Genomic DNA, 72,089 nt, shown 5'->3' with positions numbered 1-72,089 from the left:
GCAAATGGGCTCAGTAAGGATCAAAGTTGATCTTGTCAGTGAAGATACCGGCCTAGGACATAACTGCCCACCAAAGCTGCTTTTAGTTAAGGTTTAATTTCAGACCATCCTTTGTGGTTATTTTAGGTCTCTGAGTCTGCTAGGCTGCCACGCAGGCCTTCCCTGAGCTTGTCAGGTCAGCGTGTGGCCCCTTTTGGCCACAAGCTTTAGCATGGCTGGAAAGGCTGGTGGAGAAGGTGGCTTTGGGGGCCCTGTCCTCTCTACACTAACTCACCCATCCTGGCAGTAGGTTGTTCAAATCCCAGGGCCAAGGGAGCAGCCCATCTCATCATTCTACCATCTCCTCACATCTACCCTCTCTGGGGAAGGTGTGTTCTGTGAGCTGAAAGAAGGATACTTGGTCTCTCACCTAAGGAGTTCTTCTGGCTGGGCTATCAAATCAACACACATTATCAGAAAAATTAAAGTTTAATTCATGAACGTGGGGAATTCACATAGGCATGATAATTCCATAGAAGTTCTAAAGTGAGGCCAAAACTGTGAGCCAAAGACATTTTTGGACAAAAGAGAAGGGGCAGGATGGGATATCAGGTTTCAGAGGTGAGAATGGGTGACTCACAGGTAGTTGAGGTGGAGCAAAACTCATGACAGGAAAATTCTTGCTGGGCAACTCAGTGACAATGGGACACAGGTAACATCTAGTTACCAGGCACCTTCCTGAAACCCTCTTATTTGTATTTAAAGTAAGTTAGGCTAAGGTGGCATTCCAAGATCTTCCTGAAGCCATTTTCTTTGTCTGAATTTCTCAGGCAGGAAAGGAGGAGGGTCAATTTTTCTTTTTTAGTTTTGTTTCTTAATGAACAAGTTGAAATTAATATCTCAAAAAGGCAGCTTCAGGGTGGCAAAGCATTGTAGATGTGGCTCCATATAAAGACAAAACAACAACAAAAGAGGGCAGAATATGTAGGAGTAAAAAAAGTGATCCAACTACATTCTATTTACAGGTAAAAACATTCCATTCATGGTATTGAAAGGAATTTTAGAGACAGGATAGGCAGTTTCAGGGAATGAGAGGGGTTCATGGGAGAGGAGTGCAGATGTGATGGGCTTCAATGCTTACCTTTCTTTCACAGAGGACAGAGAAAAGTCACAAGATACCAGGCAGAGGGAAGCATACTTTCACAGAGGATGGAGGAATGTCACAGATATGGGGAGAAGAGGAGGGGGCACTACATGGGCTTTGGACTTTGAAACTGATACTCTGCTGAAGAATGACCAATTAGGAAATATTTAGGATTGATTTTTTCCCCACTAAATAGAGAGAGATTGGGTTTTTCTCATTTGGAGACCCCTTGGGGAGGCAAAGTTTGCATATGCTTCCAATAAACTTCCTCATTTATTACAAAAGAAGTCTTTTAGTCTGAGTTTATTCTTCAAACTTCATAGGGCAGGAACCCACAAGGGGGAGATTCTGTGCCCCTGTGGGGACCCTATTTAGAGTACACTGGAAGCTCAAGGCCAGTTAGAGTATAGAGGCCTTGTTCAGAGTACACTGGATGTCCAAGGCCACTGAGCATGGGAATCTTAATCAGGGTTCCCAAGGCTAAGATGCTATATGCAGGTGCAAGGATGCAGCAATCTATGCACTGCACAAGCATTCCCTTTTATAACCTAAATGATTGATGTCACTATTTGGAAAGAAGCCTCTTTTGTCTAAGTAGTATAAAGTTGTTACTGACCAGACAGTGCGCTGCTTGGTGGGGCTGCTCCTATGTAAGGTAGGTTGCTGTTATGTGAGGCTGTGCGTATAAAGGCTACTATTACTGTGTGGGAAAGATATATTGTTTCCTAGCCGGTGTGAGGCTACCTGCTGTATGGGACTTTGCTTTGAAAAACTATTTTGTCTAGTGGCCCCTTGTTAGCAATACCTACATGGCCAATGGCTTCTACAACGAAGATTTTCTCATATACAACAACTCTCATGGCTTCTCTGTCTACCACCAGGCATCCAAGAAGGTTCAGCCCCTGGCAGGGGGGCTCGGACCCAACAATTGGCGTAGTTACATAGCGTATAAAGGAGGAACTGAGTTTCCAACAGTTAGTACGGCGAGCAGGGTTTGGGGAGGAACTTGCTCTAATGCTTGGCGCTGTGAGCAGGATTCAAAAGTATGTGCGGGTTTGAGGAGCAAGTGCTCCCACACTTGGCATAGTCAGCAGAATGAAGGAACTGAGTTTCCAAAAATTACCACAGTGAGCAGGGTTCAAGGAGGAATTTGCTCTGACAATTGGTGCTGTGAGCAGGATGGAACAGTGAGTGCTCCCACAGCCCTGAACACCATGTTACAGTATAAATACATAAAAAAAAAAAAAAAAAAAAAAGGAAAAAGGTATGTCATTTAAACAACAGCCATGGAAATGCTGGAATAGGTAATCCTATGTAATAAAACCCTAATATGCAAATCAACCGAACTGTGGAATGACCAGTCACTATGATGCACTGACCACCAGAGGGCAGACGCTCAATGCAGGAGCTGCCCCCTGGTGGTCAGTGTGCTCCCACAGGGGGAGCGCCGCTCAGCCAGAAGCCTGACTCATGGCTGACAAGCGCAGTGGCGGTGGTGGGAGCCTCTCCTGCCTCCGAGGCAGTGCTAAGGACCCCATAGGCTATGTCCACCTGCCAGTTAAGGCCCACTGTCCAGAGGGACTGGGCTTAATCTGGCAGATGGACATCCCCTGAGGGGTTCCAGACTGCAAGAGGGCACAGGCCTGGCTGAGGGACACTGCCCCCCTGCGCAGTGCACAAATGTCGTGCACTGGGTCATTAATATAAAGAATAACTTGAAAACAAAAAATTCTAGAGATAAAGATGAACATTTTATCATAATAAAAGGAATATACCATGAACAAGAGATAACAATTATAAGCATACTAGTGGCCTGGTGCACGAAATTCATACTCTCAGGGGTTCCCTCAGCCTGGCCTGCACCCTCTCACAGTTCGGGAACCCTTGGAGGATGTCAGATCGATGGCTTAGGCCCACTCCCACCACCGCCACTGCTCTCTCCAGCCGTGAGCCCAGGTTCTGGCTGAGCAGTTCTACCCTTGTGGGAATGCACTGACCACCAGGGGGCAGCTCCTGCATTTGCCCCCTAGTGGTCAGTGCACATCATAGTGCAGTGATGGTGAACCTATGACATGCGTGTCAGAGGTGACATGCGAACTCATTTTTTTGGTTGATTTTTCTTTGTTAAATGGCATTTAAATATATAAAATAAATATCAAAAATATAAGTCTTTGTTTTACTATGGTTGCAAATATCAAAAAATTTCTATGTGTGATACGGCACCAGAGTTAAGTTAGGGTTTTTCAAAATGCTGACACACTGAGCTCAAAAGGTTTGCCATCACTGTCATAGTGACTGGTTGTTCTGCTGTTTGGTCAATTTGCATATTAGCCTTTTATTATATAGGATATCTACCTAACAAAACACCCCAAAATACATAAAACAAGAATTAAAAGCATTAAAAGAAGTAGACATTTTAATAATAATAGTTGGAGATTTCAATAACTCACACTTAATGATGGATAGACTAACTAGACAAAAGAACAAAAAGAAAATAGAACATATGCTAGGTCATAAAACAAGCCTTAATAATTATAAAATGAAATGTTGTATAGTATTGTTTTCAATCACAATGTTGTAAAATTTGAAATCAATATGATAACACATTTGGGAAATGTTCAAAATGTGTAGAAATTGAACACTAAGTATTCAATGCATCAAATATAAACCAGAGGAAAATTATAAAACAAATTCTGAAATGAGTTAAAATTAAGACATACTATAGAGAAAAGAATTTAAAGTTTCTTTGAAAAGATGAACAAAATAAACAAGCCTGCAGTTAGATTACCAAGTAAAAAAGAGAAAAGCCTAAAATTACTTATATAAGAAATAAAAGAGGAATTATTAGTGGAAGTGCAGTTCTTGGGGTACCTTGAGGAAAAGAATTTCCTGAGGCCCCCATAGGAGGATGGGGTTTAATGGAAAGCTTTATTGATTGTGTAAAATTAAGGGGGTTCATCTCCAAGGTTCATCTCGCAAGGGAGGCAATCCAATCTTGCCTTCAGCAGGGTCAGAATTAAGGCCACTGCCCATAGGTTTTGCTCCATATTAAAGTACAGTCCAGTCTAGCCAGTCTAGTGTCTGGATAACTTAGCTTGTGTTCCCAGATGCAGGTTCCACACAGGTTATGGACTACATGGGTATGAATAGGAAACAGGTGAGAGCATGGCCAAGTGCTCCTCACAGAGCAAGCCCAAAAAAGAGGCAAGCAGGAGGGCAAGAGCAAGAGAACAAGAACAAACAGGAGGAGAGCAGGAGCACCAGAGAGGGAAAGCTCCTTTGTCGGGGATTTCAACTTTCCAAGATTTCACGCACTTCTGATGGGGACCACCCGCCAGCCAGCCCATTGTTCCCCAGGCCAGAATAACAGGCGAGCGCCATCCCTGTGCTGCCCCATCTGCACCATGTGTGCTCCCACATCTCCCTTTGTTCCATCCCTATCCCCAGTGATCGCACGGAGGGGACCAGTAGTTCTCTGGGGAGAGTAAATCTGTAGCTGCTTGGTGAAGCTGTCCGGATGGCCATGCTTATGTGTAATACAATGATAACAGGGGTACTATTATTACCAATCATGCAGGAAAAAAAAGACTAAAAGGAATTCTACGGACAACTCTGTAACAATACATTAGACAATTTAAATAAAATGGAAAATTTCTAGAAAAACACAAACCATAAACTTACTCAAGGAGAAATAGACAGTGTGAATCACATATTTAAAAACATATTTTTATGAGTAATAAATAAAACTATGAAAATTCTGGGAACAGTCTTCACCATTTAATTCCACCAAACATTTAATTAAAACTTAATAAAAATTATTTCCAAGCACTTAAAAAAATAAAAGAGGAAATGCTTTGCAACTCATTTTATAAGGTTAATGTTACACTTACACCAAGTCAAATAAAGCCATTACAAGCAGGAAAAAAATACCTAGTAATACATCTTATAAATGTTGTCATAAAATTCCTAAGAAGCTTAAAACCCAAAATATAAAGATGACATCTACCAAATTGTGATCTAGCCCAATAATATAAAGTTGGTTTAACTTTGAAAACAAATACCAAATAAAAAATCAATATCAATTACAATCATATCAATAGAATATACATCACTGAAATATAATCTCAATGAAAGAAGAAAAGGTAACTGCCAAAATTCAACATGCTTTTATTTTTTTATTTTTTATTTTTAAAATATATTTTATTGATTTTTCACAGAGAGGAAGGGAGAGGGATAGAGAGTTAGAAACATCGATGAGAGAGAAACATTGACCAGCTGCCTCCTGCACACACCCTACTGGTGATGTGCCCACAACCAAGGTACATGCCCTTAACCGGAATCGAACCTGGGACCCTTCAGTCTGCAGGCCGACGCTCTATCCACTGAGCCAAACCGGTTAGGGCTCAACATGCCTTTATAACAAAAACACTCAACAACTTAAAATAAAAAGCAAATTCTTCTAATAAAATCCATCTAGAAACACACATAAACAAACAAAAAAGAAAAAAGCATACACACATTATAAGCAACATCATTTTTTTTAAATAAATATATCGTTATTGATTTCACAGAGGAAGGGAGAGGGAGAGAGAAACATGATGAGAGAATCATTGATCAGCTGCCTCCTGCACGCCCCCTACTGGGGATCAAGCCTGAAACCGGGGCATGTGCCCTTGGCTGGAATCAAACCTGAGATCTTTCAGTCCACAGGCTGATGCTCTATCCACTGAGCCCAACCGGCTAGGACAACATCATTCTTAATTGTGAAAAAAGGAACAGGAATAAAGTAAGATACGACTTTTGACACTTCTATTCAACATTGTACTGGATGTTCTAGCAAAGAGCAATTAAACAATAAAGTGAAATAAAAGGCATCCAAATAGCAAAGGAAAATGTAAATTTCCTGCAAGGGTAAATGACCTATTCTTGCATATAGAAAATCATAAGACATTCAATTAAAAACTAATAAAAGAGTTCAGCAAGATTGCATCATAAAATACCAAAACATAAAAAATCAATTATATTTCTATACCTGAAAATAAAATTAAAAAATAACTATATTTAAAGTAACATAAAAAACCCCCACATAGGTATAAATATAACAAAAGAAGCTCTAAATTTGAACACTGAAATTTAAAACTGTCATTAAAAATTTAAAGGCTTAAAGAGCTGTAAAGGAATACTGTGTTCATTCACTGGAAGACTTAATATTGGCAACATGGAAGTACTAAGATTTATTTTCTCATTTAGTGTAAGCCCCATAAAATCCAAGCTGTCTTTTTTTGTAGACATACAATGTGATTCCAAAATTCATAAAGAAAGCAAAAGACAAAGAATAACCAAAAAATCTTGATAAGGAAAGACTAATTTGGGGGACTCACATTCCCAAATGTAAAAACCACAATCATCACAAAAATCAATAATCAAGAAATAATGGTACTGGAATAAGAATCGAGATATAGATCAATGGAATCCTATCAATAGTTCAGAAAAAAAGCAATTCATTGTTCTATTCAATTGACTTTTCACATGGGCAACAAGAAAGGTCAATAAGGAATGAGCAGCTTTTGTAACAAATGGTACAGTGGCAATTGAAGATCCACATGCAAAAGAATGATGTTGGACCCTTAATTAACATCATATAATTAACTCATGGTGGCTCAAAGACATCATTTTAAGAGCAAAACATAAAATTCTTCAAGGAAAAAATATGCTTACATTTTTGTGATTTTAAATTAAGCAAAGGTTTCTTATATTTGACAACAAAAGCACCGCAATAACTAAATAAAAACATGTCCACATATGGAACTTTGCATGTTTCCAACCAAGCAATTTAGAGTGTTTTCTTTTAAACTATAGTCTACGATGACTCTCTTGTGCCAGTGACCAGTTTGCCTATTGCAGAGATGAGATCTGGAGATAAAAATGTGAGACTATTAGTTTTCATTGATTTTTTTTTTTCACTTAAGATGGCCATTTACTTAAGATGGCCTTGTTTATAAACTAACTTCTCCCATTCAGCCCATTGAAAACGTTTTCAACTGAAAAGAATATATATTTTTATACAAGCAAGTATCTACATTATTGAAAAAAATATACATATATATATATGTGTGTGTGTGTGTGTGTGTGTGTGTGTGTGTGTGTAGTGTACTTTAATGTCCTTTCATTCTTGAATGTGCTATTTTTAATCTTTATCACTGAAAGTATTATATATGTTCCCTCCCCCTACCCCCACTGACATCTTATAGACTGTCCAGTCCCCGGGCCTTCACTGCCCTATTGCCTGTGACTATGGGTTATACATATATGCATACACGTTCTTTGGATGATCTCTTCCCATCCACACATCCTCCCCTGCATTTCCTCTGAGATTCTGCAGTTTGTTCCATGATTCTATGTCTCTGAGTCTATTTTGTTCATCAGTTTATATCGTTCATTAGATCCCACATATGTTTAAGATCATGTGACATTTGTCTTTCTCTGTCTAGCTTATTTTACTTAGCATAATACTCTGCAGGCCCCTCCATTCTGTCTCAAAGGATAAAAGATCCTTATTTTTTACTGCTGCATAGCATTCCATGGTATAAATGAATCACAGTTGTTTTTTTATCCACTCATCTACTGATGGACACCTGGTCTGTTTCCAGATCTTAGCTATTGTAAATTGCACTGCTATGAACATAGGGTTGCATACAATATTTCTAATTTTTGTTTCTGGTTTCTTAAGATATATTCCTAGAAGTGGGATCACTGGGTCAAATGGCAGTTCTATATTTAATTTTTTTAGGAAACTCCATACTATTTTCCATATTAGTTGCACCAGCCTGTATTCCCACCAGCAGTATAGTAGGGTTCCCTTTTTTCTACATCCTTTCCAGCATTTGTTATTTACTGATTTGTTAATGGTAGCCATCGTGAGAGGTGTGAGGTGATACCTCATTGTCATTTTTAATTTGCATCTCTCTGATATTTAGTGATTTGAGCATTTTTTCATATGTCTCATGGCCATCTATATGTCAACTTTGGAGAAATGTCTATTTACATCCTTTGGCCATTTTTTAATTGGATTGTTTGTCTTTCTTTTATTAAGTTGCATGATGATAAGTTAAGTTTTACTTATTTTAATTTTATGCCTATGTTTACATACATATCTATCTAATCTAATAAAAGAGAAACATGCAAATTGACCATATCTCTGCTACACCCATCAGCCACACCCACCAGCCAATCAGGAACAAATATGCAAATTAACCCAACTAAGATGGCAGTTAATTTGCATACTAGGCACCAGAGGCCTGGGTCTGGGAAACATCTTAGGGCACCCAGGTCACTCTGAGGTAGGCCCTGTGTGGGCTCTGAGCATCCTAGGAAGGGCCTGACCCAGGGGGCTCCTGGGCAAGGCCTGAGCCTGCAATCAGAGCCAAGGGTGCTCCTGCCCAGGCTTAAGGCTCGGCTAGATCAGAGCGGACTGGGGGGTCCCCTGCTGAGGCCTAACACCCTTCTGGCCTGGGGAGGGGCGAAGCCTGCGATTGGAGCAGGCTGGGGGTCCCCTGCCCCGGCCTAACACCCAGCCAGAGGTCTTGGGCCTGGGTAGGCGATCGGAGCGGGCTGGGGGTCCCTTGTCCAGGCCTAACTACTGGCCAGAGGCCTTAGGCCTGGGCAAGGGCCAAGCTGGGGATCGGTGTGAACTACAGAGGAAACACCTTTTCTGAAAGCTCATTGGCTAAGCTCCCTGTATGCCACTGGTAATATTCTTAGTAACTTGGGTAATAAGAATCCAAGAAGGTGATGTAGGGTTTTTCCACCTCATTCCTGGAGTAAAAAACTAAGGTCTGCTGCTGGAGGGCTAAGAAATGTCATATCCTGCCCTAGCCTGTTTAGCTTAGTGCAGCCGTGGGCAAACTACAGCCTGTGGGCCAGATCCAGCCCGTTTGAAATGAATAAAACTAAAAAAAAGAGACCGTACCTTTTATGTAATGATGTTTACTTTGAATTTATATTAGTTCACAAAAACACTCCATCCATGCTTTTGTTCCAGCCCTCCGGTCCAGTTTAAGAACCCATTGTGGCCCTCGAGTCAAAAAGTTTGCCCACCCCTGGCTTAGTGGATAGAGAGAGCCTCAGCCTGCCACCTCAGGGTCTGGGTTGATTCTGATCAAGGGCATGTACCTAGGTTGCAGGCTCCTCGCTGGCCAGGCCCCAGGTCAGGGCTCATGCAGGAGGCAACCAATCAAAGTGTTCCTCTCACTTTTATGTTTCTTTCTGTCTTTCCCTTTCTTTTCCACATTCTCTAAAAATTAATGGAAACATATCCTCAGGTGAGGTTAAAACAAAATAATAAAGAAATGTCATATCCTGTGAAAGACACATCTTGAAAATGCCTAAAGAAAGTTGTCATTTTTTCATGGTGAAGGGACTGGAGTCCATGTTGATGAACATAACTTGGTGGCTGCTGTGACTGGCAGTGGCTGCAGCAGCTGGGTGATGGGGCTGGCTCCTTCCCCTGATCAGCCTGGTCACCTCTCACAAAGGGAGGCCAGACTGCTGCTTAGGCCCTCTCCCCAAGGGGAGCAGGAAGCGGACCTATGCCATCAGTAGGACATCCCCTGAGGGCTCCCAGTATGTGATAGGGGGCAGGCTGGGCTGAGGGACCCCCCCCCCCCAGTGCAAGAATTTCGTGCACTGGGCCCCTAGTATAAATATAAAAGGCTAAGCAACTGTCCGACTGTCTGACCAGCTGGAAGGTATGACATGCACTGACCACCAGGAGGCAGACGTTCAACACAGGAGCTTCAGGGCTGTGGTGACTTGGCAGCAGCAGTTCTCAAGTTACACACCTTGGAACCAGAGAGGAGGGAGCCCGATTCCTAGTGGGGCCATGGATTCCACCTTCAGTGTTGGCTTATGTTGTTTCTGGGATATTGTCGGCCCCAAATATGGTTTTAGTGCTGAGCTGTGGTGACTTGGCTGTGGTGGTTCTCAGGTGACACACCCCAGACTCAAACACCAGGGAGCCTGATTCCTTGAGGGGTGGTGCGATTCCAACTTCAGCCGTGGGTTATGTTGTTGCTGGGTCACTGTCGGCCCCAAATCTGGTTTACTGCACACTTAACTTTTGCATTCCACACCCTGTACAGCAGCAACTTTGCAGAGTGCCCTCTCACACTCCTGGACCCCTTGGGGGATGTTGAAGAGCTGGTTTTGGTCCAAACCCTACAGGCCAGGCTGAGGGACCCCACCTGCTGGAGGAAACCCACTCACTGTGCAGATGCCCTTTAAGCCACAATACCGCCCCAGGTGTGGCTGGCCAGGGAGAAACTATGGGAGGTTGGCTCCAGGGTGTGTCTGGCCCATCTTGCCCAGTCTTACCCCACTGGCCACCTTCTGATTAATTTCCTTTCAATGTGCATGAAACCATGCACCAGGTCACTAGTGTGTTTGTGTTTCTCTGTGGGTGTGTGTGTGTGTGTGTGTGTATTCATATATATAAATTTCTTCTTATCATTACAGTAGTCCCTTTAGCATTTCTTGCAATACTGGTTTGGTGGTGATAAATTCCTTTAGCTTTTTTTTTTTGTCTGAAAAGTTTTATATTTCACCATCTATTTTATATGATAGCCTGGATGGGTATAGTAAGCTTGGTTTCAAATACTTGCTTTTCATTACCTTAAATGATTCATACCATTCCCTTATGGTCTGTAGAGTTTCTGATGAGAAACCAGCTGATAGCCTTATGGAAGCTCTTTTGTAGGAAACACATTGCTTTTCTCTTGCTGCCTTTAAGATTCTCTCCTCATTAATTTTTAGCATTTCAATTATGATGTATCTGGGCATGATCCTTTTTGGGATTTTCTTACTTGGGACTATCTGTGCCTCCTGATTTTGCATGACAGTTCCCTTCACCAGGATAGGGAAGTTTTCTGCCATTATTTCTTCAAACACATTCTCTCACCCTTGCTCACTTGCTTTCCCTTCTGGTACTCCTACAATGTGAATATTATTACATTTCATGTTGTCCCACAGCTCCCTTACGCTGTCCACCTGCTCTTTTTTTCTTTTTGGTTTTCTGAATAAGTGATTTTTTTTCTACCCAGTCTTCTAATTTATTAATCCCATCCCTGGCTTCCCCCAATCTGCTGTGTATATCTTCCACTGTGTTCTTTATTAGTGCTATGTTATTCTTCATAATTACTATATCTTTTCTTATGCTGTTGAGTGTCTTTGCTATCATTACTCCAAACTCTATGTCTAATAAATTTCTTATCTCCATTTAATTTTGCTCTTCTTATGGAGAATTCTCCTGTTCTCTCATTTGGGGCTTGTTTTTTGTTCTCCCCAATTTTGACTGCATATTTGGGTTAATGTCTATGTATTAGTTATGTCTGCTATACCTCCCAATCTCTAGCGCAGGACAGTGTCAGACACTGTTTCTGACTAGCCCTGAGTAACCTGTTTGAAACTATGGGAAAACCACAGCTATGGCTCCCACTACTGGGTTTGGGTGCCTCTGGAAATAACCAAGATGCGCACCAAGGTCTGCTTCTACTAGCCCGGACCCCAGTGTAGATAAGCCAAATGCTCAAAGCTTCCAGAGCCCTACCTCTGCCTGCAGTATAATTGTACTCAGTCTTGATTATCCTCAGGCTATTGACCACAAGGTGGGGCGAGAGGTTTTCAAGTAGGGTGGGGCAACTTTTCTGCCTGCAGGTTGATTATTATTCTCAGTCTCTTAATTGGCTTCAGAAACTCCACAAGGCGGGGCAAAGGGTTTTCCAATAGGGTGGGACAACTGCCTTCACCCCAGGCAAAACCTGCCTGGATAATAAAGGTCAATCAGAGGAAGATATTCTCTGCAGCATGAGGGAATGACTCAGCACAGGAAACTGAGGTGTCTGCCTTCTGAGGTCTAACCTCAAAGCCCCCAATCCTGGCTTCTACTCATACAGCTCCAGTCCACTCTGCCCTCCCTCTGTCGGAGCCCAAGGTGAGTGGCTGCATGTGAAATTTTGTGTGTTGGTCCTTTAAGAGGGTGCCTGCATTTTTAGCTGTCTCTCCCTGGAAAACAGCAACCCTGCTGCTTTTCACAGCCAGATGTTATGTGGGCACCTTTCTCATTTCTAATACTCTAGAATGGAGAGCTCAGCTTGGGGATCAGATCCCAGAGTTCTCAATGGGAGCCCCCCACAGCTGAAATATACCTCTGGAAGTTCAGTTGCTGTCTGTGGGAGCCCAGTCAGGTCTTTGCATCTCTGCCCTTCTTACCAGTTTCTATGCAATCTTCGCTCTCTATCCTTGGTTATCAGTGTTCTCTCCAGCTAGTCTTCAGTTGATTATTCAGGATGGTTTTTCTGTATTTTATTTATAATTCCAGTTTGGTCCTGGGAACATGTCTGTGTAGTTTCCACTTACTCTGCTGCTATTTTGGAATCTCTCCATTTGCTTTTAAACCAGAAAACACTGGGTGCAATTTCTTTTTATGACCTCATAATAAATGTCAAGTGAAATAAAAATTTCATTTTTTCTACCTTACTGAGACATATCTACTAAAACAGCTTAATTTCAAAATCAAAAAAATTTCTCTAATTTCACTTATTTACAAATGATGAAATATACTTTATAACTTGAATTAATAGAAACATGTAATTATTTTTTAATGGATGAAAAAAGGTGGGCTATAGATAAAAGTTAGATTTCAATATTTATAAATAACCTCAGTGAATTTTACTGTAGCTGGTTTTGTATATTTAACTCCCTCCTTTACATTCCTATGCTCTCTAAACAGTTTTGGTGGAGACATTTGTCAGGGAGAATTAACAAAGCAACAGGTTGTCATGATCATCACTCCACAATTTTGATGTTTAAGGTGTACCTCCAATTAGGATTACTGACAATCTGGACCTTAGAGGCAAGATATATCCACACTTTCCCTTTTTAATGTCTTCACCAATCAAAGGCAATGCAATTAAATGCCATGGTCAAAATGACATAAAAGCACATACTTTGTACATCCTCTTCATCCATGACCCAAAGAATATGCTATGTAAGTTTTTATTGTCATATTCACAATAAAACTGTACAGTAGTTTTTTCTTTACTCTTCTTATGTTGCATAGTATATTGGTGACCAAATAGTTTCCCAGCTAAATAAGATATATTGATCTTAGTCTATGAATTGATCCTATTATATTTAGTTTATTAGATAGTCCCAAATATATTGACATACAGAATGTCTTCCAAGAAACAGTCCCATATAAATGACCTGACTAAATAAATTCTCTATATTTTAGTATATGTTAATAAATCTCTTCTGATTAATAAAATTCATCATTATATACTTATAATTATCCATAAAAATCAATTCAATTTTTCAATTTTTAAAGTAACTATTTAAAACTAAAAGATCACTTAAATATTTCCCTTAAATAAATTATTCAGATATTGGCCCAGCTTGTCATTATGGGTAATGAGATGGCCACCAAGTCAAAGGATTATAAACCAGCGACATCAGTACTAATATCAATTCTGTCAGCAAGAGCTTTTTGTTTGGACTTTAGATTTAAATATATATATAATTTCTGAGTGGAAGGGAGAGGGATAGAGAGATAGAAACATCAATGAGAGAGAATCATTGATCGGCTGCCTCCTACTGGGAATGGAGCCCACAACCTGAGCATGTGCCCTGACTGGGAACAGTGCCATGACCTCCTATTTCATAAATCAATGCTCAACCACTGAGCCACATTGGCCAGGCTGGACTCTAGATTCTTCACTATAAAATGAGCTGATTGATGATAATGGTGATGATGATGATGATACTATGATGATAACAATGTTAATTCACATATTATGTGTCAAATACCATTCCAAGTACTAGAGACAATCCTATTTGACCTATGTGACATCTCTGTAAGCTATGCCCAATTGATGCAAACTTTTCACAAGGAATTGAGGTTTAGATAAATAAATAAAAGGGTCCAAACCCTTCTACTCTGGCAGCTGTGATTCTATTCTCTATGAAAAAGGTGAGGGAGCCCTAACTGGTTTGGCTCAGTGGATAGAGTGTTGGCCTGTGAACTGAAAGGTCCCAGGTTCAATTCTGGTCAAGGGCATGTACCTTGGTTGGGGGCACATCACCAGTAGGAGGTGTGCAGGAAGCAGCTGACCAATGTTTCTCTCTCACCGATGTTTCTAACTCTCTATCCCTCTCCCTTCCTCTCTGTAAAAAAAATCAATAAAATATATATTTTTTAAAAAAGGTGAGGAAATTAAAACAAAACAAAACACCTCATGGCCATAGACAATAACATGATGATTCTAGAGGGGAAATACGGTGGGGAGAGGTAGAAGAGGATAAAGGTGGATTAATCATGATAGAAGGAGACCTGACTTAGGGTATTGAGTACAGATTACAATATACAGATGATGTATTATAAATTTTACCCTGAAACCTATATAATTTTATTAACCAAGGTTATCCTAATAAATTCAATAAAAATAAAATAAAATTTCAAAATATGAAAAAAAAGTAACTTGTCCAATATAGACTGCAGCAGAGAGGGGCCTCATGCCAAAATCATCTTCTTTTTTTTTAATCCAGTGCTTTATACAGAGAATGAAATACCACCCACACTCAGGATATTTAAGATGTATATAAATATTATATAATCTTGGCACCTTAGAGATTGTGACAAACTGTGCAAGAAGAAGTGACATTTTGGGTGAGGACCCTCTAGTCATTCTAAATCAGTGACTACACACTGTTTCTTCTGCTTAAACCAGCGTCCCTGAGATGTCCAGAGACTTCCCTTCTACTTGTGAAGTCTGTGAGCTGGAAGGAAGTGAATGTGAGTGAGGAGGCAGAAATAAAGGACACCTGTCAGTCATCCCACTATTTCCATCCATTCATATCAAGAAGCCACTGAGAATTCTTTATTCTTATTTAATGTGGGGAATTTTTGCTATATTCACTGAAATTTTTAATTTAACTTTTATTTACATTTGAATTTATTGAAGTGACACTGTAGAGTATTTGCTAAGTAAAATAAGCCAATCAGAAAGAGAAAAATACCATATGATTTCACCTACATGTGGAATCTAATGAACAAAATAAATTAACAAAATAGAAACAGATTCATACATACAGAGAACGAACAGACTGACAGATGTCAGAGGGAAGGGAGTAGTGGGGGGTGGCTAGGTGACAAAGGCAAAGGGATTAAGCAAAAACAAAACAAAAACTTCATAAACAGATAACAGTATGGTGATTAGCAGAGGGAAAGGCAGGGAGGGTGAGGTAAAGGGGGAGTAATTGGTGACAGAAGGAGCCTTCACTTGCTGTGGTAAACACACAGTACAATATACAGATGGTTTATTATAGAACTGTATTGTCAAAACCTGTATAATTTCATTAACCAATGTAACACCTACTGATTTGACCCTGCTCATCTGAAGAATGGAATAAATGTGTCCTAAAAGCAGGACGGCAGCATGGCATTAATAAGAGAACCTTGGACCAGGAGTTAGGTGTTAGGCAAGCATGTCAAACTCACAGCCCGTGGGCCACATGCCTCATTTATTTGGCCCGTGTTAGTCTTTGAGTTTGACATGCTTAGGATCTCGAGCCACATCCTAACTCTGCCACTAACTGACTAATCAATGTGAATAGGTCTTCTTTTTACAAAATAATAAACTGCATTGTATTAGTAGACTCCAAATTGGAAATATGGCCATGTATCAGAATCATCTAAAACCTTTACAGGGGAAAAAAGACATATTCTAAAAAATGAGGCTCCCTCCTAAATTCCACTACCCCAGCCACCAAGGCAGCTACAGCTAAAGATTTATTGTATATCCTCTAGACATTGTCTGAAATCGAACACACACACACACACACACACACACACACACATGCTTGGAGAGAAAAGGAGAAAGGGGAGGAGAGAATAAGAGAATAATTTACTAAACTTGATTCATCCTTTACTCAATTTAATTATGTCCAAACCTATTAAATTGACATTCCCAAACACTTCCCTAGAATATTTTGAATTAATCAAAATATTATTAATTATTAATTATTGAATTAATCAATCACCATATTATTTCTTCCAAGAATCTTTCCGTCTGTATGTATGAAACACTAAGGTTTATATAGCTATAGACAGATAAGAGCAGGGAGGACAGACAAGCTCAGGACTCTACATGCACACAGTGAGGCGCGGGCCGGTCCTTCGGAGAAGCCTCCTGATTCTGATCCGAGGTGGCCACTAGGTGCCTTCCTCCACCTATTTGTTCTTTCATTTCCTAGCTAGAGCCACAGTTTCTATCCCAGTTTCTTTTTCTCTCCTTGGCATTGTTTTGCTGCTTAGCTTTTCTCTTTCTGGTATCATATATCCATAGATAGATAAACAAAAGACACACTTTTCCAGGAAAACTTTCAAGCTGTGGATGGAAAGGAGCCACATGCTAACCAGACTAGCTCAGGGAAGGCCTGCATGACAGCCTTGCACACTCAGAGACCTAAGTAACCACAAAAGATGAAATAAAATCTTTTTAAATTAAAAAGCAGTTTATGGTGGGTAGTCATGTCCTAAGCTGGTATCTTCCCTGACAAAGATCAACTTTGATCTTAACGGAGCCTACTGTCTTTTTGCATCTAGGATAACATACATTTGGAATATCAAGGTAACTTATAACCTCTCTTTCTCTGGGTCCCTCAGGGTACATAAAACCAATGCCCTGGGCGCCAGGACAGAGACCACACATTTTCTCATGGTTATTGTCACATTAATTGTTCACTGTTAACTATCCTATGCCCACCCCTGTAAAGGAAGCATGTGTCTATCATTTTACTTTTTATCCAATCCCAAAGTAACCCCCCATTGTTTACCCCCCCTCCCTAATCTATCACGAGTGGATTTCATGTAACCCATTTATGTCTCCTCTTTTGATTGCAATGCATAACACAAGGTGAAAAACTGCCATCCTCCGGAGCATAATCACAATACATTGAGATTCTGCGATCCAGCAATTGTTGACAGTTTGGCTCAAATAAACTCACAAAAATTCTTTACAGGTTTGAATGTTTCTTATATTAACAAAGCTCTCCTCTCACTTCCCATCACTCTTGTTGGCAAGTGTGGCTATGTATTGCTGTCCTGAAAGGACGTTTAAACTGACCCCAACAGTGCCTGTGCTTCTAGTCATATTTCGTATTGATTACTCTGATAGGACACAGTCAAGAGAATATTAAGGATGTGAGGTACTAGCTACTGAAGGTGTACCTTTCAGTTATCTCATCATATCATCACTCAACTTTACATGAGGAAAAGCTGAGACTTAAAGAGGTCAAGTGACTTGCTCAGACCGAAGTTATAAAGTGGAGAGCGACTGCCTGTGCCTTCAGCACTTCTCCCACCTAAGCACTGCAAATCATTTAGGAGACCCTATTGTTTTTGTTGGTAATCCTCACCTGAGGATATTTTTTCCATTGATTTTTAGGAAGTGGAAGGGAGGGTGAAAAACAGAGAGAGAAACATCAATGTGAGAGAGAGACATCGTTTGGTTGCCTCCTGCACGCGACCCAACCAGGGCTGGGGATGGACACTGCAACTGAGGCACGTCCCCTTGACCAGAATCAAATCCGGGAAACTTTAGTCCACAGGCAGACACTCTATCCACTGAGCCAAACCAGCCAGGGCAAGGAGACCATTTTAAACTATCAGGTACAGAAATCTCAAACATATCTGCCCTGGGTTTTCCTTGTTAACAAGCAAAAGATGATATCATTTCCCGAACAGAAAAGAACAGTAAATTAGTTCATTTCCCATGTGACTGTTTAAGGACTACCCATCAGTTTTTCACAACCACATGCCATTTAATAAACCTTCCTGGATACAATAAAGCAGACATTACATACTGAAATGATGAGGCAGAATGGGTCATAAAAAACTCAGAGTGAGTATTACTTGCCTCGGGTGCTACAACACGGCACAGTAGCTATAGACTCAGGAATATTAGCTACCTGAAAAGTGTCATAATTTCTGCAAACGGCCATGTCTGTCATGTTTTACCAAGATTTTGAAATAGAATATATAAATTAAAAATAAGGCATAAAACATGCAGTGCCACATCATGAATGAGGGCATGACTTTAATGGCAGCCAATCAGAAACTTTCATTAGGCAACACTCAGAGTTCCAAAGACAGTATCTCTGGGAGTTCTGAAAACTATATTTGGGGAAAAATTATATATATATATATATATATATATATATATATATATATATACACACACACACATATATATAAATATATATACATACACACACACACACACACACACACACACTCACCAATAGGTCTGAAATATTCTTGCTCTTGTGCCATGCAATTATTAATTTGCACAGTGGCTTTTTAAAAAGCCAAATAACTCTCAAATCATGCCTATTTTCTCAAAATTACCCTGCAATTTAAAAATTTGGGGGACAGGAAAGCATGTGGTTTGGGTGCAGGTGATGTTTGTGCTCCTGTGCACAAGTGTTAGCTAGCCCCACATCGTCAGATCCACATTTCTTTGCTTATGTGGTCTCCCTCCCCCAGCTTCCCAACATGCTCACTCCTGACTATGAAATGCAAATCCTCATCTCATCCAGGCCAGTCCAGACTGTCAGCACTTGAGGAATATTCAATTCCTGTTCTCACTTTTGTAACTTCACTGGGGTGTTCTGCTTGGGATTTTACTCATCTTTTTAAAATAAACGCACTATGCTGAATGAATAAATGAATGAGTGAAATGCGCATTAATGTCTTGCCATTTTGTATCCTTGGTCTGCATACCTAAAATAGTGAGTCTGTGCTTACTACTCGTAATGCATGCTCTTAACAGTTCCTTTTTGAAACACGCTTATTTATATCCATTAAAAATAAAGCCCCATTGAAGGTAGAAAATTAAATTTTACAAATCCTGTACCTTCAAGAAGATTAGAGTCTAATGGATAATCATCCCTCTCCAAATATTTGCTTTGAGACAGATCTTTAAAGAAGGGCTTTGGGAGGTGCCAATGAGGTTCAGAATTAATTTGTCTACTCTGGTACAACTGCACACTTCCTGCTTTTGTGGAGTCCCCTTTTATGCAGATAATAGGGAGCAATTCTCTCTGCATCCATAGGACTAGACTTGCAGAAGCGGAGAATAACAATTTTATAAAAATTGGGTAAGAAAATGCACTGATTACATTAGAAACAGAGTTCTGTAGTTGCACACCTGGATTTTGAGGAAAAAATAATTAAGGCATTTGTCACCAAAACTTTGAAGAATGCTTCCTGCTTGGTCTAAAAGAAAGGACCTCAAAGATCACCTGTCTTTGAAAAATAGGCTTAAAAAGAAGATGCAGAGACCTGAAAATATCTGCTATGTTTTAGGGACACTCTTTAAGCATTATTGTGTTCTGACTGAAGTAGGCCATTTATTTTTGTTGTTATTAATCTTCACCCGAGGATATTTTTCCATTGATTTTTTGAGAGAGGGGGAGACAGAAAAGCATCAATGTGAGAAAGACACATCAATTGGTTGCCTCCAGCATGCACCCTAACTAGGGCCAGGGATTGTGCCTGCTGTGCCTTTGACCTGAATCAAACCTGGGACCCTGCAGTCTGGGGGCCGCTCTATCCACAGAGCCAAACCGACTAGGGCAGTAGGACATTCCTTCTGAAGTGTGATATATTTGTCAGTTGGAGATCTCACTGGTTTCTCAATCTTAATGCCCCAGAAATGAATGTATCATCTTCTTACAAAAACATGCTCACAAATTCAGTCATTTATCTAATGATTCTTCCAGGAAGCACTAGAGAGCACTCCATGGCTCAGGGGCTCAAAACTTTAATCTATTTAACATGACCCTTGGCTTTGGGTTCTACATCGAAGCAGCTGCTGAGATCTATGATTTTACCTCCAAAATAATTATCGGATCCTACTTTTTATTTTCATTAACCTTATCCCACCAGTGTAGATTGATAACCTTCACCTAAATATTTACAATAAATGCTGACAGAATGGATTTTTACATGAGTGGATGAATTAACATATATATTGGTTGCTGATATCAGATATCTGCCCTCCAGAGTATGAGTAGTAGAGGAAGGGGTCTACACCAAGTTCTTCTTGATAGTCCACATGCTGTTTCCTATTGAGCCTTGTTGGTATAATCATTCAAAAAAAATTGTATTTACTGTTCTTTTTCGGTTAGGTGAGACTAGCCATTATAAGTACTGAATTAAAGAACATTGCTTTAAAGAGAATAAATCAGTCCTCTTTAAATATTCTTCAATAAACAGGTGTGAGAGAAACATGGAAATCTATTCATATTTAAAATGGTAACATTTTGAAAGAGAAGAAAATAAATTCTATCCCATGAAAATATGTTTTTATGTGGTCATTTGTTTACTGAAATAGTTATTACAATTGAAACAAAAACAGCAATCTATCTTGATTCTTCTAATAAACAAAAGTCATTTAACAAAATTATACATTATGTTGCTGTGATTAAAAAAAAAAAGTCAGCCATGCTGCAATGTTCCAGCTGTTTTTGGTTTTGTCATTTCAAAGTGTTTGTTTCTATTTCCCTCCATATATATTTGTTTAAATAGAGTCCATTGTGGTGTTGATTGAAAGAACAAATTCCAATTCTTTCAACCCTGATTATGCAGCTTCTATGTGGAGTTCTAGTTGGCTGTCAAACTAGGCAGGACGTTTTATGTTGAGTTGTCTTTGAACTGGTAGACTTAGAAAGGATAACTAATCTTATCAACTTTGACAAAATGTCATGCATTCCACATTCCAGAGCTCGTCAAGACCACACTGTGCAGCATACCTTAACTTTCAATATTTCTCACTTTCATTCCTCCAAAATACTTCTATTGTTTTTCAAAGATATGCATAGATTTTGCTTTAACATTTGCATAATTTTTTTTAAAAAGTCTGATGTGATTGGAAGATTGAACCAAGTCCAGCACGGCCAGGGGTGAGCCTGAGGAGGGGCGGTGAAGGATTAAAGAAGACAGGCAAGAAAATATAGTTGAGACCAGGGGGATCACTGTGCCTGGATGAGGAAACAGTGACACAGCCTGTAAGCCAAAGCTTTGTTTTAGAGTCAGATCACACCAAGCAAAACAAGGGCAAGATGTTTACAATGTTCTTGCGAGTTTCAAATCTGCTTCTTTCCTGTTGTTGCCATTCCCTTAAACTCTATCAAGCTTTGTTTAGGCAGCACTTGCTGCACCCCCTGCAGCCCACATCCCTTAGCTACCTAGGACTGCAGAGTCAGACTATAAGGTCAAGCTTACAACCATAGACTTTTGACTATAATTGTGCTGGGAGGGCAAAGTCCTCCAAGCTGGGACTTGTATGTGGCTTTGCCACAAGTCAGTCCGAGGCTTGAACCTGTCCAAACGCTGTAGCCACTCTCCACAGAAGATAATTAATTATTTGGCTGTCAGAGAAGAGAGAAAATGACAAGGAAAGACTATTTGCAAGAGGAATTCTTGGACTTACCAGATTTAGAGGGATTTTTCAGAAATAAGTAGTGTGTTCTGCAGGGGTGTAATGAGCACTAGAATGTCCATGGCTTTTCATATTAAACCATACGTTGACAATGTGTTCCCAAGTCTGATCTTTTTATTGAACCTAATGACTAAAATCAGTTTCTCCTGCCAGGCCAGCATGGCTCAGTGGTTGAGCGTCAACCTATGAATTGACCTATGTAATGGTTCAATTCTGGGTTGTGAGCTCGATCCCCAGTCGGGGGCATGCAGAAGGCAGCCAATCTATGATTCTTTCTCTTCATTGATGTTTCTCTCTCCCTCCCTCTCCCTTCCTCTCTGAAATCATTAAAAATATTTTTTAACAATAAAATAAAATAAAATGAGTTTATCCTACATGTGTGGATTTGCTGTAGAGCCCTGAACTGAAAGGTTTTCAGCTGTCTCTAAAATAATGTGGCCCATTGGAAATCAGTCCTTCTTTCTGCCCTCCATTTAGATAAAATTCCTTAGAAGCCACCAGTAGTATCATTTAGACTCTCAAATATAATGAACTCTGCAGTCATATCCATCAAACAAACATTGTCAAAATGTGACTATAAAACGATAGACAGGGTACATAAGTGTGCTTGGCAGGTGAAAGGTGAAACCAAATGTTGAATGAGAATCTCAACCATAGGAGATGTGCTTAAAAAAAAGTAGCAGTCAGAAAGAGGAATGAACGCAGGAAAACATTGATGTGCAATGAGAAAATGAGAAATCTTAGGAGAAAGCTATAAGCATAGAGCTCCTAGCCTGATATTGCATTTATCAAATTTTGAGGTCACTTTTCTCAAAGTTGAGATGAGCATGCAGAGCTGAAGTGAGGGTGCCCTTGGATGTAAAAAGAAATGGTACCACCTCTGAATCTCAATATCATTTGAGGTCTTTATTATATTTGCTCTATATAGTTTTTAATATTAAATACATTTTATTCGGTTTGGTGGGTTTTGGTGGGATCTACTTAATGTTCCTTGTTGTGGAAAAGAGGTAAACTTACATCGTAAAAGTGTAATAAAGTCATATCTTTATTTTACAGTGAAGTATCCATCTTATATAAAAACTGCTGTTTGAAATTTTAACCCTGCTATTTTGGCTTCTGTAAATACTTGCTTGCTTAAATAATAAGGAAAATAAGACCACTCCCACTCCAGAGAGACCATAAACCTTCCCCAGACGAAGTTATCAGTGCTGGCACCAGGCCAAGCCTTTGGTTGAGGTCTCAAAGCCCCAGCACATAGGGGCTCTTTAAGAACTTGCAAAGGAGATCAAAAACCCCATATTTGGGAGACAAAGAGGTAAAAAGGTATAAATACAGGAAACTTTCTGTGTGACTTTGCCCAGAATTCTAGAGACATTTTTCTCTGGGCCTGCATGTAATAATAAATTTAACTCCATCTCTCTAAGTGTTTCTTGGTCTTCTCCGTTCTTCTGTAACAACAGCACATACTATAAAGCATTTCTATTTTAATTCTGTAAGATCCACCAACCTTAATTTTCAGCAAAATGATTTATTCAGGTATTCTTACCAAAATATTGGAGAAAAATGACTCTACAGCCTATAATTGGAAGAGCTATAAATTAGTTTACAGGCATTGGTGCAGGAAATAAAGTGTTACCTCCCCACTCCCTAACTAGATATTACCCAATTCATGTTATTGTTGTCACATATTACATTTAAATTCTAGGAGGGGAATGAGTTACAAACTAAATCTATATTATACCTGATTTTATACTTGTCCATATATTTTCCTTTACATTTTCATATGTTTTTGAGTTGCTGTCTACAGTCCTTTCATTTCAACTTGAAAAGATAACTTAAGCATTATGTTTTTTTGGAGAACTGGTCTAGTGGTAATGAACTCCCTGGGCTTTTGTTAAGGTAGGAATGTCTCAATTACTCATTTTTTGAAGGATTGTTTTGCTGGATATAACATATTTGGTTGACAGGTGTTTTCTTGCACTTCAACTATACAATCCCACTGCCTTCTAGCTAGCAAGGTTTCTTCTGAGTAATCCAGATGATTTTATGAGTACTCCCTGTACTTTATTAGACACTTTCCTTGCTACCTTCAAGATTCACCATTTTGTCCTTGAATTTGACAGTTTCATTATAATGTGTCTTGTAGATCTCTTCATTTTCTCTACTGAAGTTTATTATGCTTTCAAAAAATATTTGTACAGTAATGTGCCACCTAACGATGCTTTGGTCAATGACAAACTTTATATATGATGGTGGTCCCATAAGATCATACTTGATTATAACAAAATGTTTGTTTGCAATATTTTAAAAAAGAACAGGCTGGACAAGACTAAGATGTTGAATTTACTGCTAGATATGAGTGGTTTAAATAGATGAAAGGCTCAGCATGCTGTTCACCTACCCTGCACCCCCAGCCTGGAGGTGAGGGTGTGAGGGAAGAAGGCTGATAAAAGTAGAGTCAGGAAGCCTGCCCTTGCTTTCCCACACACAACTTTGTACACACAACTTTGTACAAGTACACATAAACTTATACACAGAAAATCACTTCCCCTACCTCAGTCTCTTTTTATCTCTCCTTCCTCCCCATACTATTCCTCTCTTTCTCTCTCACTATCTTTCTCTCCTCTCTCACTTCCTCTATCTCTTCTCCCTTCCCCTTTATTTTTTTCTCATCATCTTAAGCTTTATTTTTCTGGGTCTCTTTTTACTTCTGCTTTCCCTTTCTCTCCCCTTTCCTTCCTTATTTCTCTCTCTACCCCCCTCCCTTCTCTTGATGCCTACTGTATCTCCTATGGTTCCTCTCTCTTTAGCTTTCTCCCTGCCCCTCTAACACCTGCGTATGCATGCACACACACATTTTCACTTTTATAATGTATTTTTACACTACCATTTATGCTATATACCAGTGATAGCGAGCCTATGACACGCGTGTCAGAGGTGACACGTGAACTCATTTTTTTGGTTGATTTTTCTTTGTTAAATGGCATTTAAATATATAAAATAAATATCAAAAATATAAGTCTTTGTTTTACTATGATTGCAAATATCAAAAAATTTCTATATGTGACATGGCACCAGAGTTAAGTAGGGTTTTTCAAAATGCTGACACACCGAGCTCAAAAGGTTCACCATCACTGTTATATGCACATATGCTTACATTATTTTTCTTTCTTTGATTTAAATTTTAATCTTAAATTACAGTTTGCATTCAGTATCATCCTATCTAATAAAGAGGGAATATGCTAATTGACCCTCACACCATTGCAAAGATGGCGTCACCCACAGCCAACAAGGAGAGAATATGCTAATTGCCTGCCCCACCCTCAAAGATGGTGGCACCCCAGCCAATAAGGAGGGAATATGCTAACTGACCGCCTTGCCCTCAAAGATGGTGGTGCCTACAGTCACAAGATGGCCAGCAGGAGAGGGCAGTTGTGGGCGATCAGGCTGGCAGGGAAGGGCAGTTGGGGAGGACTGGGCTGGTAGAGGACGGCAGTTGGGGGCAATTGGGCAGGCAAGGCAGGGCAGTTGGGGGTGATTGGGCTGGCAGGGGAGCAGTTAGGAATTGATCAGGCTGGCAGGGAGTGATTGGGGCAATCAGACAGGCAGGCAGGTGAGCGGTTGGGAGCCAGCAGTCCCAGATTGTGAAGGGAATGTTCGACTGCTGGTTTAGGCCCGATCCCTGTGGGGTCGGCAGTTGTACATCCCTTGAGGGGTTCCAGATTGGAAAGGATGCAATCGGGGCTCAGGGACACCCCCCAGTGCACAAATTTCATGCACCGGGCCCCTAGTTTTATATAAGTTTCAGGTGTACAGCATAGTGGTTAGAGAATCATATAATTTACAAAATGATCTCTCCAATATTTCCAGTACCCGCCTGGCACCATACATAGGTATATTATTATTGACTATATGCCCTATGCTCTATTTTACATCCTTATAACTATTTTGTAACTACCAATTTGATACCTCACCTTTTTTCCCATCCCTCTATGTTACCCTCTCTGGTAACCATTAGTTTGTTCCCTGTATCTATGAGTCTGTTTCTGTTTTGTTTATTAATTTATTGCGTTTAGATTCTGCATGTAAGTAAAATCACAAGGTATTTGTCGTTTTCTATCTGACTTATTTTATTTAGCATAATACTCTCTAGTAAACAAATAGGACTACGTTAAACTAAAAAGGTTTCTACAACAATGGAAAACATCAGTAAAACAAAAATACTATTTACTTAATGGAAGAAAATATTTGCCAATGATATATCCAATAAGGGTTATAAAGAACTCATACAACTCAACACCAAAACAATCCATTATATGAACCTCATATTCATTGCTGCATTATTTACAATAGCCATGACACAGAAGCAACCCAAGTGTTCATCAATAGATGAATGGATTAAAGAGTTGTGCATATATATAATGGAATATTACTCAGCAATTAAAAAAAAGAAATTACTACTATCTGTGACAGCATGAATAGACCATTATGTTGTAATTGCCTATACTATTCAGTACAGTAACATCCTATATAATAAAAGCCTAATATGCAAATTGTCCCCTTGACTAGGCGTTCCACCAAGAATTTGACCAGGGGATGGGGCCGGTGACCAGCGACAGCAGCAGCAGTGATGGCAGCAGTAGCAGCAGCAGCAGACAGCTCAGGGGAAAGGAGGTTCCCCTAGCTGGCAGCCACTAGGGACCATACCTGTGCATGAATTTCATGAATTGGGCCTCTAGTGCTATATAAGTTTGTAGCCTCAGAGCAATAGGTTGTACCTCATAGCACCAGTGTGTAGTAGCTGCACCATCTGAGTTTATGTAAGTGCACCCGATGGAGTTTGTATAAGAAAGTAATTGACTAACAGTGCATCTCTCAGAACATATCCCTGTTGTTAAGTAACACATGAAACATTTCTTCAAATTTGGGAAGTTTTTGGTCAATACTTCTTCAAATAAGCTCTCAAACTCTTTCTCCCTTCTTCTGAAATTCCCATAATATATATATTTGAACTATTTAATATTGCCCCATAAGTTCCTTAAGCCCTGTCACTTTTTTTCCATTAAAATAATTCTTTACACACTCAATAATTTCAAATGATCTATCTACAAGTTCATTGATTATTTTTTTCTGCCTTTTCAAATCTGGTATTGGGTCCCTCTAGTAAATATTTCAATTTTGTTATTGTATTTTTTTAGCTCCAGAATAGCAGTATTTGTAATAATTGTTACTTATTTATTTATATTCTTATTTTATTCATATATTATTCTCATGACTTCTTCAAGTCTTTCTCTGTGTTTTCCTCTAACTCTTCAAGCATAGTTAAGACTGATGTTTTAAGACTTTTGTTCAGTAATCTGAACCCAATGATTCTTTACGGTCAATTTCTGGAGATTTACTTTTTTTTTTTCTTTGAGTGGGTAATAATTTCTTGTTTCTTTACATGTCTTCTGATCTTTTGTTGAAAACTGGGCATTTGAAAAAAAATAGCCATATCTTTACAGAATGGTTCCAAATAATAGAGCATCATTAATCAGTTTTTCATGAAGATTTAAGTTACTTTCAGGCCTTTCTGGGCATACATCTTCTCTGGGTCTATGTGTGTGATTACAAGGCAATTCTCTGATTTACTTACATACACAGATAATTTTAAATGTCTTAATTCCTCTAAGAGTCTCACTCGTACTTTTTCTCAGGGCCTAAGGCATTCTGTCTATTTCTCTGCCTATCTATAATCTCTTATTCTCATGTACCCATGCTTCTCCAGTCTCCTGCATTTTCACATGCTGCAACACATTCCACAGCTTTCAGTGGCCTCCAACCTGATATCCAAACTAAGCTTCTATTTTGCTTGAGCTCTTTTTTTATCTTTACTATTGAATGTATTACGTAAGTCCACTTTCTTCCCCCATTGACCTCTGCCAGCTCGTTCCGGCTCCCCTCCCCAGGCCCTCACCACATCATTGTCTGTGCCCATGGGTTATGCACATATGCATACGAGTTCATTGGTTGATCTCTTCCTACCCACTCTCCCCTGCCTTCCCTCTCAGGTTCAACAGTCTGTTCCATGCTTGAGTTCTAAGTCAGCTGAAACAGAAATAAAACCCTTGTGCAGCCCCCTAGACAAATAACAAATTCCCAACAAATTTCACTTCTTTCTTGAGGGAGAAGCAGGGAATTGAATGGCTTCCTTTCACCAGTGTCAAGCTGTGTTGCCTTGAAGAGGGGGAGAGGGAGAAATACACCATAGACTTTCCTACTTTGTGCCTGTGTGCACCTGGGCATGTGCATGTGTGTGTGTGTCTGTGGGGGGTCTTGATTAGGACTCCATTTGTTTGTTACAGAAGTGTGGCTAGTTTTCAGTGCTTGCACAGAAGCCATTTCAGTTATTGTGTTTTTGCTTCCATATGGGAACAAAAATGTGGAGATTAACAGTATGCTATCTTGCTAATATCTTTCTGCCAGCCCACATTACTTCTGAAAGTATAGGAGACCTTCGGAAATGAAAGGCCGTCCTCCAAATTGGCAACAGACAGATTCGGCCAGTCCCGCTTTCTGTTGGCAGCAGAGAAAGAATTATGATTTCCCATTTGGCCTGTGGTGGGGTAAAATTGAAGTTTCAGCTCTCTTAGGAAAAATAAGAAAAAAAGTTTGAACTTCATGTTTTTCAAGAACTTCAAATAGAATAATTATGTTAAAAACAAGAATAATTATGTAGAATGTGACTTCAAATTATTGCAGGCATGAAAATCCGTACCATACAAAGGGCTTATACAATTTAATTAAACTCTAAACCTCAAAAGAAAGTAAAATTAATTTTGTTATTTGTGTTGCTGATGGCATGACAGAATGAGGCTCTAGCTCACTGAAAATTGCAGTATAAATTAATACAGAATTTCTTGGAAAACATTTTACATAGAGAACATAATCCATTGTGTCATTCATTCATTCATTAAATATTTATTTAGTTTCTGCAGTGACTTTGTATTCCATAGCACATGGCTCCATGCTGCCCTTATGTATCTTCTTACTACATATGAAATATATATATGTATGTATTTCAAGTAACTACACAGTTATATATAAGATTACAACTGTAATGTGCAAAATGAAGGAAAACTAGACCAAGCTGAAAAAGTGTCAAAGAAGAGGATCTTTCCTAAATTGGGAGATCAAGGAAAGATCCAAATTTGAGCTGAGATCTAAAAGAGGAATGATAATCAATGCATTAATTTATATATTGAGACAATATATTCACCACATATCCTTTACCCCTGAGCAACTGAGAAAACTACATTTTGCAGCACATTAGAATTTGGAGCTACCCCTTCTGGCCAACATCATGCGAGCAGCTGTAATATAACCACTTCCATTTCGGTGCCTAGCAGGTCCTTTGTCATCTCCTACTTTCTTTTCTATTGTGAAATGTTTGAGAACCTAAGACTCCAGAATAGCAGACAGCCATTGTGGAAGGAGCCTGAATGCCCAAGACACTAACTGAAGAACATCTGGCCAATCTTTACCAAACTTCACCTGAGTTATGAATAGATATTTATAATATTAAGTGACTATGATGTCTGGGTGTGCTTGTTACCTCAACATGGACATAGAAGGGCCTTCAAGAGGTTCTTATCTTACATGCATAAAGTGTGTGCACATCAATGGAGAAGTTAGGCTGAGATCATATTTGAGAGTTGTCAATATGTAGATGATAATCAAAATTATGTGTTCAGATGGAAATGCCTGGTAAGAAAAAATAGAGTGAAAAGACATAAATTTGTGTTTAATATTGCTGAAAGCAATTGCAAAGGTAAGTGAGATGGAACATAAAAGTATGCTTTAGTTTTATGGGAAAGGTGGAAATTGATGATCTTTGGAAAAGCTATTTCCTCATAACCTGGACAAAAGCAAATTGGAGTATGTTGAAGAATAGAGGGTGATAAAATAGAGACACTATAAACAATGTCCAATGAATTTTTACTTTAGAGGGTATTCTATTTGTCATATTAGAGAAAACTAAGTAGATTTAAATATTGAATATTTAAAGGGAAAGCAAAGAACATAGAAGGGTTAGCCAATGTTTCAGATTCCTGGGGAGATAAGGAGTTATCTGATGCAAGGCCTTGTAGAAAAATTGACCTTGGAAAAGAAGGATAGCTGCTCCATTGTAAGTTTAAAAAAAAAAGGAGAGTGGACACAAGCATTAATCTCTCAATCTATCCGTGGAAGAGGTTGGTGAGAATAAAATGGAAGATGTACCTCCTTTGTTGTCTGTGCTTTGGAGTTCAGAGGTATGAACATTTGCTGAGAGGCGTGCAAAGGAAATCCTAATTGAAGACTGAAAAAGGAGAAATGATAACTGACTATAAAAGTAGTTCTAATGTTTAGGGGGAATAAAAATATTTATATAACGTCATCTAGAAATCCCTTTCTTACTGACTAATTCTAGGGAAATAATACATGTACACAAATTTCATAAATAGATTATTGTTATAGTATTAAATATAACTAAAAATTAAAACAACCTTAATGTTAAAGGTCCATTATACATTCATTGAAATGTATAAGAATATTTAACAACATGGATAAATGAGTTTTTTAAAGTTATATAAGAGTTTGATTTTGAAATTTTGTATGTGTATGTATGTGCTTCCATGAAAAACATAAGATTGTAATGTAATTACTAAAGTGTTAACAATTAACATATTGTGGTGATAGGATAATGAGTGTTTTTCTTTTTATATACTTTTTATATTAGAAGTGTTTAAATCGGCATGCATTATAAAAATAATAAAAATCTACTTTATTTATTCTGTCTTTTAACTATGTTGATATAATTTAAGACTTGAAGAAAAGTAACAAGAATAGCACAGATAATTTTCTTATACACTATATTCATATGCCCCCAAATGCCAACAACTTACTTAATTTTCTTTTTTTTTAAATATATATTTTATTGATTTTTTACAGAGAGGAAGGGAGAGAGATAGAGAGTTAGAAACATCAATGAGAGAGAAACATCAATCAGCTGCCTCCTGCACATCTCCTACTGGGGATATGCCCTCAACCCAGGTACATGCCCTTGACCGGAATCGAACCTGGGACCTTTCAGTCAGCAGGCCGACGCTCTATCCACTGAGCCAAACCGGTTTCGGCCTTAATTTTCTTTTTTATCTTTATATATATGTGCATATTTTAAATCAGGAAAAATAAAAAAAAAACATATTTTTTCTGAAGACTGGGTAAAGTTTAGGGAGAATTATTTGACCACATTTTGTTATACTGAAGCACACAATAATTATTAAACTGGGATTTTGATATTAGAATTCTTAATAATTCATTTACTTAAATATAATATATTTTGAATGTCAAGTCCATGATGAAGTGAAAACAACACTTCACTGGCATTCTACTTATAGCAAATTTTAATTCTTCCCTTTCTTTCTAGTGGTTGAACATTGCAGAATCACACAACCTATTTAGGTTTTCAGTCATTTTCTGAGCCAAATTAAGAACTTAGCGTAGATTTTCAAATTTCCTTTCAATGCAAATAAGGAGTCCAATCAGACTATGCAGTTAATTTCTTTGCAGTCTGTTCTGTAGGTTTCTATTACTTCACCTGCCTCTGAATCAGGGTTATGATTTCATTATTTTGTCTATCCTATGAACACTTGAGCCAGGCACTAAGGTAGAAACCAGAGATGAAGAGAAAGATGTTGCCTGTCTGTAAAGACTTCACAGGTAAGAAAAGTACAACAGCTAAGTGAATCAAGTGTAACAACTCACTGTGATGACAGCTATAGAGAGTAAGCTCAGATGGCTGTGAGAATACATAGACGAGAGAAAAAGAAAATTTTATTCAACCCCCAAACTAAATAAAGCAAAGAAAACAGAGTGCACATAACCAAAGTACTAGTATCATCTAATCTGGAATACATTAAATTTAAATGCTAAATTATAAAATAGAAACTTAATATAAGATTTTCCCGAAGATGACAATATTGTAGTAGTAATGAGACTTATTCTGTAGTCCCCATTTGACCCAGTAATCACCCTCTGGTAATATATCCCAAAGAACCAGAAACACCAATCAGAAAGGACATATGCACCCCTATGTTAATAGCATCACAATTTATAATAGCTAAGATTTGGAAACAGCCTAAGTGCCCATTAGCATATGAGTGGATTAAAAAAATATGATACAGCTACACAATAGAATACTACACTGCTATAAAAAAGAAGGAACTTTTGCCGAAACCGGTTTGGCTCAGTGGATAGAGCGTCGGCCTGCGGACTGAAAGGTCCCGGGTTCGATTCCGGTCAAGGGCATGTACCTGGGTTGAGGGCACATCCCCGGTGGGGGATGTGCAGGAGGCGGCTGGTCGATGTTTCTCTCTCATCGATGTTTCTGACTCTCTGTCTCTCTCCCTTCCTCTCTGTAAAAAATCAATAAAATATATAAAAAAAAAAGAAGGAACTTTTACCATTTGCAACAGTATGGATGGACCTGGAGAGCATTATGCTAAGCAAAATAAGCCAGTCAGAAAAAGATAAATATCACATGATCGCACTCATATGTGGGATATAATGAACAACATAAATTGATGAGTAAAAATTGATCCAGAGACTAAGAAACACTGAACAGACAGTCCAACTTCAGAGAGAAGGCAGGGAGGGAGGTGATAAGAGATCAATCAAAGGACATGTATGTATACATATTAGCATAACCAATGAACACAGACACTGGGGCAGTGGAGGCTTGTCCTGGGGGAAGGGATGGTGCTGAGGGTTAGGGGGTCAATGGAGGAAAAGGAGACATCTATCCTATCTAATAAAAGAGAAACATGGTAATTAGCGTACGACCGCTACCTTTCCCAATGGCTAATCAGGGAGATATGCAAATTAACTGCCAGCCAAGATGGCGGCCGGCAGCCAGACAGCTTGGAACTAACATGAGGCTTGCTTGCTTCAGTGATGGAGGAAACCAACATTCCCTGCCTGCCTTACCGGCCTCTGAGCCTGCAGTTTGAAACATTGTAACAAATATAGAAGCTAAACAAAACCCCAGAAACCTGCTTTCAGCGAGCCGGGATCTCAGGGCTGGAGTTATACATTGTTTCGATTATAAAACCCAAACAAACCAGATACCTGATTTCAGCAGCAGAGGCCTCAGAGCTGGAGCCAGAGCTAAAGCTGGCCCAGAATTGAAAAAAAGAAAAGAAAAAATGGAGCAGTTGGGAGCTTCAGCCCTCAGCACCTCACTAAGACTGGAAAGGCACCTCAGGACCCCCACCCTAAAGGGTGTGTGACCAGCTGCAAACAGCCATCATCCCCTCACCCAGGCTGGCCAGGCACCCCAGTGGGGACCACCACCCTGATCTAGGACACCCTTCAGGCAAACCAGCCAGCCCCACCCATGCACCAGGCCTCTATCCTATATAGTAAAAGGGTAATATGCCTCCCAGCACCGGGATCAGCAGAGCTGAGAGGCCTCCCGGCAACAGGATCAGCGCCCAAACCCCCGATTGCCCTGCAGCTCTGTGTGTGACAGGGGGAGGGGCCACAACCTCCCTATCCGTCCTGCTCTGTTTGTGACAGGGGAAGGCACCCCAACCTCCTGATTAGCCCTGCTCTGTGCCTGATACAGGGGAGCTCCCCAACCCCTGATCGCCCTGCGGCTCTGTGTGTGACAGGATGCGGAGCCCCAACTCCCCCCCGCCATGGGCCCTGCTCTGTGTGTGACAGGGTAGAGCCATAACCTCCCCATTGGCCCTGCCCTGAGTGTGAGAGTGGTGGCACCCCAACCCCCTGATCGGCCCTGCTCTGTGTGTGACAGGGGGTGGTGCCCCAACTCCCCTATCGGACCTACTCTGTGAGTGACAGGGGGGAGCTCCTCAACCCCCTGGTGGGCCCTACTCTATGTGTGACAGGGGGGAGCTCCCCAACCCCCCTGATTGGCCCTGCTCTGTGTGTGATGTGGGGAGCTCCCCAACCCCCTGATTGACCCTGCTCTGTGCGTGACAGGGTACGGAGCCCCACCCCCCCCGATGGGCCTTGCTCTGTGAGTGACAGGGGGCATTGCCCCAACCCCCTGATTGGCCCTGCTCTGTGCGTGACAGGGGGTGGCACTGCAACCTCCCCATCGACCCTGCCTTGAGGGTGACAGGGGGCGGTGCCCCAACCCCCCTATTGGCCCTACCCTGAGCATGACTGAGGGTGGCATCACAACCTCCCAATCTGCCCTGCTCTGTGCATGACAGGGGGCGGCGCCCCAACTCCCCAATTGGCCCTGCTCTGAGCCCGACCAGGGGCTGCACCTAGGGATTGGGCCTGCCCTCTGCCACCCGGGAGCAGACCTAAGCCAGCAGGGCGGTATCTCCCGAGGGGTCCCAGACTGTGAGAGGGCACAGGCCAGGCTGAGGGACCCCCCTTCCCCCCGAGTGCACAAATTTTTGTGCACCGGGTCTCTAGTATATATATATATATATATATATATATATATATATATATATATATATAAAGAACCAGGATCTGTAACGTCCATAAAGACTGAAGGGATGACCAAATGCCAGGCTGTGCATGCAGCAGCCTCAGGTGGGCAGGGACTGGCAAGGAGGCTGAACTGCTGACCTCTCAGACAGAGGGAGAAAGAGGTGGGACTAATAAGCATCTGCCTCAGCCTGCTGGAGAGGCCTGGAGAGAGAGAGAGAGGTGCTACTGCCGGCGAGACCTGGAGAGAGAAGCAGGGTTAGATCTGCAGCCTCTATGGCAGCTGCTGACCAGCCCTGGCCTCTCTCTCTCTCTCTCTGGACCTCACCAGCAGCCTGGGGCAGCTGCTGATCAGCCCTGACTCTCTGATCAGGCCCAGAGATAGGCCTGGAGACACTGGTTGGCATAGAAACTGACCAATCAGAACCAAATCTGGGTGAACTGTGAGGAGCCAATGGCTACCTAGGAGGTGGAGCTTTTGATGCTGACTCGCATAGAAACCAACCAATCAGAACCTAATATAGGTGAACTGTGAAGGCAGAACCTAAGGTAGGGGCTGAGGAGGGGTTTTAAGGGTAACAGCTATTTGATGTAAGGTGTAAGGAAGCTCTTCAATTTTTTAATGACCAGTTTGGCAGTATAGTACATATGGCTGGTTATCAATCCAGATATAGTGATTATATATTTTTGTCTGACAAGAGCATCTCTTCCTGCTGAAAAAGGCTCCCCTCCCATATAAGCAATCCTATCCTATATAATCTATCTATACTAATAAAAATGCAATATGCTAATTAGACGGTGTAGACTGGCCCTCTTCCAGAAGTCCAACTTCCTTCTGGACAAAGCCATGATGGTGCGGGCTGAGGCAGAAGCAGTTAGGGGTTATCAGGCCAGCAGGGGAGGGAAGTTGGGGGCAAGATCAGGCCAGCAGGGGGATAGGGGCAATCAGGCTGGCAGGAGAGGGTAGTTTGTGGCAAGATCAGGGCAGCAGGGGAGGACACTTGGGGGCAAGATCAGGCTGGCAGGGGAGGGAAGTTAGGGGAAACTAGGCCAGAAGGGGAGGGCAGTTGGGGTAAAGATTAGGCAGGCAGGGGAGGACAGTTGGTGGCGAGATCAGGCTGGCAGGGGAGGGCAGTTAGGGATGAGATCAGGTTGGCCGGGGAGGGCAGTTAAGGGCGAGATCAGGTTGGCTGGGGAGGGCAGTTAAGGGCGATCAGGCAGGAAGGCAGAGGCAGTTAGGGGAGATTAAGCAGGCAGGCACAGAGGTTAAGGGCAATCAGGCAGGCAGGCAGAGGTAGTTAGGGGTGATCAGGAAAGCAGGCAGGTGAGCGGTTAGGAGCCAGTGGTCCCAGATTGTGAGAGGGATGTTCAACTACCAGGGATCAGGCCTAAACTGGCAGTTGGACATCTCCCAAGAGGTCCCCAATTGGAGACGTTTCAGGCTGGGATGAGGGAACCCCTCCCCCCATGCACAAATTTTGTGCACCGGGCCACACACACACACACACACACACACACACACACACACTGTCCTTATTTCCTTCATGAATAAAATACAACATTAGCTTAACACTTGAAAAAAGCAAACAAATGTTGATTTGATATCTGAGAAATGTATAAGTTAATGCCCTCTTATTCTCTTGGCATCTCTGGGAGAATGACAATACAAATTGTGTAATTTCCAAATTGTCATAATGCTGTTCTGGGATGTGCACACTGGCAGGCTGAAGTATGGCTCTGACTGGTGGGAGAGGCGCAGGGCACAGAGAAAGGGCTGTGGGGGCTGTGCTGTGGACAGTGAGCAGGATTTTGTTGAGAGGACAACTCAGGCAGAGGAAATGCACGAACAAATATACAGAGCAGGGAAGCAGGATGATTACATTCCAATAATTTAAAATGTAAAGCAAAGAGCATAAACATTGGAGTATTTTGCTTTTAAAATTAAATTAAAAATATTGAAGAGCCTCCAACTCTACCTTGGATTGAAGTGTCTTAATATAAAAAGTTTAGCTGTGGTACTTGGCCAGGTTTATTATAAATTTCTGGTAAGTAAGCTTTATTATTTAAGTAAAATGAACAATTTATGATACTGTTAATGGGTATATCTACTAACCCAACATAAGCAAGAATAGATATGTCTACATTTAATCTTTCTACATGGAAGACATTTTTAAAAAGCTCATGAAGTACCAATCAGTTAATACTTATTAATACAAATTGTAAATATAAAATGGTGATTGGTCTTCAAATTGAATATTAATTTTTTTGAAATAAGAGAAGAGGGTTTGAGAAAAAATAATTTTAAAATGCATAAATAATTTGATAATATATACTGAACAAGAAAATTATAAAATATCATTGATTCAGAATAATAAAAACAGTGACCTCATTTACAATGAAGAGGTAAGTTTGCTATCATAACAGTAAATATAGTACTCCGTCCCTGAGAGTGTATTTGAAAAATACGCATTTATATATTTTTGGTGCAAGGAATTGATTGATAAACTCATTAATAAGCAAGATTCAGTGGTTGAGCACTGACCTATCAACCAGGAGGTCACAGTTTCATTCCAGGTCAGGGCATATGCCTGGGCTGCAGGCTCAATGCCCAGTAGGGAGTGTGCAGGAGCTAGCTGATCAATGATTCTCTCTCATCATTGATGTTCTTATCTTCCTCTCCTTTCCTCTCTGAAATCAATAGAAATATATTTTTAAAAAGAAAGCAAAATTAATATGCATTAAGGTAAATTAAAAAGAGAATAATTGCTAACATAACAATCTTATTTCAGGAAAATTATCTTAAAGAAATAATAATACACTTAGGAATAAACTTAACCAGGGAGGTAAAAGACTTGTACTCAGAAAACTAAAGGACATTGAAAAAAGAGATAGAAGAAGATATAAACAAGTGGAAGACTATACTATGTTCATGGATTTGTAGAATTAATATCACTACAATGTCCATACTACCCAAAGCAACCTATAGGTTTAATGCAATCCCTATTAAAATACCAACAACATATTTCACAGATTTAGAAAAAAATACTCCAAAAATTTACATGGAACCAAAAAGAACCTGAATAGCCACAACAATCTTGAGAAAGGAAAACAAAGTTAGAGGGATCATACCAGACATCAGGTTATACAACAAAGTCTTCATAATCAAAACAACTTGGCTCTGGCACAAGAACAGGCATATAGATCAGTGAAACAGAACAGAGACCCCAGACATTGACTCAAGCCATTATTCTCAATTGATATTTGGCAAAGGAGTCAAGAGCTTACAATGGAATGAAGACAGTTTATTCAATAAATGGTGTTGGGGAAAATTGGACAGATACATGTCAAAAAAAAAGAAAGAAAGAAACTAGAGCACCAACTTACAACATACAAAAGAATAAACTCAAAATGGATAAAATACTTAAATGTCAGTTGTAAAATCATAAAAATACTATAAGAAACCATAGGCAGAAAAATCTCAGACATCTCAACTAGCCAGTGTAACTCAGTGGTAGAGCATCATCCCATGAAATAAGAGATGGCTCAGTAGATGAATGGATTAGAAAACTGTGGTACATCTACACGATGGAATACTATGCTGCTCTAAAAAGGAAGGAACTCTTACCATTTGCAACGTCATGGATGGAACTGGAGAGCATTATGCTAAGTGAAATAAGCCAGTCAATGAAGAAAAAATACCACATGATCTCACTCATTCATGGATAATAGAGACCATTATAAACTTTTGAACAATAATAGATACAGAGGCAGAGCTGCCTCAAACAGATTGTCAAACTGCAGCGGGAAGGCCGGGGAGGGTTGGGTGGCAGGAGGTAGGGGGGTAAGAGATCAACTAAAGGACTTGTATGCATGCGTATAAGCATAACCAATGGACATAAGACACTGGGGGATAGGGGAGGCTGGGGGACTGTCTAGGGCGGGGGGATAAAATGGACACATATGTAATACCCTTTGTAATACTTTAAGCAATAAAAAAAAAAAAAGAAATAAGAGATGGCGGTTCGATTCTGGTCAAGGCCCATGCCCAGGTTGCATGCTGGATCCTCAGAAGAGGTTCCTGTCTCATCCATGTTTTTATCTCTCTATCCCTCTCCCTTTCTCTCTCAAAAAAATCAATAAAAAATATTTTAAAAAATATCTCAGACATCTCCAGTAGCAATACATTTGCTGATACATCTCCTAGGGCAAGGGAAACAAAGGAGAAAATAAACACATAGGATTAAACCAAAATAAAAACCTTCAGCAACAGGAACAACTTACTATGTACCAGGAATTGTGATGATCATATTTTATCATATTATCAGCCCAATAATCCTATAAAGAATGTATTCATTCATTCTCAAATGAGAAAACTAAAATCTAAATTAGTTAAAATCTTTTCTAAGGTCAGGCACAGAGTATATAAGAAAGATTTAGATTCAGACTCCAGTCCCTTATCCACATGGTTTCTAACTGTTACAAAAGCCCATGATAATACAGAGGACTAATACAGATTTTGCTTAATAAGTGGTGAAAACTGGTTATAAACCAGAGTATGTGAGATGATCATAATTTCTAAAAAATACATACATAAATACATACTAAAAAAATAACTGTAAACATTTAATAAAGATGGTTTTAAGGAATAGAATTATGGGTAATTTTTTTTATTTCTAACATTTTATTTTCTCAGCATTACAAAGCTGATTTCTTTAATCGGAAAACATTTGAATGGGTTTCTGCCCAAACCTGAAATTTTCCAATATTTGTTACACTTTCTAAACAAATACTGTGCTTCATGCTGAACCACTCAGGCCAGAGACACATTTTGCACTCTATCTTTCCAAGATTTTGAACCATTCTCCCATATACTTACCAAATATATCCTTTATTATTTTTTTTATTTCCAATCATCACTGTAGAGGCCCAGGCTTGTCCCCCATGAAAGAAACTCATTTCTGAGCATCCTTGGACAGCCCAGGGTCCTCTGCCTCTTCCGAGTGAAAGACTAATTCGCTGTAAGAGCTCTGGCTCAGAATAGGAGTTTCTTTCCATTCATAGCATCTCAAACCCTGAATTCCTCCTCCTCTTTTTCTATTATGACTGAAGCCTTTCAAGGTCATGAGATTAAATATGACTGGAGAGAAGTTGATATTGTCACAGAATGGAAAATGTATTATGTTTTTAGTTATGTGTGGGAAAATAAGGAATTGTCCTCTATTGCTGTGTGTATGTTTGTTTGTATTTCTATCCCCTTTGCAACATCCCAGAAAGTAATGAAAGTGGATAAAATGTATTTTTACTTGAGAAAAGAAAAAAAGCAAGAAAGAAAGAAAGGAAGAAAGAAGGAAGGAAGGAAGAAGGAAGGAAGGAAGGAAGGAAAGAAGGAAGGAAGGAAGGAAGGAAGGAAGGAAGGAAAAACTTGGGGTATGGAAAGGATTTATATTTCATTTGCCTTCAGAATCTAAAAGATTTTATAAATATAAGGAATGTATATGTATATATACATGTATCTATGTGTATGTATCATATATAATAAAAGCCTAATATGCTAAGTATCCGGTTGTCCGTTCAATCAATGAAAGCGTAATATGCTATTGATATGCCAAGATTGCTCAACCGCTTACTATGATGTGCACTGACCACCAGGGGGAAGATGCTGTGACCAGTAGGTTAGCTTGCTGCTGGGGTCTGGCCAATTGGGACTGAGCGAGATGGGCCGGACAAGCCCTGGAGCCCTCCCACTGTCCCTCCCTGGCTGGCAAACCTCCTGCATCCCTCCCCAGCCCCAGTCGTGCACTGGTGGGGTCTCTCGGCTTGGTCTGCATTCTCTTGCAATCCGGGACTCCTCAGGGAATGTTGGAGAGTCAGTTTTGGCCCAATCCCACAGGCCAGGCCAAGGGACCCCACTGGTGAATGAATTTGTGCACTGGGCCTCATATATATACATATATATATATATATATATATATATATATATATACATATATATATATATATGCATATTATGAGAATACATATATATGTGCACATGCATACATGTAGACAGACACATGCACACAATAAGTGTTCTAAACAAATAAATATTTAAAAAAATAAGCAATGTGCAGTTGAATTTGTGAGACTCAGTGGGAAGATGCTGAATGACAGGTGTCCCTAAATCTAGACGCCAACCCTAAACTTGAGTGTAATTTTCTTGCTGGAGGAGATTGTACAGTACTACTGTGGTGAATGTGGGCACCACAGGTCAGTGATGTTGGCAGAGTAGATAGCCTGGACCTATACCTGTGGTCCCAACCAAATAAGGTTGAACTTGACCTAGGTTACACTTTCAAAAAATGTAAAGGACCATTTAAGCCCATATGTGGGATGTCTTAGCAGTCACTAGCAGAAGGAAGATGAGTGCAGTTATCCTCAATCTTATGTTCAGCCTAAAAATAAGAGATCTTCCCACAGACTTTGAGTTTCTGTTTAATAGTCTTAGGCATGGAAAATGCCTTTGATTCAATGTAGTGTAGTGGTTTTCAAACCCTGATTTAAGGAATCTTAGAAACTCTCTGTAAATACATCAGGAGCTGGTTATTCAGGAAGTCCAGGACTCAAATGGAAGATGGCCACCCTTTATAGGAGTCCCCATATCTGCCCACATACACAGATTTTTTTTTAATCTACTGTCTCTGCTATAAACACATTTTCCCCACCCAAATATACAGTTTTATTGATCTTAACACATTTTTCCTAATTGCAAAAATAAGGGTGCATATTGTATTATTTTTAAGACATCCACTTATACAGACACACACATAATTTACTATGTTCCCCGTCTTTTTCTAAATCAGAAATGGAGTCACATTGTGTGGATTAACATCCACCTGTTTTCCTAGGATGTTTTATCACCTTTCAGATGTCATTCACGGTATCATTTTCTAAGAATGTCTTCTGCAGCCAAACTTTCTTTTCTGATACAGAACATATTCCTTCTTCTCCGTGTGCCATTTACATTAATGGGTGCCATGACTTTATTTATGTTCATCTTTTCAGCTTTAGAGTAACCTCCACTGGGAGAGTCCGAGGGGGTCCTCACTCCCCAATTCAATCTACAACAATTAACTCAGTCCCAGCATATTACATATGTTCAATGAGTGGTGACTGAATGAATGTAGAGAGGTGGAAAGAAGAGGATGGAGAGAAGAAAAGAGGGGCAGAGAGGGGCAAAGAGAGGCCTGGGAGGAAGCAAAGGGGGAGGGAAGGACATGGGTCCCACCAATGTTTTTTCAAACAAATTGTAAAATTGCTATTACTTGATTATTTACTGCTACTAAAATTGTTTGTCTTTTGCACCCACTGGGCACACATTATGCTAATATACGTAGGGGATAAGCACTAAAATTTGTAGTGGTTCTCAAAATCTTTAATTATGAAATGCGCAAATTCGTGTTTAGCTCATTTTGAAAAGTAAAGATGTGGTTCTGTTGCAGGAGGAACGGATGGGCCAGATCTCCCAGACACTGCGAATGAGGCTCTTGGGGTGTTGCTGAAATAAGAATTTTCAGAAGCCCCCACAGGAAGGTGAGAGGTGGAAAAAGGCTTTATTTGCGTGAAGTTACATTCCTCATATTGCAATGTCCCATTCCCCAAAACCAGGCCAGAAAGAGGGGCAGCTGGGAGTTCAGCAAAGCCAAAAGCAGGGCCAGGGCGCAGAGCTTCTGTTCCATGTTGCAGTCAGGTGTGCTCTAGCCACCTAGCTAATTGAAGTCCATTTGTCCATCGAGGGTGTCCCACGTGGCCCTGAGCCCTGTGGGTGCAGGGGGGTGCAGCCCCCTGCAACAGGAGTCCCAAGAGGACCCCGTGTGTGTGTGTGTGTGGTTGTGTGTGTGATTGTGTATGTGGTTGTGTGTGTGGTTGTGTGTGTGATTGTGTGTGATTGTGTGTGATTGTGTGTGTGTGATTGTGTGTGTTGGGGGGGTGGGGGAGAAAGAGAGAGCAAAAACCAAGAGTCTGGCTTTTTTGTTAGTAATTTTAAATATTGAAGTTTCACGCCTTGTCTGGCCACTGACTCCCTTCCACATGTGATTGAGGAGCAAGCAGCTTCCCATGTCACTCAGAACTCACCGGGCATGCATCTTCTTGGTTTCCCCTTTCCTCTTTTCCTGATAAATAATAGCCAGGTTATTACAATGGCATAGGTACAATTGAATATTCTTCAGTCATAAAAAAGAGTAAATCTTGCCATTTGCAACATGGATGAACCTAGAGGGTATTATGCTAAGTGAAATAAGTCAGACAGAGAAAGACAAATACTATATGATTTAATTTATATGTTGAATCTTAAAAAATAAGCAAACAAAGCAGAAATAAACATAGTTAGAGAGCAAACTGATGGTCATCAGATGTCTGGAGGGTGGGAAGAGGGACAAAAAAGCTAAAAGATATTAAGAGGTACAAATTTCCAGCTATAGAAATAGTCACTGGGTTGTAAAGAACATCATAGGGAATGACATCAATAACACTGTAAAAACGATGTATGGTGTCAGGTAGGTACTGGACCTATTGGGGTTTCTACTTTTTAAGATATATAAAGGTTTACTCACTATGTTGTATACCTGGAACTAATATAATATTGTACGGCAAACATAACTGAAAATAAATCTTACAACAAACACAAACAAAAACAGGGTAAAAGATCAAATTGATGACTGCCATAGGGGAAGTGGATGAGAAATTGGGTGAAAAAAGGTGAAGGGGAATATAGTCAATAATGGTGTGATAATTTTGCACAGTGATGAATGGTTACTAGACTTAGTGTGGTGATCACATGATGTTGTACACCTGAAACTAATGTGTATTGTATGTCAACTATAATTAAAAAAAATAAAAATAAAAGAAACATATTACTCCACTGGGTTTCTTTTTTTAAAATACATTTTTACTAATTTCAGAGAGGGAGGGAGAGGGAGAGAGAGATAGAAACATCAATGATGAGAGAGAACCACCGATTGGCTGTCTCCTGCATGCCCACGACTGGGGATCAAGTCTGCAACCCAGGCATGTGCCCCTGACCTGAATTGAACCCAGGATCTTTTAGTCCGCAGGTCGATGCTCTATCCACTGTGCCAAACCGGCTAGAGCTCCACTGTGTTTCTTAAACAAAGCATTTGAGTGTCTCATTTTATGTAAATTAAAATAACACTATTGAATATGTAAAACAAAGAAAGAAAAGCTGAGAAAGAAAGCATTACCCCCATTTTGTATGCATTACACTAAATCCCATTAAATACACCATTGATTTTATAATCCTTGCCATTAGCAGTTAAGTATTTATACTGATATTTAGAAAATTTGTTAGGACATTATTTCCTGCAGTTTTGTTCTGCCCCAAGATTTATTGATCCTCAAGCAATTTCAGGTTTCAGTGGATATATGTCTTATTTTTGACATTTTACTCAAGGATTTTTTTTTGAAGTCGGGTACCTGTGCCCTATAGATTGGCTTTTCCAAGAGTAGACCCTTGTCCACAGAGTTAATCCACTGAGCCAGCTGGTGTTATGGTAAAGTGGGTATGGCCTGGGCTTTAAATGCAGACAACCGGGTCTTGAATGCTAAATTCACCTCTTACAAGAGGTATAATTTGGGGAAAAATGTTTTCTTATTGCTATCCTCAGTTTGTCTATTGCAATTCCTATCTTCTAGTATTGTTTTGGAAATCAAATGAGAAATATCTAATATCTATTATTTACCAGACATTTTTCTACGTGACATATGTTTATTGGTTCACTTAATCTTGGCCGAAACCCAGTCAGGTTGAAACTGCTGCGTTGATGGGGCAACCACATGCAGAGAGAATTTGCCCAAAGCCACACAATGGCAAAGTGGCATGCAGGACATGAACACAGGCAGGGGCATCCTAGAGCTGCTATGGCACCCCTCAGAGTATTGATCTCATATGTGCCCACCTGGCACAGCTGCCATGAACCCTCATGGCCTGCCACCTTGGCCACTGGTGTGGATGGTGTGGGGATACCACTATCTGTGACGGTACACCCCCCAGATTTGCTAGGAGCCAAAGCACAAGGGGGCACTGAGTAAGGCTGCACTTGGTTCTGAGGGCTGAAGCGTAGCTGCACATGTCACCACAGGTAACTTCCTTTCCATAAGGAGGGATTAAGCTCATAGAGAACCAGATGGTAAAGGCATGGACGGTAGAAGTTCATAATCAATATAGAATCATGGAGACCACGAGCCAGATGGGATCATGCGTCTAGTAAACGGCAGTTCCTTCAGGGTTCGTACGAATGACCTGCATCGCAAAGACTGGTTTTAGGTCTTGCGTCACGTTCCAGGCTATGAAACTGCTGTCATTCACATTTCACCATCAAGACAGTCCTTCCAGGAAAGCATTATTAGCTCCATTTTAGAACTGACAGCACTTGAGGTCCCTAGAGGTTACAAAGTATGACTAGAAGGCTGAGGTAGTAATGGCAAAACTTGGGTTTGAAATTGGGTTTTTCTTTTTCTAAATTAAAGATATTTTTTTTTACTTAACAATGTGTCCATGACTCACCATGCTATTTTCCATGTGTGTTCAGGGCGATACAGCAGAGCAGAGAGAAACAGGACTTTGGTGCAAATGGACGTCAGATCAAACACACAGCACTCCTCTGACTTTCCAACATGCTGAGTATTAGGATCTCCTGTTCATAAAGGGGAATCTACTCATGTTAGTGCTGAGAGCATGTGAAAGCCCTGAAATGAGCTCAGCCAGTGGCAGAGCATATGTACTGGGATATGGTTATTTTACTGAAGTTTCCATGCAAGGATTCACCTCTTGGGAAATCTACATGTGACTCTAGACCTCAGAACTGAGGCCACGGAGATACTGCCCAGAAAGATCCTAGACTGAGGATGAACCACAACAAAAGCACACTCAGTACGAGGAAGGAAGGCCATGCTTTCTGCTACCAAGGCCCAGGAAAGTCCTGTCTCCCTCATGTTGGGAAGATGAGGTAAGATAAATACTTTAATAGAGGCACATCTCATTTGATTGTGCTTTGCTTTATTGTGCCTTACAGATACTGTGTTTTTTACAAATTGAAGGTTTGTGGCAACCCTGCATTGAGCAGGTGATAGCATTGTTTAGCAGTGAAGCTTTTTATAAAATTAAGGTATTATATTGTATGTGTTTTTTTAATTTATTGTGGTGACATCCTATATAATAAAGAGGTATATGCAAATTGGCCATCACTCCAACACACAAGAAGGCCACCCCCTTGTGGTCAAAGATGGCCGCCCCCATATGGACAAAAGATGGCCTGCAGGGGAGGGCAGTTGGGGACGACCAGGCCTGCAGGTGAGGGCAGTTGGGGGGGGGTGGCAGGCATGTAGGGGAGGACAGTTAGGGGTGACCGGGCCAGCAGTGGAGGGCAGTTGGGGGGACCAGGCCTGCAGGGGAGGGCAGTTGTGGGTGACCAGGCCTACAGGGGAGGGCCATTGGGGGGGACCAGTCCTGTAGGGGAGGGCAGTTGGAGGTGATCTGGCCTGCAGGGAGGGCAATTTTGGGCAATCAGGCCGGCAGGGGAGGGCAGTTGAGGGTGATCAGGCCAGCGGGGGAGGGCAGTTGGCAGCGATCGGGCAGGCAGGACAGCAGTTAGGTGTTGATCAGGCTGGCAGGGGAGTGGTTAGGAGGTGATCAGGCTGGCAAGCAGAAGTGGTTAGGGGCAATCAGGCATGCATGCAGGCAAGCAGTTGGTACCAGATTGGAGAGGGTGCAGGCTGGGCTGAGGGACACCAGCTCCTCCAGTGCACGAATTTTGTGTACCAGGCCTCTAGTTGGTTAATAAAATTATATAGGTTTCTGGTATATAATTCTATAATATATCACCTATTTATTGTTTTGTGTGCTCACCAACTCAAGTTAGTCTCCTTCCATCACCATTTATTTCCTCTATGCCCTCCTCTGCCTCCCCCATCCTCCTTCCCTATTGTCATCACCAAATAATTGCTTGTCTGTGTCTTTTGCTTGTTGTTGCTTTTTTAGCTTGACCCAGCCCCTCCTCTCTGACAGCTGTCAGGCTATTCTCTATATGTGAGTCTGTTTCTATTTTGTTTGTTAGTTTATTTTATTTATGAGATTCCACATATGAGTGAAATCATATGGTATTTGTCTTTCTCTGACTGGTTTATTTCACTTAACATAATACTCTCCAAGTCCATCCATACTGTCACAGAAGCAAGATCTTCTTTTTTATGTAAATTATTATGTAAATGCTATTGCACACTTAATACACTATAGTATCATGTAAACAGAACTTGTATATGCACTGGAAAACCAAAAATATTTGAGTGACTAGCTTTATTGCAGTGGTCTAGAACCAAACCTGCAATATCTCCCAGGTATGCCTGTGATGAGATTTACAAACATGTTACAACAATGCAGTCCTTCTCCAGGGGACCATGCTCCCTAACCTAAATGACCTGAATACTTGCACGATGTTTCAGACACAGGCTCTCTAAAGCCAGCAGTGCTGAGTCATCATAAATTGTGGAGCGAAGTTGCGAAGTGAACACTGCTCTAATCATGGAAACCAGAGAATGGTCAGTGTGCTCCTAATCTTCTGTTTGTTTGTTTGCTTGCTTGCTTGCTTGTCTTTCTGAAGTAGATAAGGTTAACTAAGTACTGCCTGGATATCTGGGCAGAAAACAGTTCTCCCAAATTTTATCATCTTTCCAAAAGCCCTCCTCATCAAGACAAGAAGGAAAGAAACTAAGATTGAATGCCAAAAGAATCAGGGGAGAAACTGGTCTAAGGTGAGGGTGAGGCGGAAATATTACCTCCTTTTACAAAGACCTGAGTGTTTGCTTAAAGCCATTATCTTTTCTAAACGAAGAAGGAGAGAGATTTTTTAAAAGCATCCTATAAAGTGGCATATCCCCCCTTTTATAATGGGCAAAACATTGGGCAAAGTAGTTGAGGACAAGAAAGGAAAAATAGCAGAAAATTTCCAAACTATGAAAGAAAATACAAGGATAGGAAATACACTACAACTACAATATTAATTTTGTAATAGAGTGAAGGAAATGTTGACCTCCTTAAAAGCTACCTTTGGGGAAATTTCTGTATGTATATATTTAGCCAAAACTTCAACGAAGAAGGAGAGAGATTTTTTAAAAGCATCCTATAAAGTGGCATATCCCCCCTTTTATAATGGGCAAAACATTGGGCAAAGTAGTTGAGGACAAGAAAGGAAAAATAGCAGAAAATTTCCAAACTATGAAAGAAAATACAAGGATAGGAAATACACTACAACTACAATATTAATTTTGTAATAGAGTGAAGGAAATGTTGACCTCCTTAAAAGCTACCTTTGGGGAAATTTCTGTATGTATATATTTAGCCAAAACTTCTAGGGAAGAATATGTTGTAGGGGTCATATACATACTTTGAGGCTATGACTGGGAAGGAAAAATAGTGAAGGCCATGAGCTATAAAAATAATAATAATTTAAAAATTAAAAATAAAAAGGTGAAAGTTTTGGAGACCTAATCTTAACTCTGGCACAAAATAGTTACATCACTTTAGCCAATGTATTAATAACTTTACCTGGGACTCTTCTATAAAAGTTTAATTATACTAAGTTCTCTACCTCAAAAAATTATTCAAAGAATCATATTATATTCAAAAGTAGCTGTATAATAATTAGTTTTCATTGTATTGTCAGCAGGGGAGGGGAGTTTTCATCATTAGTTTTCACTGTATTGTTGGTAACTTCTCAAATAACATGCCCATGGAATTTTTGGTTTAAAATATCCTATTCCTGGAAATAACAGAGATAAAACTATGTTAATACATCATGGAGAGAATAAAAAGTTCCAAAAAACCAATGTGGGTATAATTTACATTTTGTTCATATATGACTCTTTAATTCTGGGTCTAAATTTTATCAAAAACAGAAAGCAAAATCAATCAATCAGTCAAGTTTCTATTGTTCCCCCTCTTATTTCCTTTATTGTGCTAAAATAGACATAACATAAAATTTACTACTTATGAACATACTAGAGGCCCGATGCATGAGATCAGTGCAAAGGGCTCGGCACTCGCAGCCCCAGCCAGTCCTTGCAACCCTGGCTTTGTCTGGAAAGGTCATCCAGACAGTAGTGCACCTGTTTGGTCTAATTAGCATATTAGCTCTTTATTAAATAGGATATAGAGATGTTTCATTTATGAGACTGATGGTGCTACTAAACTAGTAGGGAAAGAACAATCATTTCAATTTATGGCAGGGGTCCTCAAACTTTTTAAACAGGGGGCCAGTTCACTGTCCCTCAGACCGTTGGAGGGCCGGACTATAGTTTAAAAAAAAAACTAGTCGGCTGCTAAGCAACAGGCAGCAGCGGCAAAAACACCTGGCGGGCCAGATAAATGAGGACCCCTGATTTATGGTGTTGGGGAATTTCTATCTAAATATGAAAAAAATAAATGAACATAAACCCATAACATATAAAAATCCAATCCAGATGTATCATACTTATAATTCAGAATATAAAAATCAAAACAATAAAACTCTTAGAAAATTGGAATATTTTTATTTCTTGATCTTTATACTAGTTACAAAATATAGCTATGACTTTTAGACTCCCATGCGAATATTATTCTTCCAGGCACATCTGTAATACTTTCAACAATAAAGATAAAATTTTTATAAAGCCAAGAAGTGAATTAGTCTAATTAAGCTAACTAGTTTGATAAAATTTTCTCTTTAGTTTATTAATTACTTTAAGAAATGATTTTCATAATTACAATAAAGTACAATCTCAAATATATAGAAATGTAAAGAAAAATTTATATCTGGCCACAAATTCTTACTTTTCTAAAATTAGTCTGGAGAAACTTCAAATTTCTTCTAGGTCTAAGTGTCAAGGACTATCACTTGCAATGTTTGTTCCAAGTTCTCAAATTTCAGGACCTGGTTTCTTCCCAATTCCTAATATAAACGTAACTGCTTGATGTTACTCTTTTTCAGTTGAGGTCAATTTACATAAATCGAAAAAGGTTCTAAGTGTATAATGGGATGAGTTTTGGAAAATGTTTACAACTATGTAGTCATCACATCTATCACAATAGGAAAGACTTTTCATTACCCCAGAAATTTTTCTCATGTCCCCTTCCAGGCCACTCTCTGCCTCCATAGACTACCACTGCAGTGATCTTCTATGGGCAGACGTTAGCAGTGCCTGATTATGAATTTCTTATAGCTAGACTTGAGCAGTATATATGCTTTGTGTCTGAATTTTTTATTGAACAAGAAGTTAAGAGATGTAGCATGTACAGTATCTATCTTTAAATAAATGAGCACTACCCCACTGCTTAAATGTAGCAAAATGTATTTATTAATTCACCTATTGATGGACATTTGTGTCACTTGCAATTTGGGTATTATGGATAAAGTCACCTTTTATATATTGGTACAAGTCTTTCTTATTGATATGGTTTGACTTCTTTTGAGTAAATACCTAAGAGTAGAATTATGTCAAAAGCTAGATATGTTAAACGTTATAAGAATACTCAAAAGAGTTTTTAAAGTGGTTTTAAAACTTTATACTCTAGTGAGCAATATTTGATTCCATTTATAAAATTTTATTACATAAAATACCCTGAATAGGTAAATCCATAGAGATTAATAGTTTCTGGGATCTCGGGGAGGGGGAAATGGGGAGTGAAGACTTAATGGGTCTCCTTTGGGGATGATGAAAATGTTTTCTGAAAAGATAGAGAAGATTATTGCATGGCATTGTAAATGTACTAAATACCACTGAATTTTACAGTTTAGAATGGTTAATTTTATGTTATGTGAATTTTGCCTCAGTAAAAAGAAATGAAGACAGGAAAAGCTCATGTATGTAACTGAAATATTACTTACTAGAGGCCCAGTACATGAGATTCATGCACTTGGGGAGGTGGGGGTCCCTCAGCTCAGCCTGCACCCTCTCGCAGTCCAGAGCCTAGGCCGGCAGTAGGACATCTTTAGCACTGGCACGGAGGTGGGAGAGACTCCCGCCACCACTGCTGCGCTTGCCAGCTGTGAACCGGGCTCAGAGCTTCTGGCTGAGCAGCACTCCCACTGTGGGAGCACACTGACCACCAGGGGGCAGCTCCTGCATTGAGCATCTGCCCCCTGGTGGTCAGTGTGCGTCATAGCAACCGGTCGTTCAGCCGGTTGGTCAATTCGCAAATTAGCCTTTTATTATATAGGATATTTCACTTATCCCCTATTGGAAATTAGCTATACCTCTTTGTATTTTATATTAGTTGCACTAATAATTTCAATTTAAATCCTTAACATATCAAAGTTTAAATATAATTAATACTAGAGGCCTGGTGCACAAAATTCTTGCACAGGTGAGGTCCCTAGGCCTGGCCAGTGATCAGAGCTGATCGGGGCCAGGCTGATCAGGGCCAGGCCAGAGGGGAGGCAACCGCTGGGCACGGAAGAAATGGATGCCGGATGCCACAGCCGCCATCATCAGTGCCTTGCCTCCACTCAGTTCTCCGCCTACCCCTTCTAGAGATCTTTCACATCTTTGGCTATCAAATACTCTGGTTAGTTTACCTGGTCAGGCAGGGCTGGGAGCCATATCTACAAATTTGCTTCCATGTCTATGTGAGCAGCAGAAATGGCCATAAAGCTCACGTGGCTCATTGTTTGTGGCTCCAAAGTACGTCAAAATGCACACCGATTCCTGACCACACAGGGTGGCCATGTTAGTTCTGCAGATCAGCAGAGCAGCTGACTGGGCTCTCTGCGTAACTGCCAGAAAAAGTAGCAATACAGGATGGCTGGCACAGTCTCTCTAGTGGTCTGTTCAGATTTCCTGTTGGTCGGCGCTGGGGGCTGTTCTTAGCATTATGTGGGGTGACAGATTAGCGTCCTTGCCTGAGCAGGGCGGAAGAACAGGTCCCAAGTGGGCATGGCTCAGTGTTTGGGGATTCAAATGAAGCAGAACTGTGCACTGAGCTCCCTGGTCAGACAGGATCAGCGGTTTGGCTCTGCACCTATACAGAGCTGCTGACTGGGCTCTTTGCTCCAGTGCCACTTAGGCAAGTTGGTGAAATTGGCTCACTAGCTTCCAGGTGCTCGGATTCAGTTTTCTGGTCAGGCAGGGCTGGGGGCAGTATTTAGCAGCAGGTGAAGCAACAAATCAGCTTTCCTGCAGGGGCCGGGCAGCAGGACAGTTCCCAAGGCTGGCAAGGCTTGTCGATTGGGGTCTCAAATCAGGCGGAAGTGAGCACTGAGTTTCCTGACCAGATGGTGCACCAGCTTGGCTTTGTAGATGGGCCAAGCCTCTGCCTGAAGTCTCTGCTAAGAGGCGACTGTGAGGAGCAACTTGGCCAAGATCTAAGCATGGGTTGGTGAAAGCTCCACCCCTTTTCGTCATCATAGTTTAATCTCCAGTGAGGTAAGGTTGAGCCCTGCAGAGTCCTTTTGGGAATTCCTGTGAGGTAAAATGTGAGTGGGCCTCCTAGGAAGTGACTTACAATGTTGAAGAGCTTGATGTCTACCTTGGGCTCTCTTTTTCCCACTGGAGAAACCATAGGCCCAGGGGGCTTCCTTGGTGTGGCACTCTGCCAGCCTGGGAAAGGGGTGATGCAGGCTGAGTGCAGCCTCTTCCTCTAATCCTTCTAATGTGTCCTTCTTGCTCTGTGTATGTGTGGGGAGCAGGGGGAGTGCCTCTTCAACCTCACTCCTGTGTTCTGGGATTGTCACAATGATGTCTTCTTTATAGATAGTTGCCAGTTGGTCTTGTGAGGGGGACTGAAGTTGGGAATGACCAATGTTGCCATCTTGATGACATCATCCTCTTTCTTCTTGTAGACCCAAGTTTTCATGATGTTTTTTAAAAAAAGAGTTGACTGTTACGTTTGATTTAATGAATGCAACTTGACTGCCACATTCTATATTTAACATGGCTGTGAAATTAAGTTTAAAATGGGTTAGGAAGAAGTAGATGGTGAGAAATTAGGCTGGAGGAGTAGGAGGAGAAAGATAAAAAAAAAAAAACCCTAAAGATTGATATCATGCCAGGGAATTAGAAGTGCTCACATGTATGTAATGGGGGAGCCTGTAAATGTTTTTACTCATGATCAGTTTTAAAATAGCTGAGAATTATCTTAAGAGACCACCACAGGGTGGACTTCCGATGCACTCATCCATCAAATGTGCTGTTTTTGGGAAGTTATGGCCCTTCTGTAAACTTCAGTCTGCTATTGGTAAAATGGTGGTAATATATAATTAAGTACATTGTTAGGATTAATGAACCATTATACATCAGGTAATGTTATATTACGTATATCTCATATACACTGATAATTTTCCTGCTAAGAACAAAAAATGATTTACTGTGTGACTGTTCTAGGAAGTGCATTTATATTTGAGATTGGACTCCATGGAGTTAGAAGGAAAGCTTGTGGTAAATGCTGGGATTTCAGCCATTGCTTTCCCAGGGAGGGAAGCACACATGGGTGAGAAAGCCATCTCAGAGGACCATCGTAGGCCACACCTATATCAAGTGTCATTTTTGCTTTCGCATAGTTTAAGGGTTATGGATGACTTTATTTAACTGCCAAAAACTCGGAAGCATAAAGAAGCTACATAAAATGAAAAAATTATATTTTAGTTTAGAAATTCATGGATTATAATAAAAGAAATATCACTCAGTTTTATAAGGAGAAATGTATACAAATTATGGAAAGCATTTACTTTGTCAATATATGTAAAACACCTACTCCCAATACATGGCATAATTTTATTTTATTTATTTTTTATTAAATTTAGGTATTGCATAATTGTATTTATTTTTTATTAAATTTATTGGGATGCCATTGGTTAATGAGATTACTTAGATTTCAAGTGAACAATTCTATAATACATGTTCAGTATATTGAACTGTGTGCCCACCACCCAAAGTCAAATCATCCTCCATCGCTATATATTTAGGCCCCTTTACCCTTTACCAACAACCCTGCCCTCTAGTAACCACCACAGACCACACTGTTGCCTGTGTCTGTTTCTTGATTTTTTTTCTTGTTTGTTCATTTGTTGCTTTCAGTTTTTTCAGTTTTATATCCCACATATGAGTGAACCATATGGTTCTTGCCTTTTTCTGTATGACTTATTTCAATTAGCATGATATTCTCAAGGTCCATTCATGTTGTTGTAAATTGCAGTATTCCATGTTCTCTTATGGCTGAATAGTATTCCTTTTTGAACCATATAAAAAATAACTCAAAATGGATCAAACACTTAAATGACCTGAAACAATAAGTTATGTAGAAGAAAACACAGGTACTAAACTTATGGACCTTGGTCTTAGAGACGATTTTATGAATTTGACCCCAAAGATAAGGGAAGAAAAGTAAAAAAATAAATAAATAAGACTACTTCAAACTAAAAAGCTTCTGCATAGCAAAAGAAACTGACAACAAAACAAAAAGGCAACCAAATGGTAAGAGTTCCTTCCTTTTTAGAGCAGCATAGTATTCCATCATGTAGATGTACCACAGTTTTCTAATCCATTCATCTACTGATGGGCACTCAGGCTGTTTCCAGATCTTAGCTATGGTGAATTGTGCTGCTATAAACATAGGGGTGCATATATCCTTTCTGATTGGTGTTTCTGGTTTCTTGGGATATATTCCTAGAAGTGGGATCACAGGGTCAAATGGGAGTTCCATTTTCAGTTTTTTAAGGAAACTCCATACTGTTTTCCACAGTGGCTGCACCAGTCTGCATTCCCACCAGCAGTGCACAAGTGTTCCTTTTTCTCCACATCCTCTCCAGCACTTGTCGTTTGTTGATTTGTTGATGATAGCCAGTCTGACAGGTGTGAGATGGTACCTCATTGTTGTTTTGATTTGCATCTCTCGGATGATTAGTGACTTTGCAACGTCATGGATGGAACTGGAGACCATTATGCTAAGTGAAATAAGCCAGTCAATGAAGGAAAAATACCACATGATCTCACTCATTCATGGATAATAGAGACCATTATAAACTTTTGAACAATAATAGATACAGAGGCAGAGCTGCCTCAAACAGATTGTCAAACTGCAGCGGGAAGGCAGGGGAGGGTTGGGGGGCAGGAGGTAGGGGGGTAAGAGATCAACTAAAGGACTTGTATGCATGCATATAAGCATAACCAATGGACATAAGACACTGGGGGATAGGGGAGGCTGGGGGACTATCTAGGGCGGGGGGATAAAATGGACACATATGTAATACCCTTTGTAATACTTTAAGCAATAATAAAAAAAAAGGCAACCAACTGAATGGGAGAAGATATTTGCAAACAATAGCTCCGACAAGAGGTTAATATCCAAAATATATAAAGAACTCATACAACTCAAGACCAAACAAACAATTCAATTAAAAAATGAGCAGAGGACCCGAACAGACACTGCTCCCAAGAAGACATACAAATGGCCACCAGATATATAAAAAGATGCTCAACTTTACTAGCTATTAGGAAAATGCAAATAAAATTTTTAATGAGATACTACCTCATACCTGTGAAAATGTCTATTATCAACATAATTTTAAAAGAACAAAAAATAGTAACTTAAATACAAAGAACTTGCAAAGTATGACTTCTAGTAACAACTCATGTACATGTGTGTGGAGGTGGGTGAAGAGGGTCCAATGTCAAACGATGCAGCTCAACATGACAGAATCAGTATAGCAGAGGATGTGCTATTAAATTCACTGAAATAAAAAGGAATACAATTAATTTTGCACTCCTTCTAAATGTGTGTATTTGATGGAAAAGATTGGTGCTACTTTTTAAAATAAAAAGCTATTTTTACTGTTCATATTCCACCAAGTTTGCATCCTCAAGGAAATGAAGGACATGTTCACATGTTTTGCAAATGTAAATTTATGTCACCAGCCACATGTGTTATCTCCACGTTGACAGTGATATCAGCCTCTGTTAATTTGCATCCTCGGAGGACAGAGGAGTAAGCAGAGCAAAGTTGATTGTGGACAGCATTGGAGTCTATTCTTAATGTTAACTTAAGACTTGATTTAGCTTGTTATTCCCAAGTGAGCTATTGCCCATAAGTACATAAATAAATAGGTAGGTAGGTAAATAGATGATATTCTAAGTGTAAATTCAGTTTTATAAATTTACTTTTACATTCAGTAAGTTGATAAATCAGTGGATTTGGTTTATCTTGAAGGGCAAAGACTACAAATAAGGCTTTCTGGAAATATGTGTTTTATCACTAACACGACAAATATCCCCAGTGGACATCCTCATTCCTCTGGCACACTATGGCCTGGTGACTTGTTTATTACATCATTTATCATCATTATGTATACTGTGATAATTGTATTAAAAAGCTTTGCAAATTGGAATGCAAAATGTAAATATCTGTTGTAATTAATATGTCATAATTGACCCTGCAAACATAAATGGATGTCAGCATTTCAAACCTCAAAAACACTGTAGAACCTTATGCTAGGGGTCTTTCCTTTCCTCCCTCAATTTCTCTCCTTCCTTTCTTCTCTTTTCCTCCTGCCTGTCTCTCTCTTCCCTTCTTTTATATTTTTTCTATCTCTCTCTCTTCCTTTCTGTATTTTTCCCACTGTGCCAGGCTTTTGAGATATAACAATAAATGAGACATAGTCCCTGTCCTCAGGCAAAATTAAAAAAAAATAAATAAAAAGGTTTACAATTACAGGCCCACCTCTGTTGCTCAGCCCATTGCTATAAACTGCTGCACATTTACCTATTTCATCCTAATTAGCCTTCCCATTACAGACTGTCCACTCTAGAATCTTACCTACTTTCCACTAAAGTCCAAAATATCGTGTGTGTGTGTGTGTGTGTGTGTGTGTGTTCCTCTACTCACAAATCTTTAATAGATTCCCACTACTTAAAAAAAGTTATAATTTTATGGGATTAAAAAAAAACACCCAGATGTTGGTTTCAAATATTATTCTTCACTAAAGGACACAGAAAACTTTTTCTTTGGAGAAATAGCTGGTTCTATGACTGGGAAATAAGTAAATAGGATGAGCATTTTAGATGCTAAAAGGCAAGGAAGTGCTCAAGGAACAAAACAATGGGCATATGTCCAAAGAACACAGAAGTCTAATGAGCAAAATAAACTGATGAGCAAACAAGAACCAGAGGCATGGATACATGGAACAGACTGGCAGCTGTCAGAGGGGAGGGTGTGGGAGGGTCTGGATAAAATAAGGTGAAGAGATTAAATGAAGAACATATATGCATACCCCATGGATATAGACAGTAATGTGGTGAAGGCCAGGGAAGAGGGCTGCATGGGCTGGGTGGAGGTGGGTAAAGGGGAGAAAAACGGGGACATCTGTAATAATGTTAACAATTTAAAAAAAAAAAAACAACAACTCTGGGCAGTGTGGCTCAGTTGGTTGTTGTGCATTGTCCTATGCACTGAAAGGTCACCATTTCTATTCCCAGTCAGGGCATGTGCCTCAGTTTGGTCCACAGTTGGTTGAGGTGCCTATGGAAGGCAACCAATAGATGTCTCTCTCTCACATCCATGTTTCTCTCTCTCTCCCTTTCCTTTCATCTCTAAGATCAATACAAAAAATATATATTTTTAAAAGAACACAGAAGTCACTTGAAAGAACTCATAAACACCAAAGCTGTAACAATGTGAGCAACCAAATAAATAATATAGTGCTGCATTATACACCAAAGTATAAAATAACCTTCATATGTCCATACTGATGTAAACACAAGATTAAACAAATAAGTAATGGAGGAAAATAGAGAAAGTTTTTGGACAGAGAAATTCCAGATAATTTATACAGATGCTGTTCCCTCGAGTATCTATAAACCTCCCCACCACTTACATGTTGGCTGCAGAAAGGAAGTTCCTTCTGCAGAGCACAATAAGGAAAGAAAGGAAAAGAGTAACTTTATCATGGAAAAACTACCCAACCAGATGACCAAAGTCAGCATCAACCCGGTAAGTCATGTTGACAATCATTGTGTACACTTAGTATGATCAAGTGAGAAGGGCACAGCACCCCTGGGATCTTCCTTCCAAAAGCCATAACCCTCTTCTAACCCTTCCAAAAATCATCAAAATCATTCAACAAATTGAGTGATAATCTACAAAATATCTGACCTGTATTTCTCAAAATTATAAGCTCATCAAAAACAGACAAACAAAAAAAGTCTGACAAACAATTACATTGAAGAGTAGCTTAAGGAGACACAAAAACTAAATGCAATGTGGCATCCAGGATGAGAGCTGGGGAGAGTACAAAGACATTTGGTAAAAACTAAGCAAACCTGAATAAAGTAAGGGCTTAGTTTAAAAAACAAACAAACAAACAAAGGAATTCTTTTAGTTGTTTTTGAGTGAATTCAATCATAAACTTTCTTATAAATGTATAAAGCCATATTTAAATACAAATGTGAGTTTAACCTAAAGAAAACTGTGTATTGAATTTTCACTTAAGCATGTATTCACATAAGCATATTGGGCATTATTCTGACCTAAGTTAAGCAGTTTCTTCTTCTCTTGCTCCATTACATTCTCCTTCCAATATGGTATATGCCTGTGCTACTTACCCTCACCCACCTCTCAGGCTAATACATGCTAACAATCTACTTTTCCCTCCATGCTCTTGTAAACATATATACAACCAAAATAGCTGCCTATAAAAGACACAGAAGAGCTCTTTTGCAGTTTTGGTTAGTATTGTTTTTACAAAATAAAATGTTATTTTAAATTATTTCTGTTATACATTTATTACTCAATAATATATCATAAAAATTTCTCCAAGTAAACTGGTTAAATAGTAGGAGTTGAATAATATGCTTTGGTAGAGATATCCAAAATTTAGTTAACCATTTAATGAATATTGGCTTGATTAATGGTAATTTGATACTATAAATAATGTTATAGTAAGTGTAGCTATATGTTGATATAGCCTAATATACTAGTAAACCACACATTTATTTCCATGTGAGAGATCTCTAAAAAGTGAGTGCTCAAGAAATCCACACATACTGTTAATGTTAATAGATTTTTTTTTTCTAAACCACTTTCCAGCAGCCGTGGGCAAACTATGGCCCGCGGGCCGGATCCGGCCCATTTGAAATGAATAAAACTAAAAAAAAAAAAAAAAAAAAAGACCGTGCCCTTTTATGTAATGATGTTTACTTTGAATTTATATTTGTTCACACAAACACTCCATCCATGCTTTTGTTCCGGCCCTCCGGTGCAGTTTAAGAACCCATTGTGGCCCTCGAGTCAAAAAGTTTGCCCACCCCTATTCCAAAGGGTTGTAATGATTCATATGTCTGTCAATGATAGATAGGTTTTATCAATTTTTTCCACTGTGTTAGATTAAAAGTGATAGCTTACTCCTTAGTTTGCATTTCTCTGATTCCTACTGAATCTGAGTATCTTTTCACTAACATGGCTTAGTCAAAGATGTACCCTAATATTCTATAGAATTGGTTATCTTTTCTTTATCATTTAAAAAAGTTTGTTAAGCCTTGGCCAGTGTGGCTCCCTTGGCTGGAGTATTGACCCATGCACAGTTCTATTCCTGGTCAGGACACATACCTAGGTTGCAGGTTCAGTCTCTGGTGGGGGTGTGTAAGAGAGGCAACATATCTATGTTTCTCTCATCTGTCATCTCTCTCTCTCTCTCTCTCTCTCTCTCTCTCTCTCTCTCTCTCTCTCTTTTCTTCTTCTTCTTCTTCTTTTTCTTCTTCTTCTTCTTCTCTCCCTCCCTCCCCCCCTTCTCTCTAAAATCAGTAAAAACATATTCTCTGGTAAGGAGTTTTAAAAAACTTATGAATATTAATGTTGAGGTTTTGTAATACACATTGTACACCAATTCCCTTGCTGTATAACAAATCACCCCAAAACAAAGTAACTTAAAGCTGTAACCATTATTCTTTGGGTTGGGTATAGATGGGGATCCTGATGGGAAGTCCTCCAGAGTGACTCCCAGAAGATATCTGTGAACTAAAAGGACGTGCTGTAGTTCCCCTACATGCCCAATAAACAGAGAAGGTAAGACAGAAACAATAACCACACTGAAGCTCTCCCATTCTAAAATGTGAGCCACTGGTGGCACAAGCAGTGACTACTTCATGGTCTGAAATCCAGCCTCATATTATGTCACTTTAGTCCAGGCACAGGGACTGCTCCTTGACTGGGGTCCAGTTTTCTCCTTGACAGCCATCTTCTAGTCCATCATTCCCCATAGCTCTAAACTCCATCTTCTCAAAAATCTTCTTTTGGATATGAAATAGGCCATATTTTCCATTGTTTCCTTATCCTTTTTATTCCTCCTGGAAGTTTAGAGGCCAGAGGCATACTTTGAGCAGCCTCTATTCCTTTTAGTTCAAACTGGTACACTTCTTAAAAACTATAAAGACCTCTACCTCTTAGATTATGTTCCTTCCTTTAGAAAAAAAATGTTGTACCCACAATTTCTTCTTGATAGTCCTCTCTCTGCTTTAGGCATGTCAGGCTGCTATGGAGATGTCACCCTTAAGATTTACAGAACTCTTTGGTCTACTGAGTGCATCTGCTCAGCACCGCCTTAAATCTTCCTGAGATCTCATCAAAGGGATGTAGTCGTGACTTGGTATTTTTCATAAGGCTATTTCTTACTTTCAGAATCTGTATGCCAGCTGGATAGACTGAAAATACAGTTTCAGGTTTTCAAATCAGTAAGTCTTCAGCCTTCTATACGGCCTCTATACTCCACTGGGAAGAACTCAACTGACACTTTCAACATTCAGCTTAGAGATCTCCTTAACCAGATGTGCAAGTTCATTAGATATGCTGTTTATTGTCTAAATTATAATAAATAACAATTTTACAATTGTCCTGCCATTATATAGTCACCCATTGCCCTCCTTCTAGAGCAGTTGGATCACTGCTTTTCTGAACCCTATCCAGAAGTTAATGCTACATGATAGAAACTTTTATTTATTATATATACTGAATGGCCAGATTATTATGACCACCCCATCAGTACTTCATTGACACTTCCAAAAATACTGAATATTGAAAACTTCCTAAGCAAATACTCTCAAGGTTTTAGTATTATTATTATTTGCATAACTAATTCACTTCATTGTACTGATGGGGTGGTCATAATAATCTGGCCACTCAGTGTATAATATCAATTTCTGTAGAAGATTCTTATTTTTGTAGAATAAACCAGGCCCTCATTTTTTAAAAATTTACTCATGATTCTGAAGGTCTGCTATTTGGGATGAACTCAACTAAGCTTTTGTGTTTCTGTTAGTCATGTCTAAGGTTACTCAGGTGGTTTTGTTCTTCAGATGGTTCAGCTGGGACTTTTTGGGGTGGCCCATCATTTACAAGGAGACTGGCTTGGGCTCCTTCACAAAGCAGTCAGAGGATACAAAGTTAAAACATAAACACACAGAGGAACACAAGAAATTTTAGGAGGCAATGAATATGTTTACTAACTTACTTGTGGTGACGGCATCATGGTTGTATGCATAAATCCAAACTCATTAAGATGTATATATGAAATTGTATAATTTAATTTATGTAATTATTTGTATGTCAGTTATATTTCAGTAATGATAAGGAAAAAAATTGAGGACTCTAAACCTTTGGTACATACTGTCTGGGCTGATATTGATTATCAGCAATTAGTACATTCCCCAAACCTGAAACATTTTGGTTTTTTTACCTCTGCAGATTTTTGTCACTTTCCTTCTAGCTCAACATAACATCAAGAGATGTTTTAATATGTGTCCAGTATCATTTAGTGTTTATACTTAGTCCTCCATGTTATAAGAAATAGTATCTATATAATTATATATGATAAATCACAGCTTTTATTTATTTAAAAAAATGAAATTTTGTGCTTCAAGGCCTCTTTTTGTGTTGGCTCACAGCCCCCATAAGATCACTTCTTTATTCTATTGATAAGAGAGCAGAAAAGTCACATTCAAAATGAAGGTAGAAAATTGTGGAGGTTTATGCAATCTACCACACATTATTTCTAAATACCTTTTTAATATTACATATTGTGTGTTTATTATAATTTTGGCATCTATATTTCTATTTCTTTATACACAGCCATGTGTACCCTTTTTTTTTTGACAGGTAGCAGGCAGCCTGTCTTAGTTCAGAAATTCTCCCTCTGCCTAGGTCAGTGATGGCAAACCTATAACATGTGAGTCAGAGGTGACACGCGAACTCATTTTTTTGGTTGATTTTTCTTTGTTAAATGGCAATTAAATATATAAAATAAATATCAAAAATATAAATCTTTGTTTTACTATGGTTGCAAAGATAAAAAAAATTTCTATATGTGACATGGCACCAAAGTTAGGGTTTTTCAAAATGCTCACATGCCGAGCTCAAAAGGTTCGCCATCACTGGCCTAGGCTATACCTCTCATCTCCCAGATTTCCTTTATCACATTCGTCTTTGATTCATCTGAAGTTTAGTTTAGTAACTAACATAAGATGAAGATATTGCTGTTCTCTTCTTTCTACACAGGTAATGTTTATATATTTTTATTTACTGAATTGAAATTTCACCTTTATTATATGATAACTAGAGGCCCAGTGCACAAAATTCATGCACGGGTGGGGGTCCTTCAGCCCAGCTTGCACCCTCTCTCAATCTGGGACCGCTGGCTCCTAACCACTCTGCCTGCCTGCCTGATTGCCCCTAACTGCTTCACCTGCCTGCCTGATCACCCCTAACCACCTCTGCCTGCCTGCCTCATCACACCAAACTGTTCTGCCTGCCTGCCTGATTGTTCCTAACTGCTCCTCTGCCAGCCTGATCACCCCTAATCGCCTCTGCCTCAGCCCCCGCCACTGCGGCTTCATCCGGACTGACTTTTGGAAGGTCATTTGGCTGTCTGGTCTAATTAGCATATTACACTTTTATTATTATACTAGAGGCCACGTGCACAAAAATTTGTGCACTCAGGAGGGAGGGGGGTCCCTCAGCCCAGCCTGTTCCCTCTCTCAGTCTGGGACCCCTCAGGGGATGACCACCTGCTGGTTTAGGCCCACTCCCCAGGGGATTGGGCCTAAGATGGCAATCTGACATCCCTCTGGCAGCCCGGCAGCCCAAGGGGGATGTCACCTTGCCAGCGGGGAGCAGGCCTAAACTGCAGTTGGACATCCTTAGCGCTGCTGAGGAGGCAGGAGAGGCTCCCACCACCACTGCTGTACTGGCAGCCATCATCCTGGCTTGTGGCTGGACAAACCTCCTCCCATGTGAGAGTGCACTGACCACCAGGGGGCAGCTCTTGCATTGAGCGTCTGCTCCCTGGTGGTCAGTGTGTGTCATAGTGACCAGTCATTCTCAGTCCTTCTGCTGCTAGGGTCAGTTTGCATATTACCCTGTTGCTATATAGGCTAGAGGCCTGGTGCACAGGTGGGGGCCAGCTGGTTTGCCCTGAAGGGTGTCCCGGATCAGGGCGGGGATCCTGCTTGGGTGCCTGGCCAGCCTGGATGAGTGGCTGATGGCTGTATGCAGCTGGTCACACCCCTTCAGGGTGGGGGTCCCCACTGGTGTGCCTGGCCAGTCTGGGTGAGGGGCTGAGGGCCGTTTTCAGGCTGGCAGGCAACTGAAGCTCCCAGCCTCTCCTTTTTTTCTGTTGTTGTTTTTTTTTATTTTTATTATTCTGGGATTTATTACCTTCTATAGCTGTCACTGGAGCTGAGAGCTGGCTCCAGCTCTGAGGCCCAGCTCCAGCTCTGAGGCTGTGGCTGGCTGAAAGCAGGTATGGGGTTTGTTTAGCTTCTATAATTGAAACATTGTTGCCATCACTGCCACTCTAAGTTCTGAGGCCGAAGCTGGCTGAAAGCAGATTTCTGGAGCTTGTTTAGCTTCTATAATTGCAACATTGTTTCTTAGACTGCAGCTCAGAGGCCAGCAGCGGCAGGCAGGGAACCTTGGCTTCCTCCATCACTGGAGCAAGCAAGCCTCCTGCTCGCTTCAGCTGCCTGGCTGCCGGCCGCCATCTTGGTTGGCAGTTAATTTGCATATCGCCCTGATTAGCCAATGGGAAGGGTAGCGAAGTTATGGTTAATTACCATGTTTGTCTATTATTAGATAGGACTAGAGGCCCAGTGCATGAAATTCATGCAAGGGGGTAGTGTCCCTCATCCAGGCCTGCAACCTCTTTAATCTGGGACCCTTTAGGGGATGTTTGACTGCCGGTTTAGGCCTGATTCCACAAGTGATCAGACATCCCTTTCACAATCCAGGACTGCTAGCTCCTAACTGCTTATCTGCCTGCCTGCCTGATCGCCACCTAACTGCTCCCCTGCTGGCCCAATTGCCCTCAACTTCCCTTCCCTGCCGTCCTGATCACCCCCAACTGCCCTCCCCTGCCAGCCTGATTGCCCCCAACTGCCCTTCTCTGCCAACCTGATCACCCCCAACTGCCCTCCCCTGCTGGCCTGATCACTCCCAAATGCCTTCCCCTGCTGGCCTGGTTGCACCCAACTGCCCTTCCCTGTTGGCCTGATGGCCCCCAACTGTCCTCCCCTGCAGGCATAGTCACCTCCAACTGCCCTCCCCTGCTGGCCCGATCACTCCCAAATGCCCTTCTCTGCCGACCTGATCACCCCCAACTGCCCACATCTGCAGGCCTGGTCATACCCAACTTCCCTCCCCTACCAGTCTGGTCGCCCCTAAATGCCCTCCTCTGCTGGCCGGGTTGCACCCAACTGCCCTTCCCTGCTGGCCTGATGGCCCCCAACTGCCCTCCCTGCCAGCCTGGTCACCCCACACAGCCCACTGTTCAGTCATTTGTTTGTCTTTCACTAACCACCCCCTGCCAGCCTTTTCATCCCAAGCAGCCTGCTATTTGGTCATTACTATTACTATGACGGCATCTCAGACAATTTGCATGTTCCTCTATTATTAGTATAGACTAGAGGCCCAGTGCACAAAAATTTGTGCACTCAGGGGGTCCCTCAGCCCGACCTGTGCCCTCTTGCAGTCTGGGATCCTTAGGGGGATAACTACCTGCTGGCTTAGGCCCACTCCCCAGGGGATTGGGCCTAAGATGGCAATCAGACATCCCTCTGGCAGCCTGTGAGCCCTTGGGGGATGTCCACTTGCCAGCTGGGAGAAGGCCTAAGTTGCAGTCGAACATCCTTAGCACTGCTGAGGAGGCAAGAGAGGCTCCCACCACCACCGCTGTACTGGCAGCTGTCAGCCTGGCTTGTGGCTAAGCAGAGCTCCCCTTGTGGGAGCGCACTGACCACCAGGGGGCAGCTCCTGCATTGAGCATCTTCCCCCTGGTGGTCAGTGTGTGTCATAGTGACCAGTCATTCCCAGTCGTTCTACTGTTAGGGTCAATTTGCATATTACCCTTTTATTATATAGGATAGAGTCCTGGTGCATGGGTGGGGGCCAGCTGATTTGTCCTGAAGGGTGTCCTGGATCAGGGTGGGGGTCCCACTGGGGTGCCTGGCCAGCCTGGGTGAAGGGCTGAGGGCCGTTTTGAGGCTGGCTACACCCCCTTCAAGGAAGGGGGTCCTTCTGAAGTGCCTGGCCAGCCTGGGTGAGGGGCTAATGGCTGTTTTCAGTCTGCCCACAGCACTTTCAGGGTAGGGGTCTCCCCTGGGGTGCCTGGCCAGCTTGTGAGAGTGGCTGATGGCTGTTAGCAGGCTGTCCAAGCCCCCCAGTGGGGACCCTCACCCCATGAGAGTGTGGCCAACCTGGTTGAGGTGCTGATGGCTGTTTTCAGGCTGGCCACAGCCCCCAGCCACCCAAGCTCCCAGTGGAGGCTGGCTGGAAGCAGGTATCTGGTATTTATTTAGCTTCTATAATTGAAACTTTGTTGCCTTTTGCAGAGGCCACAGCCAGCCAAGGAAAGCGGGAAACTTGGCTTCCTCCATCGCTGGGCCAACCAAACCTCCTGCTTGCTCCAGGATGCCATCTTTGTTGGGTTAATTTGCAGATAGTCACTCTGATTGGCTGGTGGGCATGGGGGCGTAGCAGAGGTGCAGTCAATTTGCATGTTTCTCTTTTATTAGATTAGACTAGTAGATTCTATCATACACTGGAAATCACAGATGTACTTTTCTCTTTCATTGATGCATTCGTTTGTGCATGGTGCCTTAGAAAAATACTACGGACTGGGTGTCTTATATAACAGAACTACTTTCTCACAATTTTGGAATCCAGTAGCCAGAGATCAAGTTTGTTGGCAGGTTCAGTTTCTCCTTAGGCCTCTCCCTTTGGTCCTCAAATGTCCACTGTTTTGCTGTGTTCTCTTTCCTGTTTGAAGTCATCCATGATGTCTTTTTTTTTGTGGTCCAAATTTCTTTTTCTCATGAGGGTACCACTCATTAAATTAGGGCCTACCCTAAAGGCTTCATTTTAACTTAATCACCTCTTTAAAGGCCCTATTTCCAAAAACAGTTGCATTTTGAGGTATAGTTATTAGTGTTCCAATATATGAAGTTTGAGGTGAAGCAATTCAGTTCATAACTCTTGATCTTGTTTTCAATCTTCACACTAAAATTTTATTTATTTTATTATAGTGGCGTTATAGTATGTACATTATCAAATAAGACCAGTTCCTCTTCAGTATATTTTCAAATTTCTTGGCAGGGTTACAACACAGATTTATCTCTATAAATTTTAAAATATTTTTTCCAATTAAGAACAACTAAAAATATAAATTTTAATTGTATTAAATGCATATATTAATTATGAGATAATTCAGATTTATGGTAATAATTCTTCCCATCCAATAATATAAACTTTTTCAAATATATTTTGTTAATTTACTTTCAACAGACTGTATAGTTTCTTCAAATAAGTTTAGGCTTACTGTATAGACATGTCAATAAGTACATGTTACACAGATATTATAATAAGACATTATCATATAATAAGTCTAGAAGTAGGACATCATTTTCTCAAACCAATAAATGGTATCAACAAAATCTCTAAGTGGGCATTACACTTAATTGGCAGAATAGGCAAGAATATTCCCTCAGTACTCCTGTTTAACATTGCACTGGGAGTCTTTCTCAGTACAATATCATAATAAAAATGAATAAAATGCAAAAGGAGATATAAATTTGTCCTTATTCACAGACAGCATGATTATATACATGGAAACTTTCAAGAGCTCTAAGCAAAATTTCAAACTAAAACACCCTAAAACTATTGAGTAAGATTAGAGAGTTTAGCAAGGTCACAGGATATTAGGTAATTCACAAACTTTAAAAAAATAATATTTTAGAAAAATATACCTGAGTCTAGAGTCTTGTAAAGTTTCATTTACACAACTCTATATCTCTCCATTTCCACCCCTAACTTTGGAACAGGAAACTTCTATTCCCTCTATCCTCTTTCTTTCTCTGACCTCTTTCGTTATCCCCAACTACCAAAATAAGCTCCTATGCGTGTGAATGGACATAGATAGATGGGGGCATGGCGGAGGGAGAGGGTAGTTAAGGAGAGTTTGAGTGTTTCCTATACTAACATTGGCTAATAAAAGTGCTCTATTTCAAGTAAAAAGAGGAAAAGGCAGCAGCCAGGGTTTGACCTGAAAGTTGCAGTTTCCCAAACTAGCAAAATACAAAAACTTACACACTAAAGTTTATAGAAACTTGATTCAAATCACACCAAAACCACAAATAAACCAAATGTTTTTTGGTCACTGAATGATTAAATAAACTGGTATATCCATACACTGGCATAAATTGTTACCAAATATAGCAATTTGGCTGATTCTCAAAGGCATTTTACTCAATGAAAGAAACTGGTCTCAAAAGGTTACATATTGTGACTCCATTTACATAACCTTGAAAGGATAAAACTGCAATGATAGAGAAAATATCCATGAACACCATGAGTTAAGGGTGAGAATGGTGTAGTTTTAAAGACCTTTGGGATGGTTGGTCAGTCTGTATCCTGGTATTGGTGGTGGTTACTCAAATCTATAGATGTGTTAAAATGCATAGAACTGCAGAACAAAACATTAATTTCATGAATTTAAAAATTAACTTAAAGAACAACAACATCATTTTCCAATTCAGCATAGATCCCATGGGGCATGACTAGACTCTCCCTTACAGTGTTAGTAGCAATAGTTTGCAACCGCCTTTAATTGGTCACGATTCTGTGCACATTCTCCACCTCCTCTCACATGGTTCAAGCTTGCCGTTTGGTTTGAGGTCCTTTACACTGTTTTAAAATCTGCTAACTTGGTCTAAATTAATGGATAATCCCACTGAAATGGGAATCAAAATTTCCATATCCTAGCTTCTTTTTGATACTGGATAATATTAAGAAAATTACTTTATTTCACTGGCCACCCTGAAAATTCTTCCTGTGTAAAACCCGGCTATTGGAATGGGAACCATGTCATAAATCTAAGAGGATGCATCTAATTTCATCACCCATCAGAAAAGTGATGAATAGATATAATTAGTTTAGCAGCAGGAGTATGTTTAGAAAAAAAAATGTACCTAGGTATTTGAATAGATTTTTTGGAGTAAATCATATTATAGTTAAAATCGTTAGATTTTTAAGAAAAGAGTTCATTTTATTTTGTACTCATTGATATAAGTAGAATATTTGAAATGGAGGAAAGTTATTTATTATCCCACCAGCATCTTTTCATAGGCGCCATAATTTTTAACTGATAGACCAATAGGAGTGAATTCAGAGAAATATAACAAAGAAGAGAAATGACTCCAGTGACACTTCTTTGATAACATGTTGATAATTGTTGAACTTGGGTTATGGCTACCACAGGTATTTATTATATTAGTCTAGCTATGTTTAAGGCTCCTTACTTTCTTTTGTACTTTGTTTAAAAAAAAAAAAAAACTGAACACACACTATATCACCTGAGGTGCAGTAGGTGAAGGAACTCGTCACACTTAATTTAGAGTAGTTAATATACGAATGATATTTAAAATGTTTTCAAACAGAAAATTGGGTCACAAAAAGAGGAAAAAAATGGCCAAATAGAATTTTCAGCTAAATAAAAGGACTAACTTTTTTTAAAACTGCATGGGCTATTTATTTTTCTTAAATTTTTTTCTGTTTCAGTTTATAATCAATATTGTTTTGTATTATTTTCAGGTGCACAACATAGTGGTTAGACAACCATACACTTTACAAAGTGTTCGCCTTATATTCCAGGCACCCACCTAGCATCACACATAGTTGTTATACGTTTTTGTGCTTCTAATAGAAACATTCAAAGTTAGAATGGCCTCTCTGAGAAATAAGATAATGAGCTTCTTGTCATCAACTCAATGATGGATATTAAGCTGCTGGTGTCAAGTAATTTTGTAAAAGCACATGTTGATGGGGAGGAGGGAGATATGAGTGAGGCAATTCATTGTACGGTGCAGAGACACCGTGGGATTCAGAGGAAAGGGCGCAGCAAGCCAGGCAGAGGCATAAATCCCCCTCCATTGCCTGGGGGGCAGAAGTCAACTCAATATGCTCTTCTCCTTGCGGACCTTGTGAAAGTATGATCTTATCCCTTTCTATAGATGAAGACACTGTGGCTAGAGGAAGTGAGTATAAAATTAAGTATTACTCATGGCAAGATTAATGCATTTCCCTCTGTGTTCACTGTCCCCAGAGTACAGGGCACATTGCGATTTTCAGCAAGAAGAACAAGAGTGAGCAATGGGAAAACTGCAGGGACCCAAAGATAGGCTCTGCTTCTGCTTGTGTGTGTAGGCACTGCACTTAGGCCTGTCTTAAAAAATCTGCCTCTGACATATGATCTTGGACAATTTATTTTTATTATATCCTTCTAAACTTCAGCTTGAAAATTTAAAAGAGGGTTTTATGTAAGAATAATCCAAGATAAGGAGACCATAAATCTTTAGTTTTCATGTTGTTTTATTCTTACAAATACATCTGGCCTTGACCTCACTGATGTCAGGCAGGGGGCAGGGGTGGGTCCAGCTACTTTGCTCCATTCTGGGCTTTCCCGGTGCCTATCCTGAAAGCCCTCAGCAGGCCTGTTGCTTAACAGTCATTACTTCTAATAGAATAAGACTGACTAGACTCTCTTGATACGTCCTCTGTCGCTCAAGAAGTCCAGAGGGAGGTGGCAGCAGCAGCCCACGTTTATGATAACAAGGGGAGGAGATAATTTGGGGGAGGTTTCACTTACTAATTCCGGAAGGCAGTGGCACAGATTTCCCCAGCACACATGGGTCAGCTTCATGAGCAGGAGGGAGCCCCGCCTACCTGGTCAGGTTTGAATGGAGGCTGATGGATTGAGCTGCTGATTTTCAGGTGCCTGGTGGTCAGTCCCCATGGTAGGTGCCGGCATTTCTTGCTCAGATAATTACTTAAAATACATTTATCGGAATTAACCAAACGGAATCCGCTCAGCAGGCCATGCGCTCACTTCAGCACCCCGGGTGCGCAGGTCTGAGCAGTGCCCATTAGGAGCTGACAAAGGAAGAAATGTCAAGTGGGGACCAGGAAAATGTCATTTAGGCATGAAAAGCAGGAAGAACCAAGTCCTCAAGCCCTGGGCCCCAAATAAATTAGAACTGGCCTAATGAAAAGCAGGCAGCGGAGCTCACGGAAATTGAATCGTGGGCTCCCTGACTGCCACTCTTTGTGTGCCCCGCCGGTAATTGACCATTTAGGAGCTGATTTGAGTTTTACAGCTGTCATAACAGTCAAGCGCAGAGCAATCCATCAGCCCACTCTAGTCGCAGGCGGCCAGGTTCTTTCTGGTGCTGGTGACTCAGCGCTGCTCCATGCAGCCCCCACGCGGCCCTGCTCACCGCCCCGTGCCCCAGAGGCCTCGCCCAGCAAGAGCAGAGCCTCCTGTGGGAAGGGGAAGGGCAAGAACTCCATGGGAGACAAGTCTGTGCACAGCTGGTCTCTCAGAGGGTGTGTGTGCAGAGACAATGACAACTCAGGGTCCTGCAGGACAGCGTTCCTCTTGACGCATGTGGCTGCTTCCTTTGGTTTGGTAAGTGACTGTCTTTTCCACCCCCGTATGTGGCACTGGTGAACCTCACATTAGGAGGGTGTTTTTTAGTTTTGTTTTGTTTTTCTTTCAGTTTTTCTCAGAGACGTCTCTAGCTTGCAAACTATATGGAAGAAATCAGACTCTCTTTAACGTCCGTAGTTCACATGTGGTACATTCTCACTGAAATGCTGTTCCCATCCTTCTCTGCCCGGCTTCCCCCCATGCCACCATCCACACGTCACCTCCTCTGGTGCACAGTCACCTGTACACCCCTCCGCTCCTCCTGGTCCACACACTAGTCCACATGCTGGACAACACAAGCCACACCTTGTCTACCAAACTGCGGTGGTGAAATGTTCATGGACTGCTCGGGGCTGGCTCCTCTGAGCAGCACTGTCCTGGGTCCTACACGGATGTTCACATCCTCTCAACCTCATCACATTCAAAACTAGTGTGTCACCACCACTCCCTCCCTTCCACAGGCACCCCAGTCTGTCTGTGTTCCTTGTCACCTGTCTCAGAACTTGTTGCCATCCTAGGAGAAACCTGACCTCATCTTAACTACTCCTTATCCCTGATCCCCCACATCCTCCCAGTCCTGTCCGTTCTAACTCCTCAACGTCAGAGAATTCCCCTGCATTTCCATAAACCAGCCACCAGTTCCTACATCGCAGGCACTGTGACTCCTAGGCTCGCTTTGCACGGAATTCCTGCCTGCAGGCGTGGCGCCTCCAGAGGCTCTGCCCACGCTCCCTCTGGCCCAGATCTGGGCCTCCCACCATTGGCCTTGTTAGTTCTCCCCATGGTTCTGGGAGTACAGCCCATGCATGACCTGTCTGGCCTGTCATGATCCTCATCCTGTTTAGACTTCTCTTTTACCTTCTGTCTTCTTAACTCCACGAAACATTATTATTATGAAGTTATATTTTCAATTTCTCCAGTTTTTTTTTTATTATTATTATTTAATGTGTGCCACACATTTCTGTCTGGTAGACTCATTCTCCTGACTTGCTAAGAGGTCACCACACTTGGAAGCCACCCGCAGTTCCCTAGGAATTTTTTTCAGGCCACACAATTGACTCCATAGTAACATTCCTGCCCAGCACCACTGCTGGTCAGCGCTCTGGCTCACGTCAGTGTCTGTGTCCCCACTCAGCCATGCTCGCTCTGAGGGGGAGGATGCGAATGAACACCTACTGTTGCCACTCCAGGGCACAGGGCTAGGCTAGGTGCTTGCTTAATGGATGCTGCTACGATTATTCTTCCTTTGTACGTGACACCTCTGCAAGGAAGGCATTATCTCCAGGTTACAGAGTGGAAGTCGGAGGCTGAAGGAAGTCCAGAACTTCTCAAGATCAAGTGGTTATTTCGTGGTTGAGCTGGAATTAGAAATGAGCTATTTCTGATTCTGATTACATACTGCTATAGTGTAATGAACTGCCTTTCTCAACAATAAAGCCATTTATAGTAAGTAGGCTGAATATCTCCTCCCAAAGACAACCGCATCCTCATTCCAGAACCTGTGAGTGTTACTTTACATGGGGAAGGACCTTTGCAAATGTGGTTGTTTTAAAGATATAGAGATTACCCTGGATTATCGGGGTGGGGCTGTGAATGTACTCACAGGTGTCCTTATCAGGGAAGCAGAGGGAGATTTTCTCACAGAACAGGAGGTGGGAGACATGTGGGCAGAGGGAGAGGCTGGAGTGGTATGAGGAGGGAGCCAGGGGCCAAGGCACCAGGCTGCCTCCAGAACCTGGAAGGCAAGGACACAGGTGTCCCCTGGGGCCTCCGGAAAGAGCAGCTCCGGGTGTCTTCCTCTGGCCAGTGAGACGGGCTTTGGACTCTGGCCTCCAGAACCATAAGAATAAACTGTGCTGCCTGAAGTCGCCATGTTCG

This window comes from Myotis nattereri, assembly GCF_964212035.1.
Source record: "Myotis nattereri genome assembly, chromosome: 7".
Classification (NCBI taxonomy): Eukaryota; Metazoa; Chordata; class Mammalia; order Chiroptera; family Vespertilionidae; genus Myotis; species Myotis nattereri.
Note: the sequence above shows the minus strand (reverse complement) of the source record.